General features: G+C 45.8%; 1 protein-coding gene across 5 annotated transcripts; it reads left to right on the forward strand.

Annotated features, from left to right (window-relative positions):
- Positions 1-1,179: 1,179 nt before the first annotated feature.
- On the forward strand, positions 1,180-31,862 carry MAPK6 (mitogen-activated protein kinase 6). Of its 5 annotated transcripts, none has more exons than XM_084293590.1 (8): positions 11,915-11,930; positions 12,474-12,540; positions 12,657-12,779; positions 22,016-23,225; positions 23,978-24,122; positions 27,699-27,863; positions 28,657-28,858; positions 29,486-31,862. In XM_084293590.1, exons 4-8 carry the CDS (start codon positions 22,671-22,673, stop codon positions 30,582-30,584), a joined length of 2,166 nt encoding a protein of 721 aa, XP_084149716.1. In that variant the 5' UTR covers positions 11,915-11,930; positions 12,474-12,540; positions 12,657-12,779; positions 22,016-22,670; the 3' UTR covers positions 30,585-31,862. The 5 variants fall into 5 exon arrangements, with proteins under 5 accessions (XP_084149718.1, XP_084149716.1, XP_084149715.1 ...); XM_084293589.1 differs by having other exon boundaries at positions 11,917-11,934; XM_084293591.1 differs by lacking the exon at positions 11,915-11,930 and having other exon boundaries at positions 12,468-12,540.
- Positions 31,863-51,397: the final 19,535 nt, after the last annotated feature.

The following is a 51,397-nucleotide window of genomic DNA, read 5'->3' on the forward strand; positions in this document are numbered from 1 at the left end:
CATCTCTTAATAGTTCTACTTTGTGTACCTTGTATTTTCATGCTGAGCACTGAACTGACTGTTTCTCTGTGGGTTTGTTCTGTTACAAGCTATTTGTTATTTAGCATCACAGTCATTTCTAGAGTCCGTGTCTGTATTTCTGGTTAAATGGTTGCTTATTACCTTTATACGTTTATATAGCCAACAATACAGTGCTCAGCCAGGGGTGTCATAGTAACACACTTTCTTCTAACAAGGAGGAGTTATTCTGAATTTAAAAAGAAACCCAACCCCTAGAAAACTAGCATGTGAGAGGTGGTGTTTATATTGAATTGCTGGATGAAACTGTGCAACCCTATACGCAATCAAACATGGCTAGGTTGCCTCTCCTGCCAGGGATGCCACCCACATCTGTCTGGGTTATGCCTGCATCAGCTGTTTCCTCCAGCCCTGCACCCCGTGCTGAGCCTGCTGTTGCTGGGTGTTGCTCTCTGCCTCCTGCAGCTCCCCCAGGCTCCCTGCAGCTCTCAACACCCTCTCCTGCAGGCAGTCGCTCCTGCTCGGCCCCGGGTGCCACTGATTTCCTGAGCCTGCTTGTGCAAGAGACCCTGATGGGTCGAGATCATGGCAAAAACCTGGAGGTAAGTGAGTGTAGATTAAAGAGATGTTTTTTATCAACACGTCTGTAGATAAATGGCAAAGCACAGTAGCGATTCTGCAATTCCCTGTGTCAGGCAAGGCTCCCATGGGCAGCTCTTTGCAGGAAGTGAAGAAGCTTTCTGGAAATACACTGAAATCCAAGAAACAACACGTACGGACCTAGAGCACAGGTTCCCTGATCAATTTGTTCATTAGGCAATGATTTGTTCTGAGAGCAGAAACAGAATTTAGCTTTCAGAAGTAAAAGCAGTGCAATTTCTAGACTTACTCTAGGACCAGTTTGCCCACTTTTATTCAAGAGGTAATGAAAACAAACCTTCCCACTCTATAGCGCCTAATACTCTTTCTGTATTGGTGGCCTATTTTTCTTAAGGACAGGGAGGGACCATTGAGTCACTCATAATCTCATGCCCTCCTCCTCCTCTCATTTAAATATTAATATGATGAATTATTACTAGAGTAACAGCTGTGCACTACTCATATCACAGAAACATAACCTTCTCCTCATCAGATCACAGCTATTCCTGACTAGCATTTTCTGGTCGACCTTCTCACTTGTTGTGTACTACTTTTTAAAAATCAGTTTGTTAGTTCTGGTGTGGTGTCACTAGAATAAATGTTTTGTTCTGTTCTTTCTGCTTAAATATTTATGATACTGAGGAAGTCAAAAGATAGCTTCAGTAATGGTAAGTTCAATGTCTGTGTGTATTCTCTTATGAGATTTGTTTGTTTAGAGAGAAAAGCATATGAAGGATTAAGAGCAAGCAAACTAACATTTAAAAACCTCTCTCTCTCTGAGAACTGCCAAAATAAGAATATATTGTCTTTTATATAAATGAAAGCATTATATATTAGTCAGATGATATCTCTAGATAATTAAGAGGAATAACTAACATTGTACTAAGAAGTACTAACACATTGCATTCTCTGTAAAGTATTGTAAGAGTGACTGCCGATAACTTGTGAGACAAATCTGTAAAGACTAATGAAAATAAATATTTAGCATTAAACAAAGAAAAGAAGGGCTATGAAAGAGAGAGAAAACACTAGGAGTTAGCTCAGTAAGACTAGAAATACAAAGGTAAAGTATTCACAGACAGATTTGAAAATGTTATGAAATGTTAAGTTCTGTGGATAAAGGTCCTCCTCCGCTAAACATCTTTTGACTGTTTCGTGTGTTTGTGCATGTGTGTACGTGTGGTTTAATAAACCCACACATTCTTTCTCTTTTAAAATGTCACTCCTTGTTGTGCTTTCATGGTGGCTGGTTTTGTTGGTTTCTGGACCACTGCTCTGGAGAAATCAGTTTTCCCGGATTTTCCCATTTGCTTATACTGAGCTCTGGATGAATTTTTTCCCAAACTTCCTTGAATTTTAATTCACTGCTCTTGTTATTTAGGAAGAAAAAATCTGAAATGCTCTTACAAAGGCTTTAAAATGAAATGTCCATATTTTGATTTGAAAATTCTCATTTTAAAATGTTGATTAGCAACCAGTGTCCTCAAGTCAAACAAAATGCTTTCAATTTGAATAAATGATTGTTTTATTGATTTTCTTAAATACCTCATGAATGTAATAGGGAACCTGAAAAAAGAATTGAGTGTGGCCCAACTTATAAACTGTGCCCTTCTTTTCCCACTCCTTAGGAAATTTGTAGAAACCTTGTTTTCCAGACAGCCTTAACAGTGACCAGAGGAAGGGAGGAGGGAGATTTTCTACTGCCTGTGAACTTTTCCCGTTCAAAATCAATGCCTAACCACATTTCTGGCTAGGGGAGGTGGTGAGAAGGAAGACTGAAAACAGAGGGCTGAAAAATGTCTTTCTACAATCACTGAGCTCCCTGATGTAATGTTAGAAGTTATGCTGTTACTTCTTACTTTTCAACTCAATACCTTTTTTTCTGAACAAGTACGTCACTGGATACAAAGCACCCAAGCCTGACTGCTTGCAATTCCCGTTGTAGCCAGCAAGGGTAAGCTAATAGACTGGGACATGCTCATCCCAGGCAGGATTTCACCGGCAGGTAGCTAAGTATGCTCTCTCTCTCTGTATATATAGTTATACAGACTCCTTTTCCTGTGTGTGTTCTGTTCCTCCTAAAGTTCATGGGAGTCGGAAATGATTTTTATTTTCTTTAACTTACAATTCACATCATGGTGTTTGTTGTTTGTTTGGTTTTTTGTTTGTTTGTTTTTTAATTATTGTGAAGTGAAGATATTGCAAATTATTTGACAAATATGTTGCTTTAATAGGGGGAAAACAAAACAAAACAAAACCAACTATATCTTATTAAACTTGTAGCATATCTCTAGATAAGATCCCATTACAAAGAGTCCCTTCAGATGATTATCTGCTGTGATTGCAAATGAACCTTGTAGCAATCTCGTAACAACTGTGCTCATGGACGGAAGAGAAACCTGCTGTCAGAACTACAAATAATTTACGTAACACAATTTAAAGCTCTAACAAAATGTTCCCTTGTTAAGAGGATTGCTATACTTAATGTGTGAGATGGAAATACTTTCTGAAGGTCAGGAATGCATCGAAGATAGATTAGATCTCTGCAAAAGACAAAAAATAGTTTTTTAGCAGGAGTTTTTCCTCCGTCAGACATTCAACTTGGCATTCTCTGAAGCTTATATAAGCACAGCTTCATTACTGCAAATGCTGTCTTCTCTGCAGAGGGAGAGGAGTGTCAGTGCTTCATCTCTGCACATGGGAAAAGATAACTGAAGGTAGTCTGGGGGCAGCAACTGCTCTTTGCCACCACCACCAGCACAAATCAAGATTTGTTTTAAAGAAGAGATGGGTGGATCTGGGGACATATTTCCTAGGCTTCTGCCTGTGACAGCTCTCAGCATTTTGCTGAAGGATCACAAGCAGCTTGTGTACCTCCTTCAGGTGAGATGCTGAAGCTGCAGTGGGTGCCCAGCTGCCAGCAGCAGGTGAGCGCAGGCAAAGTCCTGCAGGGTGGCAGCGGTGTGGGATTGGGTGAGCTCATGGCTGTGCTGTGGCCCCAGCCTGTGCAAGCAGGAGCAGCAGGATGGAGCTGTCTCATTTCAGGATCTTCTGCTCATGCCCATAACTCAGTAAAGGTTCCAGGCCCAGGCCAGCCACGGGATGACAGGGAGCTGGAACAGCCTCTGCTAGGGCTGAAGGGCTGTGCCTGTAATCCAGGAAAGGCATCAGGACACTGAGTTGTGCTCTTCAGCTCAGTGACCTGCTTGCTTATGCTCCATCAGAAGTTAATGCTGTCTTCATAAAACTGTCATTTGACCTGAATTTGACATGTTGGAAAACAGCTTTGTGAAACCTGGCTTTTCATGATAGGATTGAGGGGACAGGAGGGGAGTCTTGAAGTGCTTGTCATGTATGATAGCATGGAAATAATAAGAAGGTACAGCCTCTGTAACCATCAAAAAGGCAGGCTAATGTTTCCTGCCACTTCTCTTCCCATCTCCTGCGTTCCTACAGCCAGCCAAAGGCTGAGATTATGGAGAAGCTGACACTGGAGACTATTTCATAGAACCCGAATAATTGTATAGAACAGAACATGATGGGACACGTTGAATGGGGCACTCCACAGCCCCAGTGCTGAACGTTCAATGCCACTGTGCAGTCTTCCCTGTACCCCCAGCCACCTCTCAGCAACCCATGGAGAGCACACCAACAGTGCTCCTTCGGTCTCAGAAACTCTCTGCAACCCACCCTTTTTTAGCCCTAATGTGTCCCTGTGTAGGAAGGCCCTCATCCCACCACCTCTCTCAACAAGGCTAGTGGCTTTCCAGCCCCCGGGACACATCAGGTAAAGGCCACCTGGAAGTGCAATGCAGCCTGTGTTGGGTGTCTGGGCAAGGTGGAGAAGAAGCTGTGCATGCGTCTGTCCCTTTGCCCAAAAAGAGAAGTGATGGGGAGCAGGCACACGTGTGGGGAGCAGCTGTAGGGCAGCGACATGGCTAGGCAGAACATTGCACCTGCAGCCACTTGCTGGCTCTGGTGAGGCTGGGGAGCTCCTGTGTTAGGACTGCTGTGGTGCCCCCAGTGCTTGCTCTTTTTTGATAGACACGACTTTGCTGACTGCTAACTCTTTCCATGGAAAGGTTTTGTGTCAGGTATGTTCCCAAATCTGAACTTTGCTGGAAAATTTAGCTCAAATGCTTTGTCATTTTAGAAGAACTGGTTTGGAGGAGAGCACTGATTTTATCTTACCCTTAAAGCAGGTCAACAAAAAGTCTTTAGAAGTCCCTTGCCTGTGCTACGACAGGAACACACTCTTAAAATCTGGAATCAAAAATGCTTTTTTTTTTTTTTTTTTTTATCTTTGTGGAAAATTGCCTGATGTCTTTGAATGGGAGACCTTAGGTTTTGGAGACTGGATAGAAGTGGTAGCAGATGAATTCCCCAAGCAGTCTGTCAGTACTGGGCGTGCTCCAGCTGAGCTAACTTCTGAACAGGAATTTTCCTGTGACTGCATCCATGGACTGCTGCAGGCTGTGTTGGGTTTGGGCTCCTTAATTGAACATAAGCGGACTGTTCCTCCCATGATCAGCTTTTAATGGCTTCTGTTGGCTCAAGGTAAGAAACTGGAGGCAGCTGCCTGGCTCACAAGCAGAAGAAAAAAGGACTGAATAGGTATGGAATTTTTAAGGAATAGGCTGGGGAAAAAATAAAATAAAATAAAACTTGTAAAAATGAGATTTGAATTGGAAAGGAGAAAAGCAAATAGAACCTGGGAATTGACTGGGAGATGGGAGGAGACTGGGAGAAGTTGGTCGAGTGGCTGAAAGGGAGTGGAGAGGCTGGCATGGAGGGTGTGCAAACACAGCTTCTTGGGGATGTTCTGGTGGTGGGGAAAATCCAACATCCTGGACAGAGTCTAGAATAATCTGCAAAAAGCTGAGAATTCAGAGCTTCTGGGATCTGCAAGCGGTAGAAGAAGTACCAATCACTTTGAAAAACTGAGTGGGGGAATAAAGTACCAATCACTTTGAAATGTTCTAGGAATCTCAAATTGTGCATCTGCTATTAAAGGCTACTGTGACCCTGATCTTTGTGACTCACTTCAGGGAAGCGGAAATGATAATATCCTGGTAGCCGTGAAGATTGAAGAAAGTAAATTAATGGGTATTTGCAGAGCCCTTAAACTCTGTAAAGTAGAAAATTCTTCTGTGTTTCTGTCCTCAGACCAGGACAATACGTGATGAATAAGACACAGGGCAGTACATGGATTTTATTTTTCTTGGTATCCAATTACTGCTAATCAGGTGAGCACTATCTATCTTGTGCAACGAATGGAGCAGAGCACTGAGCACTTGCAAGAAGAAAAAGGAGTATCTGCTCGTGCAGTCAACCTGTGCCGGAGCAGATAGAGCTTGTTCTGATTACTGTGATTGTCAGGGCTGATACAGCTCCCTTGAAAGGTCAGGGAACTTTACTAGCTGACATTAAGGCCCATATTCCCATGTTCTCCTGCTATCTGAAACATTACAGCAATCAAGAAGATAAATTTTCTTGCTCCTCTGTGTAAAAAGGTTCAAAAGTTTCTGTTACTGCCCTGCTGTTTCATTTGATTTCAGCAGTTACTGCAGGTTCTTGGTTGAAGTTTTCCAACCTGACAATGGACTGTTGAAGCCTTGCCACTGATTTACCATTCCTCCTATCAGTGATTACATCTGCGTTGTTTACTAACAGGTATCATTGGACCCAGGATGATAAACACTGTGTACATGGCAGTACTTTGATCGCAAATTGTACATATAGTCCTTGAATAATTTTTACTATGAGCGAATGGATTGCCTTAATTATTTAAATGGGGGTATTATCACAGACCATAATAATCTCATTTTTCTCAAGTAGATAGTCCGTGCAGCTGTGGAAATACCAGCTTGGGTAATCTGTCATGAGAAAATAAATAGCCAACATCTTGAAACCTGTGCTGGGTTGAGGGGGAAAACAGCAAGTGTGTGTGTGTGTGTGTGTGTGTGCGTGCAGCAGATGGGCTTGAGAGTCCTAAGTCCTCCTTGGGGTTGCTGTTGGAGCAGCACGGTTGGGGCAGCAGCAGTGACACTCCTTGTCCAGCCCTGCCAGGGTGGTTCAACTCTGATGGCAAGAGGTGAGACTTGTGCCCATCCTTGGCTTCTGGGATAACTTTTCCAGAAGTCTGTAGCTAGAGAGGCCGTCTGTCCTGGAGAAGTAAGCAACAAAGAAAAGCTTAGAGATTTGTAGGCTGCAGTCTGTCCCTGCGTCTGCTGTGTCAAGGCACAGACTGCCAGGAAGAGTTTTCCCACTGTTGTCTGGTGGCTGAAGCCTAATTGTTTGTTGCTTTGGGTGACTAAGTGGAATCTCCCACTGTGTAGACTGACCTTATCACAAATATTCTCCCACTACTGAGCACAAGTGAATGCCCTTGCACACCTATCCTCCGTGACACTGGATGCAAGGGAACAGAAACTGGCCTTTCAGCTGGATTGTGGCACCATGAGCTGCTGGGGACATCAGACATACAGACCATAAAACAGCTCTTGCTGTCAGCCAGTACAGTGTCACAGGGCACATCTGTGATGACACCGAGGTCTGTTGAATTGCAGCAATCATGAGAACGACGTATTGCAATTACCGCTGGTCCAAAGGTTGAAACTCTGCTTCTTTGAATCATCTCTCATGCTTTTGTTTTGGGAGTGTCTAGATTAAACAATAAGAAGAAATGTGAGATAATGGCTAGCAACTTTTCTGTTTACTAAAATAGGCTTATTGATTTTAACTAAGGATTAAATGCTTCTCCAGTGTTTGATAAAACGCAGAGAATGAGGGCAGAATATCTTTCCCTTGCCACTAAATACAGCTTTAGATGTACATGTTATCTCTTAAGTTTTGGTTTTAACAGCATTGGACCAAATGTAATTGAAATCTGTTTAGAGATTTCAATGCTGGAGATAAGAGAATGCTGATACACTAGAAAGTGGAGGGTTTCTCTACCTGTTTTAATCTTTCTTAATTCCAGCTCACTTGCAAAGTCAATCTTGCTACTCAGATCATGATAGAACCTGCAGGCATAATGATACAGTGAAATATTTACCTATACTAGATAACTTTCTCTATTTCGAGCTGGTTCTTGGTGACTTCTTAGCACTCAGTGTCCTGTGGAGGCATTTCTGAGAAGCAGTCTGCATTGGCTCTGTACAAGAGAAGTGTGTCTTTGTGGAGCAGGCTCTTTAGCAGTTCAATGAACAGGCATGTGAACATGTTTTCTCAGAGGTCAAGAAACAAAAAAAGATAGACATGTTTTCTTTTCCAAGCACAGAAAAGAACAAAGTCTGGGTTTAAAGTTCCAGGTGTTTTTGTTTTGGTTTGGTTTGTTTGTTTGTTTGTTTGTTTTATATGCTAGTGATCATTAGGGACAGTTGGATCTCGGGCACTGGCATTCTCACCGAGCTCTGCAAAGGCTGGCAGCCTTGGCCACCTTCTCTTTTACCCTCTCAATCTCTTTTTCTCTCGTGCGCGCACACACACAGTGTGTGAACACCCACTAACAAGTAGATTTGCTTTTATTTACTGGAATTTATACCTAGGCAGATGTATTCTGTTTCTGTTTGCACAGCCTTTAAGGGAGAAGGTTTGGGACGGCCCAGTTTCAACACTGCTTGTCATACTTCTGATAGAGGTAATATTTCAGAAATAACAAAAAATCAGTCAAATTTAGCGCCTCCAATTGGAAAAAAAAAAATCAAATTCCTCTTTAGAGTTGTATAAATTTAGAGCATTGGTAAAATCAGCTACTCAGTACAAAAGCTTTAAAAATGCATCATGTATCCTTTACTGCTTTCATAGATAGGGAGTATCCTTTTTCGAATTGCAACCTTTTTTATCTGTCGTGGGAACAGATAGGTAACAATGAGTAGATTCTCCACGTCTGAAAGCAGGAGGCCTCTGAGGTATGGCCACGAGAAGGGTCAAATATGTAATTATTGGCTGAAGAAAAATACCTGCAGAAGTCTCAGGCTAGCAGGCCTGATGCCGGGTCTGCAGGAGGAACAGCGGTGGGTGGCTGTGACGATGCCTGTGGGCAGAGCTGTGTTACAGACACGCTCCTGCACTTGTAGTGCCTGCTGCAGACCGGAGACTGGTTCGTGGCCTCTTTGAGGCCAGCTCTCCTGGCCCTGCACGCTGCTCAGCTCCGGTGTGGGAACGTGCGGGTCTCAGACGTGGGAGGTGCACAGTTTATTACTGCTGCTTGTGGTCTTCTGTGTACAGCACGTGGTTTGGTCATTGGTGGCGCAAAAGCATGGCAAGGAGTGGGCTGCCTGCTGGGGTTAGGAAGAGGAGCACCTTGGCAGTGAGGCGCTGGGGGAAGGCTGCAGTTGCTGAGCTGCGGTTAAATCTGCTGAGAGCTCTGCCATGGACTTAAGAGAGCTGAGAGTTTGCCTCTATTCCAAATAAATGCTTTATGTGGGGATAAATCATTGGGCTTTACCTTCACGGAGGCTGATAGGAACAAAATGAGACAGGGAACTGCTTCTCTGTTCTGTCCTGCTATCGCAAAGAGGAACAGATAGTACTTGGGGTCAAATGAATAGATAAAGATTAACCTCCGAGCAGCTATTATTGGAGCCCATTTAAAGCAGTTTGAGTTGGAAGAGACTTTGCTGAAGCTGCTGGGAAATGCCAGGGTAAGAAGATGATCCCACTGTTTGGCACCAGTCAGAGTCTGGAGGATCTCCAGTGCGTGTGCTGGCACTAATAGCATGTAAGGAGGGGAAAGCCCCTCCTCGACAGTAAAAGACAAAGCAAGTTTAGACAATTCTACTCAATTTTTCCTCTTCAAAGGAAAAAATATTTTTCCTGTTTTTCATTGTAGTGTTGTTGCAAGCAAGTCTATTTTTTGCTAGAGCTGTAATGAGCCTAGAGATCCTGTGTTTCATAAGGCTGATACCCTCTGCTGTAAATGATGCTTCTGGGCATTATTATTATTTTTTTTCTGTGTAGTAGTCAATGGTACAAGTCCCTCTTTCCTGAGCACTACAGACAGTTGCCCTCTGTGGAGTGGACTGAGATCTTGCATCATTTCCTGTCATCTGTCCAAAGCTATTTATAAAATGTCTGCTGATTCTGGCACATGGCAAAACCCAGATTTCATGAGAAAGCAAATAGTTCAGAAATGTGTTCCTTCACAGCAAGTGTCTGAAAACTGGTGAGAAAATCTGAAATATCCTAGAAAATCATAATGAAATTTAAGGTATAATGGGGCTGGAGAATGTGAGGAAATAAATAGTCCCATATAGTTATATTGAAAACCTTTAGAAATAGATAATGCAATATGTACTGAAAAAAGAAGTTATGGAATATTAAGGTACAGAAGCTCTCCAGAGCTCTCTGTTATTAAAATAAAACCTTGGGTTTTGATGTCTGAAGATGTAACAAAAGCAACTTAGGTTAGCTTGTGCAATGCTGAATATTTGCCATCTAATTTGATGGTAGATTTCCCACATTTCTGATATCCACTGAAGGTAAAAAAAAAAAAAAAAAAAAAAAAAAGACAAGAAGGTAATTAGCACTGCTGATGACGCTCAGGTTTCCTCTCTCTCTGGCTTCAGGAGAGTGGCTGTGGTAGGAGTCTGACAGCGGCAGTAGGAGGCACTCAGAGGAGCAGCGTGCTTCCAAGTGGATATGCTGCTGCTGCTAAGCGCTATTTTGGGAATGCTGAAGAGTGTTGGCCACAGCCAACCCTGAGCAGCAGCACTCTCATCAGCTGCCCACCCGCCTGCCTCGACCCTGCTGGCAGGCACAGTGCTTCTTGCCTGTTGATCTTTCACCATCCAGCACACTTTTACTTGTCAAACAGTTGCACCCATGAGCTTTGGGCACGGGCACTGCTGTGTGCAGGGCAAAGTGAATGGGAGGTGTCTCTGCCTGAGAGGTCATGAATTAGTTGCAAAGATACTATTTCTTCATGTGCCTCAACATCCAGCTTGTTTTATCCCGTTTTCACTGAAGTACCACTGTGACTCGTGTAGCCAAGGCTGGATTTGAGTCAACATCCCAGTCATGAAGGCCCCTGCAGGAGGTAAAGCTAAGCAGCAATAGAGGTCTGCGACTCCTTCAATACGACCAATTAGTACTGCTTTCCAGTCCCCAAAGGTCTCCTGGCAGCACCAGGTCTCTTCTTGATCACTGACAAAGATTTGCTCCTGGCTGTGCACCAGTCCATGTGCAGTTTATTGCAAAGCAATCTTTGAAAGTGTTTGAAATGTCTCAACTCACTCCCTGTGCCTCCTTTCTCCCCTTATGAGCTCACAGATAGCTTTTGTTGCTATTTGATATGTAAAAGTTGCGTAGCCTCAGGCTGAAATAAGCGTATCAACTACTGCACGTGTATTTGTATTGAGCTTTGCCCTTTGTAAATGTATTTCAAGAAGATTCTGGTGTTGGTGAAAATGTTAGCAAATGTTAGTGTGATTTTTTTCTCTGTAAATGACGAGCACTGCAGCACCAGCTGTATTTACAATTGCACAGCAGAGGCTTTATCTGTGTAATGCAAGAGCAATTAAAATGCTGCAAAATGCTTCATGTAGGAAGGCTTACTGTTCTACAGGAATGAACAAGAATAGTTCCGCATGGACATATGTATCCTTCTACAGTTACATGCGGTAATTCTAGAAGGAGATATAATTCTTCTACATAAATCCATCTTCAGACCTTTTTAACTTCTGCTCAAGAGCTGGAGTACTTTCCAGTAGCTATCCAAAAACAAATGCATTTTGCTTTTGCAGAGACCACCCCATCCTGCTTCCAGGGCATGTCTCCACTCTGGAATACCCAAGGTATTACAGATATTTAAATGACATCTGTACAGCAATATGCTTCCTTACCATGACAGCAGCACTGCATCCAGTGCAACAACTAGCACAGAGAAGCCTTAGATAATTGCTTTGGTGCCACTTCTGCGAGCGGGCATGTTCTCTAAACTGCTTCTAAACTTGAGATGTTGGATGTGGGGCTCAGAGCAGCGCCTCAGTGCAGTCAGGAGGCAGGATTGAATGGGGGAGGACTGTCACACACAATTGCCTTGTACCTGAAATGCTGAAAAAAGACACCAACATTTGGTGTTTCTTGTTTCCACTTCATCCTATGCTTTGCCTTGTCACAACAGTTCTGTTCTGCTTTCTGTAGAATATTTTTCATCTGTAGATTCATCCACTGACAGGATCTACAGCATCACTACAGCACAACGCCTGTGTCCCGCACTGGGAAGTTTGAAGAAATGCAGATCACTTGGAGCACCCAAGCATGCAAATGTTGGTACTAGTCATCCTTTAAAATGTCATTAAACCTAACACACACTTTGGTTTCCTACGGCCTTCATTGCCTACCTCGGTAAATTTTTCTGTCTGCTTGCTATTCTGTGCATATTGATAGCTACCTCTATGCAAGGTTAGACAGCAAGGAATTAAAAAAAAAAAAAAAAAAAAGCAGAAAAATATGGGAGAGCTCCGGTGAATTTGCAAGTGAATTTCACACACTGAGGCTGCCGCTTTCAGTGATGACCCAGCTACAAGGCAAATTTTCTTCATCTTCCAGTATTGCCAGGGCTTTGCCAACTTCTCCTTTAGGCAGCTGCTCTATCCATGTGCTAAATGTTGGTGAAGACACAGAAAAAGTAGGCAATAGAATTGCCTGTCTTAATAAAAACGTGAGCTATTAAGAGGAGAGTCTGCATGCAGCTAAGCTGTACTGTAGTGTCCTAGATTGCTGATGACCTACCAAGGGTCGTCAAGGGGGAAGGATGACTTGTTCTGTTTTAGTTTTTTAATGACTTTTTTTTTTTTTTTTTCCTGCAGAATCACAGAATTTCCAAAGTATGTCACAGAACCCATTTATTTCCAACCTCAAAGTTAAACATTTTCTGTGAGTGACTTTCTTTCTCCACCTTCATTTGCCCTTTGTCCGTTGCTACCTTTGGTTTGCATTGGTCTCTTTGTTAACAGTCTGCTCTTTTCCATTTTTTCTATTGTTTCACACAGGGATGAAGATCTTAGGGTTTGCCTTTTTCCTTTCTTCTAAGCCCCCTAATGATCTCATATCTTCTTTCCTGATCAAACTGTAGATGGGTACAAAGCTTGCTCCAGCAAACTCAGTTCTACCAAGTGAGTACATGAAGTGACAGCATGCTGTCTGTGCAAGATAGTTTTGGCTATTGTCAAGCAGAATTTAACTAAGAAAGAATTTTGACACAAAATTTTGGTAAAATATTTTAAGATGATGACTTCTGTGTGGTTAACTGCTAATAATGTTGGCATGAAGTTGACTTTAAAATCTATTGGGAAAGCATTAAAGTCAGCAAATCCAGAGTGTGTTTGTTAGGAAAATATGTTTGTGTGCCCAAGAAATGAAGCCACCTGGGCTGCTGGCTTGTCAGTGAAACCCGATGTTAACTAGACTTCTGTGCTGTATGCCAGCAGCATGAAACTAACCTGGCAGAGCAAGTGGTTTGTAAGGACTTTGCTTAGCACCTGCAGAGAACTAGGCTACTTGGAGAAGGCAGCAGTTAAAGACGACCCAAACAAACCATTACAAAAATCCTGGGAGCTGTGCCAGGAAAACCAAACCACGTTTAGGGGCCTGGTCACCCTTGCAGAGCACAGGTATGCCAAGGAGGCAGCAGAAACCATGTTTCTCAGAGCCCTCCCCATTTTCTTTTGCTAAATTGGATTTGCTCTCCAAACCCATCCCCATGCCCATGCAAAATGCATCCTAGGCCGTGGTAAGAAACGTGATCAGCCCTTAAAACCATCTGCTGGCAGAGGCAGCTGTCCCTGCCTCCAGCAGGGCGCATGGGTTGCGGTGCCAGCAGTTCCTCCAGTACCGTGTGCTTCTGGACTCTTCCCATGTGTCCTGACAAATTTGGCTGCCTGGGAGCTGACCCCACAGGACCTGCGGTGCATCCATCAGGTGTCACCAGAGACACCTTCGTTGAGAGGGGAGTCCGCTCAGTGTGAGCTACAGGCTTAAGTTCAGCCTCTTCTGAAAATACCTGGGATCATCAGAGTGCTGTATAGGCTCAGAAAACAGTGATTTCCCACAGCGAAGCTCCGTGAAGCAGTGAAACTGAGACAAAAGCTTGGAGCAGCCAAGTCACCTTGGGCAACCTTTTTAAGTCTTGTCAAAATCTTTCTTCCCTTGCCAATTGTAATGGGTGTGGCTACTTAAAAAAAATACTTCATTCCCTTTTATGCCACAAGTAATGATTCATACTTGGACTGAAATATTACACTGGAATTTGCTGTTTGATCTTTTTGAATTTGGATCTAATAAATGACTCATTGTTTCAGTTCTAATTATTTTTTAATTGCTGGGCTTTATGGCCTTCTAAGACCAGTTCTTTTCTTACTCTGCATTTTACTGACAGTTAATATCTGCAAATGTTTTCGAATGGGATGGTATCATGTATCATCTATGAGCTACCCAACTGTGTTCATATGGGAAATGTGGAAACAATATGACCCAGTAATTTACAACCTAATCAATAGGCTATAAGAAATCTGGGTATGGATTAGCAATTTTTCTGGATTAGATAGCTATAAAGTGCAACATGACACACAATTAAATTCTGAGCAACTCTTAAATCATGTGCATGATGACTCCGTAAGTAGTGAGGCTGAAAACAAGCACCATTCCTGTGCCAGTCCCTTGAGGCATGATTTTCCTCTAGACTGAAGGACCTCATTCACAAGCTCCTTGCACAGACTATGCTCTTCGAATGGCAGAGAAAAATGTTGGGGGAAAAAAAGATATTATTTTTTTAATTAGGATCCCAGAAAAACAGTGGTACATCTGGACTATGTGAGATTTATGAGTGAGCATGTGTTAGCTTTTTTTTTCTTTTAGCTTTTTTTTTTTTTTTTTTGCTTTTTTTTTTCTTACTGCAGTACCCTAGGATCAGCTGAAATTTTTGAATCTCATAAAGAAAATACTTTGTATGGGTGGAAGGATTCTTTAATTAAGTAAATAGCTCTGGCTTTTAGACATACAACCACTGCTGCTCCTGCCTTTTTTGAGTCCCAAATCTCTTTCTTTAATGCAAGTAAATTCTCCTTTGTGGTTTGGCTCTCATTGCTGTCCTAACATCACCTCTTCCAAATAAGCACTCTTGCAGTTTTTTTATAGACTGTATTTAAATACAGGCCTTCTGGAGCAGCCAGTGCTGCAATCTTCCAGCACTGTTCTGCTGGGTGGCCAGGAGCTGCAACTTCCTTTCTGACTTTTCTCCACTGTTGGCAGCGTAGTTGGGTGCCTATAAATTAGCAAATATTGCAATGTACAGTGACAGTTTGTCTGCTGACTCCTGTGTGCATGGTACTCGTACTGTACTGAATTATCAAGCATCCCCTCTTCTCTCGCTCCCAGTAAGACTGGATGCAGCTGTTCAGGGAGCAAACGTCTTCGTGCAGTCGAGCAGTGGTAGCAGTGCCAGCGGGGCTATGCCAGAGGTTTCCTTCCTGGTTTTTGCTGGGCAGGTGAAGAGGGGTAATACTGTAGGTTGAGGCCACAGCAAACTGGTAGCTGGTTGTAGCTCATGTTGCTCCACGTTCCTGCTTGGTGGACGGCAAAGGTTGGGCCTGTTGATATTTTTTCTTTCTTTTCAACGCTTTCCCCCTACATTTCTGCCCTCATGCTCTTAAAAAAATAAAAATAATAATAATAATTCTATAGAGCCCTTTATTTTAATTGGCTTGAAAGAGCCAGAGAGCAGGGTTGTGACCTGCGCTGGAGGGCCGAGGTGCCTGGGGACTGCTGTTGCAGACACATGCATTGTCCTACAAGAGCCGTGACAAGAAGCTGCATTGCAGCCTCAGCAGACTTGCAGGCCTCTGGCAGCCTCATCTGTAGATTTCTTTTCAGGTACACATGCCTTGGGACTGTGCCCCAAGCCACCTCTTCGTCAGGCATCAGGCTACTGAAGTGCTAAGGAACTGTTTTTCTTTTCTTCCCTTTCTAACTTACTCCACAGAACAATGCGGATTCTGCCTGCATCCGTTACTGCCGGGAGACTTTTCTTACTGAGTTGGAGCAACATGGCAGCACATTTATTAAAATCAAAAGCAAAAAGAAAACAAGCTCTGTGATTTAAAACTGAAAGGGTCAATTGGATGGTGCTATCTGGATGGCAGCAGGGGGAGGCACAAAGCCCTCTGCACTGAGTAATTTCTATGCTGGTTCTAGCCATAAATAATCTGTTTAACCAGTAAAAATGAGCATTAATTGTTTTATATTGAGTCATCCTACACTGAAAAGGTGTATGAGGGATTCAGGGAAACCCCCCTGCCTGAGAGCTGTACTGAAACTCTGTTGGGTAGCACTGCAAGACTTCTGCTACATGCAGACCCGGTATCTTCATGCCTCTTTCTGCATCTGTGAAAACATCTCTCCCTACAGTGAGATGGCTGTATAAAAGTCTCACGGGGAAAAATTTTAATGTTTTTAAGTATTTTGCTCTATTTTAGTTATAATTTTCAGGAAAAAAAAAAAATAATTTTATTGTCTCTTCCTCTGCTGGTAAGGAAGATGCAATTGCAAAAGAGGAAACAAGGAGGTTGGCATCTACTGAGGTGAAAGCCACAGCAGATGTTTGTGGGGAAAACATTCAGGTCTTCCTGACACTGAAACTGCAGAAAATCTTAGTCAAAAGGTCCCCATCTGAGAAGGAAAGCCGCTGTCTGTCGTTCCCTTCCAACGGTGTTCTCCCTTCCTGACCACGACGGACACCGAAGGCGAGGGCGGCCGAGCCCCCTTCCCGCGGCGGTTGTTCGTGCTGCAGCTGGCGGCTGGTGCTGGGCCTTCCAGCTCTGCTCCTCTTCCTCGCCCAGGCTGCCACAGGCCCTGTGCCTGCTGCTGGAGGCGAGGGTTTGCAGCGGGAAGCTGCCATCCCCGCTCCCTGCTCTGTGCCCGGCCTTCCTTTCGCCGTGCCTCGTCTCCGCCAGGGCGGTGCTGAACCTGCCAACCCCAGCCTTGCCCGGCGGTGCTGGCAGGGCCCGGCCCGAGCGCCCCCCCACCACAGCCGAGCCGTGGGTCCGGGGAGGCCGCCGGCAGGGCGCGGAGCCCAGCGGCTGCAGGCGGTGCCCGGGGCAGTACCGGGGCGCTCCTCGTGTCCGCGGGCCTCTGCTGCCAGCGGAGCCGCAGCGTTCGGGCCTCCCGAGGCGCCGGCCGAGCTGGCGGGGGCCGTGCCCGGTGCCGGGTGCCGGGTGCCGGGTGCCGGGTGCCGGGTGCCGGGGCCTCGGCTCCCCCCGCGCCGGGACCCCTCGGGCCCGGCCCCGCCGCCCGGCAACGGCCGCGCCCCGCCCGGCGAGGCGGAGCCGGCGGCGGCCCGGCCCCTCCCTGCCCTCCGCGCCGGGTTACATGGCGGCGGCGGCTGCGGCGGCGGCGGCGACTGCGACGAGGCGGGCGGGCGCCGGGCGGGAGCCGGTGTCGGGGCCGCGGGGCCCGGCCGTGTGAGCAGCGCAGCCCCCGATGAGCCTGGGAAGGCCCGTGAGTGCGGCGGGGCGAGGCGGGCGGCGGGGCAGGGCAGGGAGCGGGGCCGGGGCCGGGCCCGGGCCCCGCCGCACAAAGGCGCTTTGTTCCCTGCCGCCGGCCCCGCTGCGCCCCGCTCCCGGCCCCTCCGCAGTGCGGCGGCGGGCGGCGGGCGGGAGCTGCCCCCGGCCGGCGGCCGCCTCCCGGGGCCGGGCCGGGCTCCGCTCCGGGGCCGGGGGCAGCGGGCGGCGCCGCGCCCTGAAGGGCGTTTGAAGGTAGGGCCGGCACCGCGCCTCCCGTGCCCGGCGGCGGCCGCCGGAGGGGGCGGCTCGGGGGGGGCTGCCCCGGGGCCCGGCCGGGCAGCGCGGGCACCTGGCGGGGCGCTGCCGGGGGCCCTCGGGGCCGGGCGGGGCCGCGCGTGGCCGTGCCGGGGGGCAGGGGCCGCGCTCGTCGCCTCCTCGCCCCGCGCCGCGTGTCGGGGTGCGTGTGAAGCGGGCACGGGGCACGGGTGGGCTCCAGGTGGGCGATAGGGATGGGCAAGGGACGGCAGCTGCCAGTCGGCCTCGCGCGCAGCCCTTGCTTTTGGGGTCACCGCGTCCGAGCCGCTCGGGACCGGTTAAAAGCCCCCCCGGCGTGCGGCAGCAGCGTGCTGAGGGCCGGGGGGCCGCGGGGAGCCGGGGCTCCGCTTTCGGTATTCACAGGCAGGGTGGTGGCTTCCCCTGAACCGTCCTGAGGGAGGGCCGCAGCGGGTCTGTTTATGCTGCGGGAGAAACTGAGTGGATTTCTTTGTGCTTTTACAGATCCTTCGGAAGACTCATAAACTCATAGTAGCGTTTGCCGGCTGCCAGGATAGAGTTCTCTAAACAGTGTGGGGAGCAAGTAGGAGGCTGCAGCGAAGCGGCAGTGCCGTGGGTCGGCGATGACTCACGCTGCCTACTGACTGCAACGTGGCTGGGCTGTAAAAAAACCTCCTGTGCCCCGTATTTTTATAGTTGAAGGGATAGTACTTAGCAGGTTGTATAATATGTCATTAGTCACTGCTAGTCTTTCTCTTGTGAGTAATGATTCGATCATTATGTGGCCTGCGTTACTGAATTAACTTGTATCTTTCCATCTTATTTGGATTTCGGAAAAAGTAAACGTTTCGTACTTGACCGTGTTTTAGTGTACATCCTGTTTCCTGAAAGCTGTGATAAATCCACATGCAGAAGTTTAGCACGAATTCAGGCGGCTGCTTGCATAATGCATGAAGCTAGTCATGTGTGTCGGTGTCTGCCAGCACTAGGTGTAATTTCAAAGAGGACAGCCCTTCTGTGGGTCACTTCTGTCGCCCGCTGCCGGGAACTGATCCGTTTTAAAGGCATAGCTGTAAACCACTTAAGAAACTAATATCTTGGTGTTTCCCTCTTTAAACTTTGTGGGAGGAAGGAATAAAAGTACCATTAAAAACAAAAAAAAGCAGTAGTTGTGGAAAGGTGACAGATAATCTAAGCAAAAACATCAGTGCCTGGGTGAATGGCCAATTCAGCACAAATTGGGTTGATTAAAGACCCCTTCTTTATAATATAGTCTATCGTGTTTACAGGCCTTTAGAGCACGTTACGTAACTGAGGAAGGGTTTGTCAGGTTTTTTAATTTCTTGTTTATTTTCAGACAGGCAGTTGGACTGATAGCTATGACTGACATTGAAGCTGAAAATGTATAAAGTTTATTTGTGTTGGTGTCATTCTTTGAAGTATCAGTATGTTTGTTTTTGAAAAAAAAAATCATTTTCCAAAGTTAAAAGTGACTGTGAAATGCAAAGAAGAAAAGATTTTTACTTTGAGCTTATTTTGGCTTGAAAAATGCCTTGACCCATTCTAGTAAATTATCCTTTAAGTAATTACGGTTTTAGTCTGAACGAAAGAAAGTTTAGGGTTAACTTTTATTTTCCATCCCTCCTATCCACTTCTGGTCCACAGAGCAATTTGTCTGAAGTGTCTGTTTGCTATTAACTCTGGATGGGGAAACAAGTCCGGCCACTTCACCAGCCCCGAATCGAGCAGGGCTGTGAGAGCTGCTGCAGGGAAGGTTTGGTCTGCAGGGGTTGAAAGGCTGTGGTAGGTGAGCTGCCTAACTTTCAGGTGAGAGGTACATCTTTGATGCTGTGTGTGCAAGGTGAGGTGATGGGAAGCGTAGTTAACATGCTGGGTTAGTTCAAAAACGTGTTTTTTGGTTTAGATGAGGGTCTGCATGAACCTGCTGCACACCTGTTGTGTTTTCAGTTAAAGTAAGTGAAAGATTGCTCCCAAATTACTGAATCTTAATTTCAGTTGTTCTAATAATGGGACATTTCCACTAGGACAATCTTGAATTGTCCTTACCCCTCTCGCCTGAGGGAGTGTATCTGTCTAGGACTCTTGTTTGGCGTGCTTTTTGTGGCTTTGGGATTAAGCCACTTGCATAGGAACTTTGTAGCAGGATGGGGTCAAACCGAAGGCTGCCAGAGATTGAGTATGTCATCAGAAGTTGTTTTTCTCAATCAGAATGATTTAGCTAAGAAATCATTATATTCCTTCTGAAAGTGTCTTAACTCTTGGTGATCTAGTGGAAGAGCATAGTAGAAGGCAATGATTAAAAATACATCATGTCAGGGGTTCGGAACAAGAAATCAGGCCTCCTGACTGCCTTTCCCTTGAGAGAGGCAGTAATGGCATCACTGCTCTCCTGCTGCTCCTACTGTTGCTGCCATGGCTTCGTCACAGCGTTTGGGGGAACGGCTGAGCTGCGGTGAGATGAGCAGATCCTGCTCCTTGCTGCTGATGAGTCAGTGGGACGTATTTGAGCCTGCTCCCGCGTTGTTTAGCGGAGCTAGCTGATGTAGGGGTTCCAGATGTGTCGCACAACTGGAGCGAAGCGATGTAGCACTGCCGCACATTGAAGACATCAGCAGTGTGAAACAATGGGCTTAATTAGGGGGGAGAATAAAACTGGTAGTAGATGGTCCTAAGGTTATAAAATACAACTTAATGCAGGATGTTTGGACAGAGGCCTTGGACCTCAAGTTAGCACAAAATTTAAAGCATGTGTAAGTTTCAAAAAGGAATTTCTGTAACAATATTGGGGGGAGGATTAAAAGGAAAATGGTTTGGAGTGAAATAAACTAGTTTACAGGCAGCAGCTCCATATGAGTGAGCCTGAAATTGGTGCATGTGAAGGAGAAAATGATTTTAGGTGTCTACGTAAAAAATAAAAATCAAGAGGCCAGGCAGCAGAGGACATCTTAACAGTTCATGCAGAACAACTGAGTTTGGTGACTTTTTTTTTTTTTTTTTTTGTATACAATCCAACAGAGGATGGCATGTTTGCATGTTTCTCATGTTACCTTTCCTTCCTTGCATGCTTTGTCACGTGGAGGTGCGTGCCCGGGCACCGCGTGGCTGGGGCAGGAGGATGCAAGCCAGGTGGTGGCCTGGAGTGTCTGGGTGGTGGGCAGACCTGAGCCCTAGGAGTGGTGGTGGTTGGTGTGTGAAAGCAGCCCTAGTTGCTTGCTAGTGTGCCTTTTTTGTTATTTCTGCGTGCGATTCTGATTAGTGAGTTAAGAAGATGTTGTTTAGAAAATGTTAATAATTTATTGGTTGCTGTGCTGCTAGGAGTATGGAAACTTGTCTTGCTTGTTCCTGGCTGTTTCACTGAAATGTTAGCACAGTTTTAAGAGAATACATTCACGTAATTAATAGGATAGCTTGGAGAACCTTTATGTTTATTTAGAGGACTGGTTGAAGAGCTAAAATGTGTTAATTTAAGACTGAAGGAAGGGCATCAAGTGATTCAGTATTGCTATAGTTCTTGGGGTCACATACAAGTGACTTGGAGTGGAACTGGCCAAAATTGGCCATGCCATGTAAGGGGTTCCTTTTGTTTCTTCTGTTTGTAGTGTCTTTGAGCTTTTGAAAGAAGTTATGAGGATATGCTGCAAAAATATAACACGGTCTTCTTGACCGCATTCTGCTGCTGCAGACAGGGAAACCTGCTGAGAAAATTGCTGCTTTGGTTTTCATAAATAGTGATTGCATTCGTTGGGCTATTAAAAAAATTAATGATGTCTGAAAGTGCCCGTAGTACATCAGAGGATGAAACGGTTATAGAACATACTGGTTATTATGCGAAATGTAGTCATTTATTTATTTTTCTGTAATTGAGATATTGTAACTGTGGAAATAATTGATAAATTAGTAACATTTATCGAACGTGTAGGAAGTACCCCTGTGATTTCTGCAACAACCAGTGTATAGAGGCAAAACTGTGCTTTGAGATACGAGTTAGCTACGATTTAAGCCTTATTAAAAGTGGCACTGGATGCACGCTATGTATTCTTTAAATTCAGCAAATCTTGGGAGTGCACAAACCTTACCCTTTTTTGTGAATGGCACCCACTTATGTCTTACTATGCAAAATGGTTAAAAAAACAAAACAAAACTTTTTTTTTCTTTGAGTAAAAATGGAGTGGAAAGAATTATTTCAAAATTTGACTGAGGTGCGGGATATTGTTGTTGCCGTTATTAGCTAACAGCTGCATTGGAGAATTCCAAGTTTTCTATGATATTCCCTTTATTAGAAGTCAATAGGGTTTTTGATTTGTGAGCCTTGCATTCTCAGTGGGTTATATATAAAACTTCCACGGTGTATATTTAGAAACAGCTGTCTGGTGGTTACTGTCAGTTTCTCTCCATGAGAAGTATGAAAAGTGTACATCATTTCCAGTGGTTCAGCTTCTGCGGCAGTTTGTTATTTTGCAAATGGACACAAGTTGTGTATTTAGGACAGCTTGAGAAGGAGGAGGAGTACGGCCTTCTGTATGTACCTGGAATACTGATCTGTTTTGTCTCCTTTTCAGGTTGTCACGGAGTAAGATGGATGGTAGCTTTGATTGTGATTGTGGTGAGCTGGAGCCACCTGATCATTAACAGAAGGCATCTTTTGTAAATCAAGAGCTGCCAGTTTCCTGTTTAACTAGACTGTAAACAAAGGAGAGGAAGAAGGAGGAAGAAGAAACAAATAGTGCTTACCAGCACCATAGAATGACGCTGCTCAGGACCAGTCCAACACTGAATGTATCTGCACTGTGAGGAGGAGGATGTTAATAGAAGCCTATTATGTGCATATTTATTCACGTTTTTGTTAAATGTTAACCAGTTTAGCACAGTAGAGCTGAGTGCATAGTATGTCATTTCATTCCGTTTGAGTTTCTTGTGAGTATTTTCTTTAATGTCTGCAGAAATGCTGCACCTTTCTTGAACTATGAATGCTGCACTCTTTCTATCTTATGCTCAGTTTGAGTTCTAGAGCTTACGGGCTCTAAATTCAAGGGGACACAACAGGCCTGGCTGGCTCATGATGAAAGAAGAGTGTCAAGAAACCATCTTGCAGTCAAAGCCACGTGCTTCTTCTCCCTTTCTATAAGACCTTTCCTTCAGATACCAGTGGAAGTGTCTCCGCGTGTTTACAGAAGCTTAGTAGTTTGAGGAAAAAGAAACGTAAAGAAATATAAAATGGCAGAAAAATTTGAAAGTCTCATGAACATTCATGGTTTTGATCTGGGCTCTCGGTATATGGACTTAAAACCACTGGGCTGTGGTGGAAATGGCTTAGTTTTTTCTGCTGTCGACAATGACTGTGACAAAAGAGTGGCTGTCAAGAAAATTGTCCTTACAGATCCCCAGAGTGTTAAACATGCTCTACGTGAGATCAAAATTATTAGAAGACTTGACCATGATAACATTGTCAAAGTATTTGAAATTCTTGGTCCTAGTGGAAGCCAGTTAACAGATGATGTGGGCTCCCTTACAGAATTGAACTGTGTTTACATTGTCCAGGAATACATGGAGACAGATCTGGCTAATCTGCTAGAGCAAGGCCCTTTACTGGAAGATCATGCCAGACTTTTCATGTACCAGCTGCTACGTGGGCTCAAGTATATTCACTCTGCAAATGTTCTGCATAGAGATCTCAAACCAGCTAATCTTTTCATTAATACTGAAGACTTGGTGCTGAAGATTGGTGACTTTGGTCTTGCACGAATCATGGATCCTCACTATTCCCACAAGGTACGTGAAGAGTGGGAATATTTAAGTGATAAACTGTGCCTCCTTAAAATTGTATCTTTCTTCCTTCTTGCAGTATTAAATAATATTGCCAGTCCTTGTCTAGGTACTTAGAGTAAAACGTAGTCCATGGAAGGCTTCTTTAGCAAGCAGGATATCATTAGGGAGCAAACGCAGTAGAAATGAAATGTCTGCAAATCGAATAAAACAGATCTCTGGATGACATCTTTTATCTCAGATAGGAACAATAACTGCAGCAGAAAATAAAACTTTATTAGATGTATTCAGAAAAGCAGATTTATTTTTAACAGTGAATACAGGACTTGAGGTTTTCAAGAGTAACATGAAGAGGCATAACTGTGGTAGCCTTAGATAAGCTTACAAACAGTGTACAAGTACACAAATTGTGTGGCTACTTCCTGGAATTTATTCAGAGATGCTCTGTTCCTGGTTCAAACACTGTTTCCTCGGAGTTCATTATTATCTCTGTGTTTATTTGGCATCTGGGAATAAGAAAATTATCTGACTAATAAATAGTATCATATTTGTCTGCTGCTGCTCATTCATAAAGACAGCACTGTCTTAAAGGGTAGGAAGTTTAGTAGGTAGTATGTGGGCTAGTGCTGTCTCTGGGAGCATGAGACCAAAGTCTTGAAGTACTGCATTGAAATGTAAGGGGAGGAGGGGGAGAATCTAAAAACATACCTCTTAAAAATTTAAGTAAGCATTTTGTTCTGTTTGTTTATTTTTATTAGGGCCATCTTTCTGAAGGATTGGTTACTAAATGGTACAGATCACCCCGTCTTTTGCTTTCACCTAACAATTACACTAAAGCCATTGACATGTGGGCTGCAGGTTGCATCTTTGCTGAAATGCTGACTGGGAAGACCCTCTTTGCAGGTGCGTACAATAAAAATGTGTGTGTGTGTTTGTGTTCCTAAAGCAAATGGTACTGCCTAATTCTGTTCCTAAAGAAAGGTGGATTCTTGTGGCTAGTATCAGTTCTCACTGACTGTCAGGATACGCTGTATTATTAGACAGTTGTTGAAATGAACTACAAGTTGATGCATTTGTAAAACAGAAAATATTTCAATATTTTCTACTCATACCAGTGTGTATTTAGATAAATATCAGAATTTGAGTACGCATGTATATGGTAAATTTGCCTGTAATTAAGCTAAATTTATTGAGTGCGTAAGAAATGTTCTAAATACATGTTGTAGTAAATTGCTAGACCAGGGAGTATTTGAGAGTTACAAGCAGTCCGAGTATCATATTCATAAAGATTTTTTGATAAAGTCAAATTAATCATGTCTTGCTTCTTTATATTTTAAATTATGAAAGAATAGGCCTTCCCTACCCCCCCCCTTTTTTTTTTTTTTTTTTTTAGTCATCTACAGACTGTTTTGACCTGAGAAAAGTGCCAGCTTAAATATCAGATTTTCTTGTGTTTTAGTGATATTAGCAGGACTTTAGGATTTTAAAATTCAGTGTGGCAAACCAGGGAAACATAATACTCAAACTCTGGTAAAACAGGTATTTCTGTTAAAATGGTGGTATTCCTGGTAAAATAGGAAGCAATACTCTGGTCTCATTGGGCGTGTAGATGTTAGTGCTTTAGTGGCAATCAGAAGCATGTTTTTGAAGCAAATTTCTGGATCGCCATCCTGTACCACAGTATTGCTTTTGCTCAGTACACAAACCAGATTCTTGTCAGACAAACAACCTGCCATTTGCACTGCCAAAGATCACGCAACGTGCTCCACCTGCGTTCAGTCCACAGAGAGGATGAGCTAGTCTAGAGTAAACCCCTGTTTTGTGTGACCCCTGGGGGCTGTGCAGCAGCAGCTGTTTCATTCCAGTTTGCTCTTGGATTTGCTCCTGTTGGCTCTAATTACTGAGGTAATATAGATAAAAACCACAAGGATCTGTGCTTGTAATTCAAAGTTCGCATTTCTTTTAAATACATGTGAACTGAAACCACACCTCTGCAGTAATTCTTTGCTTTATACATCAAGGTGAAGAAATGAGAGCACTTTCTCATTTAGTGCTCTTAATGGAATACTGTCACACTGTAAAATCATAATTTTATAGAAATCATCGATTAATATGCAAAGAGGATTTTCTTAACTTGCAGTGAGTTGCTAACTCTTTGAGCTAATAGCTACTGGAGCAATGTCCTCTGTGCATTAACACATCTCTTATCAGCCGAGCATTTAGATTCCATTGCATTGAGTGCTTCTGTTGGAAAAGAGCGAAACGTGGGAGAAAGCCAGTGGGTTTCAGCATTTGGCATAGATGAATTGCAAATGCTGTGTAATGACATGAGTAGCACTTGGTCTGTTTTGTTTTTCCTCATATAGCAATTTAGATTTTTTTTTTAACTTAAGATTAACCAAAATCCTCAGTTTATAGACCCATTTATGTACCCTAGTTGAATTATGTAGATACGTAGGAAATATTTTTAGATCTGGATGTGTCCCTCTAATTTAGCACTACCTTTTGTTTTCTGGTCTGAAGTAGAATGGATTTCTTAATGTCATACATTTGGAAAATGAAAATGGTTGGAGATTTCAGTTACCCTGTCCTGAGACTCTGAATAAAATTATTTTGCAAATTTGTTTGGAGGGCTTGGTTTGATCAATTCGTAACTTCCTGTCTCCATCTGAGCCATCCCTTAGGAATCCTGCTTCCTGGAAAGCTGAAGGGAATGGGAAGAAAGAATGGAGATGAAAATCCCAGAATACCTGGGTGAGGGAGGGATAGAATATCAATGCAGAGGAATTCAGTAGCTATTTCAAATAAAAGAAAAAAATCAGAGTTAAATAAATACTTTTAAATGTTAATTTCATTTATAGTGGACTGAAAAAAAGCTGATTAATTTTAGGATGAATAGGACATGATATAATGATAGATTAGAATCCTATTTCCAGCAAATTTCAGACAGTGTAGCGTCTGATAGATTATATTAGTAATTTGTAATAGCCTGAAGTAGGCGGACAAAACAGCTTTTCAATCCAGCAAATAAGTTAACATGAGGCAGTACTAATTCAGCTGGGGAATGTAGGTCTTGCTCAGTTTCTCTTTAGTGACTTTGCCTCTGATTTTCTTTCTGTCATCTGACAGATACATGGTAGGATTTCCAATGCAGACTGTTATGCAAACTGCTGAAGTGAATTGATAGTGTGTAGATCTTGAGATGGTACAACCTGTTTCTGGCTCCATTTATTTGTGTTTGATGCCACATACAGTAGTGCTGACTGCCTTGAGCTTCTTGCTAAAGGTGGGAAGCACTGGTATGCAAACAGTCTTGCATAATGTCATCCACCACTTGACTCTCTGGGGTGCTACGTGCTTCTTGGAGCTGAGCAATAAATGGAAGTAGACAATGTATTTCTTGGTACTCCAATTTGATTGCCTGCTGCTGCTGAAACAATGATGTCATTCATTACTCCCAAAGTTGCCAACATTATAGGCCCTTACAGTTCTTCAGCTTTATCTGAGGTTTTACTGTGTAAAAGTGTAGCGTAATTTAAATTATAATGCAGTACTGTTTTTTTAGTAAGATTACACTGCTTAAATGGCAAATAGTTTTTTGTCTTGCATGTGACAGTAATACAGGATTTCAGAGTAGAACATTGACACAAATGAGTGTGGTCTGTGAGATCTCCTGCTGAGCTAGGCTACAACCCTTTTTATCAATGAGGGGCCTATAATTCAAAGTTGGATCAAATACTGAATGAATTAGGAGGATCACCTGAAAGGGAAGGGATGCAGTATGTGGTATATAAGGAAAAAGTAGGGTATTGATAGGGCCACAAAGATGGTCTGAGGGCTGAAGCACCTCCAGGGAGACCTCATAAAGGCCTTTCAGTACTTAAAGGGGTCTTATAAAAAGGACGGAGGGACTCTTTACTTAGGTAGATAATGATAGGGCAAGGGGGAGTGGTCTTAAACTAAAAGAGGATAGATTTAGATTAGACATTAAGAAGAAATTCTTCACAGTAAGGGTAGTGAGGCACTGGCACAGGTTGCTCAGAGAAGCTGGATGCCCCATCCCTGGAGGTGTTCAAGGCCCCGCACGATGGGGTCTTGGCCAACCTGATCTACTGGGTGTCATCCCTGCCCATGGCAGGGGCTGGGAACTACATGATCTTTAAGGTCCCTTCCAGCCCAAGCTGTTGTATGATATGACTGATGAGGAGTCCCTCATACTTGGTAAAAACATTCTTACCAAAACCTTGTGGTTACATTGCTTTATCTATGTGTAGCAGTCCTGTAATTCTTCATGAATAGCATTTTTGAGAGCTTTTCATACTTAGCACTCAAAGTTAGTACCACAGCTTTTCCTCTCTTGAAGAATCTTGTACAGAAAATATCGCTGCTCAGAGCGCAACGTTTTCCTGTGCCATTCATACACAGGGATGAAAGTGTTTGAAGCTGAAGTGACAGCTTGTATTTTCTCTCCATCTTCAGGTGCACATGAACTTGAACAGATGCAGTTGATTCTAGAATCAATTCCTGTTGTACATGAGGAGGACCGTCAGGAGCTTCTCAATGTAATTCCAGTTTACATTAGAAATGATATGACTGAGCCACACAAACCTTTAACTCAGTTGCTTCCAGGCATTAGTCCAGAAGGTAAGTTATTCTGAAAAAATGTTTTCTATATTTCACAAATAGTAAAATAGTGGTGAACAACATAAAAGTGTATGCCTACAACTGTTAAAAGCAAATTTAAATTAGAAGAATCGGTGCGTTCTCTGAAGATCTGAAGAAGAACTGTATTCTACTGTAATAAATAAATATATATATATATGATTGCGATAGCTATGTGATCATATTTGGAGTAGAATTATGCCTCCATGCTGGACCTGTCTACACTGAAAGACTGATTAAAATTGCTATATTTTGAGACACTGGCCTTCTAAATATAAGAGAACATTGGAATGGTGTCAGTTTAAAACAAGTCTTTGAATTTATTTTGTTGTTAAAGTCTCCAAAACAAACTGTTTTGAAACTTGGTTGCTGACAGCAATGTTTCATGACACATGTTGGTGGATACTGTTTCAACTTGAAGCATTCTTTCTTGTAGGTTTTTTTTTTTTCCTGTTTTCGGATAAATTATTGTAGATCCTAGATCTGATCTCTACTCTTCTGCATTTCCTATGGCTGCCAAATTATTATTATTATTATTATTATTATTATTATTATTATTATTATTATTATTATTATTATTATTATTATTATTATTATTATTATTATTATTATTATTATTTTTGGCCATTAAGTGTTAGTACGTGATATATCATGGGTAGCAAACTATACCTTTTAAGCAGGTGCACGCTCCTTTAAGCACTGCACTTTAATCTTTAATACTGGATGTCTGAAATGTTGTTTTTTCTCCTTTTAAATCATAACTTTTGTTGCACAGCACTGGACTTCCTGGAGCAAATTTTGACATTTAGTCCCATGGATCGATTGACAGCAGAAGAAGCTTTGTCCCATCCTTACATGAGCATTTATTCCTTTCCAACGGATGAGCCTATTTCAAGTCATCCTTTTCACATTGAAGATGAGGTAGATGATATTCTGCTGATGGATGAAAGTCACAGCCATATTTATAATTGGGAAAGGTAAATTTATTGCTTACTGTAGCATGTAATGTGACTTAACTGTTGCGTGTTTGAAGCCATGTTGCTTCTTGAGCATCCTTTCCTTTTCTACGTGTTTCTCAAGTTGACTTGAGAATCATTGGGCTTGTGGCTCATAAGACTGATTAGGGTATGCTGACACGTTCCTGAGATGCACTTGGAAATCTAAAATCTAAAGTTTAATCTATGTTACTACTTTTCTGTGCCCCAAATATTTGTCTTTAAAAAAATAAATCAATCAAAATGAAGAGTGTTTTAAGTATGGATCACTCTTTTTCAATGCGTAGTGCTTATAGCAGTAAAGAGAATTACAGTAGTCGTATTTAAAGTCAGACTTTATGGAAGAGCTCTGTCAATGGGGTGAGCTATCATACATAATTCTGGATTTATATCTTTCAGATGTGTATATGAGGATTGCTTTATGCCAGACTAAACTTAAAAAAAAAAAAAAAAAAAAAGAAGAAGAGGTACCTAATTTGAGGAAAAACTTAGGTTATTTTTATTGAATTATCATTATTCTGTAAGAGAATATCCGTAAGGACACTGTCACTGTCTTGTGAGCTAGAAGACTGTTTTTTCATTGCTAACGCATAGGAAATTGTTTTGCAGATACCATGAAAGTCAGTTTTCAGACCACGACTGGCCTATTCATAATAACTATGAAGCTGATGAAGTTCAGCGTGATCCAAGGGCTCTTTCTGATGTTACTGATGAGGAAGAAGTTCAAGTAGATCCTCGCAAATATTTGGATGGAGATCGTGAAAAGTATCTGGAGGATCCTGCTTTTGACACCCACTTCTCTACTGAGCCTTGCTGGCAGTATTCAGATCACCATGAAAACAAATACTGTGATCTAGAATGTAGTCACACTTGTAATTACAAAATGAGGTCATCTTCATACCTAGATAATTTAGTTTGGCGAGACAGTGAAGTTAACCATTACTATGAGCCCAAGCTTATTATAGATCTTTCAAACTGGAAGGAACAGAGCAAAGAAAAGTCTGATAAGAAAGGCAAGTCTAAATGTGAAAAGAATGGATTGGTGAAAGCTCAGATAGCGCTTGAGGAAGCATCACAGCAACTTGTTGAAAAAGAAAGGGAGAAGAATCAAGGATTTGACTTTGATTCATTCATAGCAGAAACTATTCAGCTTAGTTTACAACACGAGTCTACTGATGTTGATAAATTAAATGACTTGAATAGCTCAGTATCTCAAATGGAGTTGAAAGGATTAATATCAAAGTCGGTAAGCAGAGAGAAGCAGGAGAAAGGAATGGCTAATTTGGCACAGTTAGGAGCTCTGTACCAAACTTCTTGGGACAGTCAGTTTGTAAGTAGTGGGGAGGAGTGCTTCCTCATTGACCAGTTTTGTTGTGAAGTAAGGAAAGATGAACACGTTGAGAAAGAAAATACTTACACCAGTTATTTGGACAAATTTTTTAGTAAGAAAGAAGATGCTGAAATGCTAGAACCTGAGCCAGTAGAAGAGGGGAAGCCTGGGGAGAAGGAAAGAGAAGAGAGCTTTCTTAGTAACAGTGGAGAACTCCTCTTCAACAAACATCTTGAGGCGATAGGTATTCCTCAATTTCATAGCCCTGTTGGTTCGCCACTGAAATCAATACAGGCCACGTTAACGCCTTCTGCTATGAAATCATCTCCCCAGATTCCCCACAAAACATACAGCAGCATTCTGAAACATCTAAATTAAAACACTCAGCAGACATTTCTTTTATATTCATGAGATGTGTTTGTCTTTTTTTATTACTAGTGTAAGTAATTTTTTTACTTGAATCAGATGGTGTAATTTTGGTATGGATTTCATTAGCTTTCTGTTTACCATTGTTTTTACGATCCAGAATTACTTTCTATACATAAGTTTTGTTTTTAAACTGGCATGTCGTTTGCACACAAAATTAAAGAATAGAGCAAAATAATGCAAAATGCAGGAGGTAACAAAAATGCACTAAACCAAGTAAAAAAAAAAAATTCTCTCAGTAAAACGGTGTCCATGTTTTGCAGAAAAAGAATCTTGCCTTGAAATTTACACAGTGAGACTGTACATAATTGCATGAAAATATCTATTTTTCCCAAAACATTTTTTCATTCATGCGTATTTTAGAGTTTTTCATACTGTACACATTTCTTAGACACATGATACCAGCAGCAACTGAAATGAATGCAGAATTTGGTACGCATGTGTTATCTACCTCAAGGTAACAGCAGTATGTGGCAAAACATTAACCACCCATAGTGCTTCTCATTATGCACTTCTATTTAGCCAGCATTATTGTAGTAGCTATTCTTATTGAAAATCATTCAATATTTATAAATGTTCTGGTATGCATTCTTTATAGTGAAGTGTTAATATGCAGCACTTTTATTTATTTTAGCAAATAAGTATATTTCTGTAATTATAGAAAGTCAACTTAATTTTTGAGTTACTTTTCAGATAAAAGTTTTTGTTTAGCACTATGGTTTTATTGCCTACATAGCTGGATATATATTAACATCAGCTTATTCTGAGGCTATCAATACATTTTTTCTAGTTTTCATTTCAAGTAAAGCACTCACTGTGTATAGGAATTTGTAATTGGAGGTGCTTGATCTCTACAAAAGAAATTAGGAATTGCTTTATTATAAAATGCTCCTAGAAGTCTTAATTGTGTTCATTTAAAAAAAAAAAAAATTGTAATGTTAGTTGTGTGCATGGAAATAATTAAGGTACAACATTACTGTAGGTTAAAGTTCTATATGGTGAGACATTTTGTTTTTACTGTATGTTTTTACTGAATGATTCCTGCCCCCTTCCCGCTGCCCCTCAAAAGCAAGCATGAATAAAATTAGGTTAAATATAGCATGTAGCATCTCGGTCTTCTGAAAATTTGTTTTACCTTCTGATTTTTTGAAATACTGGATGTATCATTGGCTCCCCTGTTTAAAACGAAAGACAAATAAAAACATGGCCAGCAAAAATGACTGTTGTCCTTTGATGCTTTGTACAGTGAAAAACAAACAGCTGCCATTGTAAAAACAGCTAGCTGTGCTACAAAGGCAGGCCTGCTTGCCTCAAGGAGCTCAAGGAAGCCTGAGCTCATATTCTGTGTGAGGTGCTGCTGCTGGGGATGCAGAGTGCAGCCAGGAGACTCCGCGAGTGTGCTTCTGTTCAGTGTGCACAGCCTGTACTTAGCATCACGTGTAGTGGTATGGCTGAAAGTATGTGTGTACCACAGTGCCAATAACCATATCTGTTCAAAAGACAGTTGAATTCCAGACTATAAGTGAGCAGTGGTGTTATATCAACTGCTCAGGCAGAATATTAAAGTGGAAAAACTGCTGCACAGGCATGCAAGCACCCTCATGTCACTGGCAAGCTAGAGTGAAGGTAATCCTACGTGTCCCTCAGCCAAGAAACCCGCTGGAGCGTTTTCATAGAGATCTCAGGAGTGGGATGCAAGGGGATGTTCAGAAATGTGCAGACTGAGTCTGTTGCAGCATGCCTTAGAACAGCAGTATTACTTTCTTTTCCAGTTCCTCCCATCAGAGCCATTCCTGAGGTAGCTAATGAGCCATACAATAAAGCTGTGTCTTCTGGCAAACTCCTGTAACATTTTCCATGACAGTGTCTTAATTCTTGCTTTTTTTTTTTTGCTTTTTTTTTTTTTTTTTCTTTTCCCATCCCTGCTCCTCTGGCAGGTAGTATGGCTGCAACTGTTAAAACAGGGAGCATGGTAGAAAACAGTCACCTTGGGAGCTGGGGCACAGTGCTTCAAGGGGCATGTTATGTGAGCGTTGGTGTAGTCACTTTGCTTCGTGTGCGTGGGGCTGGAGGGAGGAGGAAACACATCTGCTCTTTCTCCTGGGGGAGGGACTGCTTTGAATTGGTGTGGTAGTCAGCTTTTCTGAGATTGGATGAAAGGAGTGGGAGGAAAGTACTTAGAAACTGGAAATGAAATTCAGGCTAAAAACACATCCTGTGCAGAAGTGTATTTCAAAAAAAAAAAAAAAAAAAACAAAAAAAACTCAACAGTACTTAAACTCATTGTGGTCGAATGGAAGCATTTTACACAAGCAGCAGAGGGTCAGGTGTTGAGGCTAAGTCCAGTGTGGACTGCCTCTGAGCTCTGGCTGTGCTGTGGGAGCAGCGTGGGACGGATGGTGCTGGCTGCTGCAGGTGAAGCCCTGCTCTAGGAGGGCGCGTGTCCTGGTGGTTGGAGAGTACAGCCAGGCCATCATGTTTATTAAGCAGAAGTAATCCCTCATGTGGGGAAGATTAAAGAAAGTGAAGTGCTTTGCAAGGATCACGTAGAGTTAAATCTACTGCTAGAAAACAAAGATAATCCAAGCATGGAGTTGGGTTCTTCGTAGGCAAGCTGCGAGAGTCCTGTGGTGGGAGAAGACTCACAAAGCGCAGGGCTTTGGGGAGCGTCCCCGTGGGTAGAAGATGGTTCCTGTCCCGCACTCATCTGCCATGCCCATCCCTGGAAGAAAAATAAGACAGTTACACGAATAGTTCTTGGGCTGTGACCTAGCAACTGAATTGTCTTTAAAAACAAATTATGGAAAAGGCTTAAATTATAAACCAGATAAAGGGATGACTGTTCAATGCCAAGGTGCTTGCCAAGTAAAATGGAACACCCTTATTTAACAAAAAAGCAAGTGAGAAATGAGGATGCTAGCCATCTTTTCAAAGTACCTTCTCTGTGCAGTCTTTGATTAAAATCTAACAGTAACTTCAGCTAGAAGAGATGTTGTTTACCATTATTTACAGACCAGGACAGAGCATATTAAATGTCCTGTCATCACACGAGACCTAATAATTGGAAACCGGCACGACAATGCTGAACAGTTTGTTCTGATCAGGAGTTCTCAGTCACGGTCAGTTAACTCTCTCACAATTGTATTTAATTTTAATTAAATAAGATTTGCTATATATAATCTCATATGTTTCTATAAGACTTAGCCCACGCTGCTATTAATGGTATGACTACAGCATGTGTAGCACATCTTAGCTTGCAGCGAGTCCTTGCAGTGAGCGCAGCGGGGCTGGAGGCTGCTCATCAGCTTCTTCAGACCAGCAGGGAGCTGGGGCAGCCGGGCAGTCTGTAGTGCCACAGCTTCTCTGCCACTGGTCAGCAAAGTAGCCAGCTGAAAATGAACTGGGCATGCCTAAATTGGCAGCAATCAGTCCGCTCAGTGCAGCTAAATTTGTATGCCTTGGTTTACTTTGTTTTCCTCTCACCTTGATTTTTTTTTCTTGTTTTCTGTGCTTTAGAAGTTCTTAGAACTGTGCCTGGTACATACATTTAAAGCCTTCCTAAATGCTCTCTTTGGCTTATTGCCTGGGGACATTAGTTTAAGGACATGTTTTTAATGCTTTTTTTTTTTTTTTTTTTTTTTTTTAATCCAGGGTGGGTGGGAACTTCCTGTTTGCAGGGAGTTTTTTTCTTCCATATGGGACTGCCACTGGTCTGGAGCTCCGTGTGTTCTGTCTTTCCCCTTCTAAACCCTGTAATAGTCAGAGCTGGCATCTTCTGCTAAATGTGGACTTGTCACCCCCAGTTCTCTACAGGCGTACATCCTACAAAGTGCTGAAATAATTTTAGTTGGGTTCCCGAGAAAGCCAGTGACATGCTGTTGCACAGGTTATTTCTGGGTATTGGTACAGGGAAAAAACATCCCTGAAATAAATCTGCTCACACAAATCTTCTTCCCTTTATTTGCAAGTTGCTTTCTGCTGGTGAGATTTGGCAGTGCCTGTCAAGCTTTCACATAACTAAAACAATCAAACCTCCTTGTTCGTCAAAAGATGCAATCCTGAGCAACAGCTGGCCTGACCCAAGTCATTCCCTATCCCTTGAATTATTTCTGTGCTTACATAATCTTGTAAATTCTTTTTTGGTGTTCTGCCATTGTTTGCATCAGACTGGAGCTGAACGATCTGTGAAGTAATGCTGTGGTGTATTTAGTAACAAGCAAACAATCAAGATCACCACTGGTACGCTGCATTCTTACGCTTCCATTCAAGTGTCTCTATATTTATAATCGTTATCTGTTCACTCTGAGTGTTACTTGAGAACTCCTTAAACTACTGACTGGTGAAAAGTTCAGTGACTTCTTCTGACTGAGAATTAGCATTACTGATAACATAATTTGCATGCACCAAACAATGTGTGGAGGGAGAGCTACCCTGATAGCGCGTCTGCATGTGGTGATAACCGGGTATGGCGGTGTTCTGCAAATAGTTTTGTCAATAGTTGGCAGCAGTCGTTGCATAATGATTGTCTTTTCTCTGGAATTTGTCTATCACATCCTGACTGCAAAGCAGACCTTCTATAGTGAACTCTGATAATAAAATTCCCCTCGTAATCTATGTGCTGTTCTACTGCAGCCAAAATTACTTTTAACCTTTATGTCATGCAGCCAGAATGTTATGTATGGTATGAAATAAGAAAGGATGCTGTTTGCAGTTGGGTGCTGGACAGGGAACTTATGACTTCTCCGTCTTCAGAGCCAAGCGATATGATTGCTTCTATGCCCCACTTGCCCTTCCCAACTCTTGTTTCCCCTATTGACAAAATGACTTGCCTGTAAGGTGACTATGGTCAGGCCTTGGTGGCAACGTGGCTCAAAAACCTTTCAAGAGGCGTTTCTCATGTTGTCTCAGGTATGGCTGCTGCAACTTGGATCATGCTTTCCGCCCAAAGGACTGATGAAGGCATCAGTTCCCAGCTCATTTGTACCCCCAGAACGCCCTGTGACGTGGTGGTGCTCCCTCTCTGTCGATTGCATCCTGGGCTCCAGCAGGGATGTTGGTGGCTTTAGTTGGTATCGGCTGGAGTCAAGGGCCATTGAACAAGAGTGTGGTTATATGGAGGAGACATGGAGAAGGACTTTCTGTCTGCATTCGTGCATTTGAGTTAATCCACCCTTACTGTTAATATGCTCTGTTGATGTTTCTAGAGTATGGAATCATTACAAAATTTTTGGTGGGTTTTGTTTTGTTTTGTTTTGTTTTTACCTGTTTTGGGGTTTGTTTCCTAACTGGTAGAAGACCGACATGTTTTTCCTACTCTAATATACACTTCCACACTACTTGTACCTTCAGCTACACCTTTGTTTTTTTTTCCATATTTCTTATAACTTCAGATCTGCTTAGTATATTCTTCCAGCAATCATTTGTAGCTGGGTACAGTCCAAGACACGTGGGTGATCTCCTGCCTGCTTGGCTGAAGATCACTGGCCACTCTCAGAGGCGAGGCCTAATGAAATACAGGCTTTCCTCCATGAATTTAGCCATGTTCCTCCAGCCATCCCCCAGGACTCTGGTGCTGTGCATGTTGGACTTGTTGCCACACTGATCCCACCACGGCTGGTGCAAGGTGAGGATAAATCTGTTTGCTTTTCTCTGTCATATCAACTCGACATCATCCTTCCCAAAAGGTGTCTTTACACCACGAGTACTGCCAGTTTCAAGTTCCTGCTTGACAAGAGGGCTGATCATAAATCCCCTTCCAGACACACTTTTAGGTTGCAGCCAAGGAAAGGCATCAGCATCGGTGGTCCAGACCCAGACTCTGGCAATAAAGGACATTTTCTCTTTCCTTTTCTTGGGAATGCCATTCAGAGTGGATTAAAAGCTAAATCCTTGGTGTTACAAGCTGTATAAAGACATTTTCATTTCATGTTTTTCTTGATTTTTTATTTTTTTATTTTTAACCATTTAAAGCTGCAGACCTGTATAACTGAATGACAGAATTATTGTGGCTTCTGTGTTTGTTTGGAGATAGATTTAAACAGTACAGATCTTGAAATAGCTGCATAACTAGCAGAGACATTTTTAAAGCCTATGATTAATAAAGCAGATGGGTTTGGTTTTTATTTTGTATTATGGCTGCCTCCCAGATTTTTTTCTGCTAATACTACAGATTTTCTTAGCAAACATGGTGTTGACACTTGCTGAGAGATTGCTACCTCTACACACAAAATTATATGGACACTTACGTATGATATTGCGTTGATTTCCCGCGATTCTCCATTTGATCTTGTTTTATGCAGACTGCACACTTTAGAGCCTTGTTTCGCCTGGGCTGGAACTGCTCCTCTGTTGTGCGGCCTCTGCCTGCCGAGTGCCTCCTTCCCTCCCACCCCTCAGCTGGGGGCTGCGTGCACAGCAGCAGAGCCCCGAGCTGCCCTGAGGCGCTCTGCCTCGCTCTACGCTCAGCTGGGCGGGCTGAGGAGATGGCCAAGTGCCAAGGGGGTAGCCCTGGGCCAAGGAGGTAGCCCGGGGCTGAGGAGTGAGGCCATGGGGCAGGCCTGGAGCCTCCGCTCGGCTGGGGCTGTGGAGGTCCAGCAGGCCGGGGTGGTGCCACCAGCCCAGCTCATCGCTGGAGATGCTAGCGGGGAGCTTTCTAGCCTGCCTGCCAGAAATCGCAGCGTGCATTGGCGTGGGCAGGAGGAAAAATATGGAAAGAAACAGGGAGGTTAAAATAACCACGGTGCAAACAGGATGTTGGAAAGCTGGGCACAGGGAGGCGAGTCAGCGCTGCCGGCCTGCCTGGGGAGCAGGGAGGCTTTCGAACCCCTGCTGGTCAGGGGGAAATGCCGCTCCTCAGACCTTTCCAGGCCCATGCCAGACCCCTGCAGCTCTGCTGGCAGCAGCTGGTAGGCCAGAGAACGTGACTTACTGCGGCCATTTACTCAAACATGCTCCCTCACCTTCTCTCTTTTTCATCAGATGACGGTCGTAAACTATCGTTTACCACACACCAGCCTGGCGTTGCATTTATTTATCTGATACGACCTCAAAGGCACGGCCCAGTAGCAAGATGACGCTCGATTTCACGCTTGGGTGCCACTGGGGAGCTGTATTTCTTCTGAGCTGGTCTCAGGCTGCTTTCAGAGCTGTGATGCACAGCTTCCTTTGAGCGTAAGACAAAATAAAAACACAGCCACGTTTCTCTCTTGCTAACCGTCTCTGCCTTCAAATGGCTGCCAGCAGCATGGATTTACGGCAGGGCTGTGGGGAAGCTCCTGCTGTCAGCAGCAGCTCGGGCTGTGGCGGTGACGCTCCCGCGGCCCCACGCAGGCAGCCGGCCGAGCCCCTGGCAGGCCCCTTGCCAGGACAGGCCCCACGAGCGGTGCTCTGCTCCCTGTGGTAGCGCATGGCAGCCTCACGAGGGAAAAGCAGGAGCTCTGTGCTGCTTGCAGCAGCAGGCCCGGTCTCCAGCATGCATAAACTGTGCTCAGAAGCAAGCGTGAGATCAGCCTTAACCCCATAGTTAAGAGTTCATTGAGCCATTGCAAAGTGCATACTGAAACCTCTGAGGCTACACCAAACTGGTTTGTTCTTGAAGGTAAAAGAAATGCTATTTTCCATTAGTCAAAGCTGTTATCCACTTATTTACCTCCCATGGTCTAATTTAATCTGTGAATTGCTAGTGCTTGTGCAGAGTCAGATGGGCACAGAAGAGTGCTTTGGTGAGACCCACACGGTCGGATTAACCCCCTCGGCTGTGGCCGGCACGGAGCAGTTCCTCTGCAGCCACCGCCTCTCCTCCCAGAGCCCTGGCACGCTGGGTGGACCAGCACCTGTGGTGGCCAGGAGCTCTGTAGCCTTCAGCAGAGGAATAAACGCAGCACCTTTCTGGCTCTGTCCAGCGCCATGCAGGTCCTGCAGTGAATATGCTGTGGGCTTGGTTTCCCACTGAATGGTTGTTGCTTTTCTCATCAGCTTTTTGGATAGTTAAAGTCCTTAGGATGCCAGTGTCCCTAGTATTTTCCACAGGCTCTATTTCTCATCTTCTGTGCTCAAACCATGAGACAGATTTGCGCTCCACATCCATAAAATTGTCCAAATACTGACAATTTTGTGTTTCATCTGTTCCAGCCACATCACTTTTACGACAGGTGAGAAATAATGGAAGGTGACGTACTGCTTGCAATGGAATAACTAGCTGGAGCTGGAGGCCTGACTGCTGGGTACACAGGCAGTTGGATGCACACCCCACCTGCAGCTCCCACTGCAAATCAGCCCCAAGGCATTTTTTTTTCTTCCCTCCAGATCACTGTTGCAGGGTCCAATGTGAATTTTTGCTCCTTGCAGCCCACTTTCCAATTGCAGAGGCTCTCCTGGGTGCCTGCTCCACAATACCCGAGCCCACGGGCACCAGCGGCAGCAGCTGCAGGAGCCCCTGCACTCATTGGCAGGGCAGAGACTGTCCAGTGGCAGCCCATAGACTGGTTCCCATTAGTGCTAGTTTTAAATATTTCACTCTAGAAATCTCTCCTGGCACCACACTAATCCAATTTACAGTGTCTGGCTCAAACAAAGTATGACAAGAATTTGCTTAAGACACTTGATCCGCGATGGTGTGGGCGGGGGGTGTCACACATCCCATGGGAGATGGTGCCACACAGCTGGGGAGCCACGGCCGCTGCCTGCTGCTCACAGGACCCAGGGCTCCAACACCTGGGAGGAAGATGGAAAGGAGACAGCACAAAATACAGGATGGTCCTTCCCCTGCCTGGGGCTGGGTGATCCAGGCTCCTTGTGCCATTTACCCTTGCAGAACTCATGGCTTTGCCCAACAGCACAGTCCCAGGTACGGCCAGCTTCTGCAGCCACGTGGACGTAAAGCCAAAGCAGTGCAGCTGCCTGCTCTGCACTTACATGTGTATTTTATGACCACTGCCATAATCTTTCCTCCCTTCCCCACAAATAGATGGTTTGAGGAATAGTTAGTTCATTAGAAAATATTCTCATACCAACGGCAAGGTAAGTCAGCCCCTTCTTTTTGTATTGCTAAATGAAGTCTGCAGCCAGTGCCTTCTGCAGATCTGAGGACGGCACTGCTACCGCTGGGCAATGCCCATGACATTCCCAAAGGCAGCAAGCAGTGCCACGTGCACCGGGACACTTGCCTGGCAGCACTGAACTGCCTTCTCGGCCGTGCTGGCAAAACACCCAGAGAAAACCTCCAAATGAGAGCAGCGCTGAGGGAGAGGGAAATTTCTATGCAGTGAAGTGTTCTGCTATTGTCAAGGTATTGTGGAGTGAGAGCAGAAAGGATTTCAAGACCAGCTGTAAACGGCACATTGAGACTCTGGTTACAAAACGGATCCTGAACGCACCAGGCGCTGAGCACCCCCTCCCCCTGCCGAAACCTTAAGCCAAAGGATTTATCAGGCTCTTATGTAACACGCTTTTAGGGTTTCCAGTAGAAATAGGTGTTCTAAATATAAATGATTTGCAGATAAAATAGGCTTATATAAACCCCTTCTGCTTTATATAACCCTGCACTGGCGCCGCAGCCAATGCTTGCACCCGCTCAGAGCCCAGCAGCACGAGCAGTGCCGGGAGCCCCCTGTGCTGGGCTGGTGCAGCAGCAGCCATAGGCCCTCTGAGAGGAGGAACAAATAGAAATATAAGCTGTTTTGTGAAATGGCTCAGTTAATTAGTCGCTGCAGCTGCAGGGTGGCACTGAGGCTGACCGTCCGCTCTCGCAGGGTGGCTGTGGCAGCCGCTGAGAAGGGGGGAAACCTCCGCAGACGGTGTCCTTCAGGTGCAAGCGTGTTCATCCTCTAGGCAAAGACAGCTCGAGGGCACGTCGAAAGTTAGCACTCTACTTCATGCCCACATACTCAAAGGGATGTGTGTGCGTATCTGTGGCATATATTTGTATCATATCGGAACAAACCCTGCTGACTTCCTTCAGCTCTTGGTTTGCGGCATCGCCTCCAGCCGCGGGCTGCTGTTGAGCTGCAGCTGTACCCCCTCAGCCTGCCCCATTCCCACTGTGCCCGCCTCCCACCTCCTGGCACACCGTCGAGCCCCTTGTGCCACTCCTCTCCCCTCACGGCCAGCTTCTTCAGGAGGTCTGTTGATAAAGCTTCTTTTCCTCTTGTCTGGCTCGGTAATGCACCAGAAGCCACGACAGTTGCCATTAATAAGGCCAGCAACAATTAGCTTTGAAATATTGTCTTCTGAGCATACAGCAGCGGTTGCTAAGTTACAACCTGCACGTATGGGAAAAGGATGCAGTCAGCCCTCGCACAGGAGCCCCCAGTGCCTCACACCAAACGTGTTCTGAGGAGGGGGACTGGTTGCTGAGTATTTTTAGCTACTGGCATGGGCGCAACACATGCATATAATTACGTATAAATATAGGGAGATATGCATAGATACACATATCTATTGTGTTTATACATACACATATATTTTCATATATACGAGAAACAGGAATGCATTTTTAAGCCACAGTGTATTTTTACAACAGAGCAATGTGATTTCTGTCTCTTTGCCATTAACATTTTCACTCAAATAACGTATTCAAATAACTTGCTTATTTATTCTCATCCCGAAGAAGCTCTTTTGACAACATGGGAAGATGCTGTTTATTGGGAAGCAAGGACTGTCAGCAGCCTGTATTATTTCTGGTGGGACTGTCAGTTCTCCAAGCAACAGTACTTCATTTTTAATGCAGATCTGTTGGAAGACATTTGATCCATCCTGCTTTTGTCAGTCACGGAAGGCAAACTTGCCATAAAGAGATTGTATGCATGACCTTCGAAAGTGATTGCTGCCTGCTCTGGCTTGGCCTGTGCTCCAAAGCCTGGTGTCAGTAACAGCCTGTTTCTGTGGTGCACTGAAAGACAATGAGCCACACAGCTTTGTCTGCCAGGAGAGTCACCCTGCCGGCGTGCCAAGCCCTCCAGGCTGATGAGACTTGGGCGCCTTCTGGATCCTGACCTGCAGCCATGCATCATTTGCTTCGCCTTTGGAAATCAGTTGTCATCTTTAGTACAAGTCCTTCTGGACCCCCAAAAGCTAAATAAAGCCATGCAACATATTCAAACAAAGAAAAAAAAATACAAGAAAAAGGGGGAAAAAATCTACAAAGTGGTGCCAGTGTTTTATGGGGCTTATACAGTAGGGCACGTATGGTACAGCTTCACCACTGCTCACACGTCCTGCTGCCATGGCACAGTGGGGATGGGACTGGCACCAAGCACAGAGCTGCAGGGTGAAAGCGAAGAGGGCACAGACCAAACAGGATGGAATAGCCTGCTGCTAGGCACTTCAAAGCTGTTTTCAATGCACGACTTCAACCTTGTAAAAATATCCCCCAGATTAGGATTTTTGATAAATCCTAATTTGCTGCCTCTGCCCGGGGAGGTGGCACAGCATGTTCACTGCCTCCCGCCACCCAGCTCCTCGCGCAGCACAGCCCTGTGTTAAGTGCCCAGACACTGCACGTCAGCTCAGGTTTTACTTTACCCTTTGTCAGTCTGTGTCCCTGCATTTCACAACTAAAGGGCTTAGGGATGTTTCCCTCCTGGATGAACAGCTCTTCCTGATGCAATGCTGGGTCTGTTTGGAGCTGCTGGTGCCTGGCACGCTGGGGCACTGGAGCAAAGAGCACAGCCCCAGTGACTCAGAAACAGACCTGGAGCCCTGCTAGCCTGTGGCCACTGGGTAGAGCCTGCTGGCTTAAACTTGCCAGCCACACTCTAGCTCTCTGCAGCACAGCTGCATGTCCTGAGCTTAGCCAAAGTGGCTTAAGCACACCTTGCTCCTCTGCAGGAGGCTGTGCACAGTGCTGGGGGTAGACCTCCGCCAGGGGAGGGTCTGCCATCAGCTCTGTGTGCCAGTGCCATCCTGGGGAATAGGGATGCATCTTGTGAGAATAATGGGACGGGAAACACATGCAAGTTACAAGTCCTACAGCTGTAGCGTACAATCCTATCACAACCAAGATGGAGGGTTATCGGGGAAGAAACAGATGAAGTCCTGTGTACGATCATCGTGAAACCTTCTCTCCTCCCTAGTACCAGATAATTTGCCAAAAGCAAGTCAGGAGCAAAGGTGGTTTGCTCTTCATGTAGTGAAGTCTCTGAAGCAAGGCACCAAATGACATTTTTACTGCTCATGTTTTCCCTGTCGAATTAAGTGCATCATGCAATATATGTGGTCACTTCACATCCCTGACTGTTTCACATCCCAGTACGCAGTGGCACACCACTAGTCGCAGTTCCAGTGGTCTGCTCCCCCATAGAGTTCACCTTTCCAGTTGCATACACATTTGCATTTGCTATGCTGTGCTTGCAGCCAGCTAGGCAAACTGGTGATGGAAGTCTGGGTTTAATGTCTAAGACAGCAAGTGCAAAAGTCATTGTACTGGCAAAAGTACTGAGGCGAGTATTTTTGCCTGCACAAAATCAGCATCTGCTTGGGGACCAGGTAGTGACTGGCTGGGAGAGGACAGTGGGCTTCTTTGGAGTGTGCTACTGAATTCATGCTCGTAAAAGGCTGACAGCAACATTTCTGAGACAGATAGGAATCTCTGTGGAGAGCAAGGCAGCTGAAAACAAGATGACCCTTGTCAAAGGAGTGATCCTATCTGTTTTTGCAAGAGGAATAACATGCATTTTTCTGTTAGCATAACAGCATAAAGCACCAAGAGCAACAACTAGGAATTTGGCAAAATCTGGTTTTCAGTGCTGAGAACACGCCAGCCCCCTGAGGCAATATGGTACAATTTCTGCAGGTGAAAAACAGAAGCCCGAGCTGTGCTATGCCCAGAGGCAGTGCCAGCATGGCAGTGAGCTGGCACTGTGTCCTTGTGCCTGCTGTTGGGCCAAGGGCCAGGAGCCCGACTGGGGAGCGAGGAGCTCAGGAGACAGGGCCTCAGCCCGCAGGGATAGCCTCCTGCCCACCACATGGCAGGAATGAAAATGGCAGGGAAAATCCCCAAGGATAGAGCATTTTTCCAGCCAAGCCTGGCACAAATGAAAGGCTTGCAGGACTCCCTTTTCTCTCCAGCTAAGTCCCTGTTCCCCACAGACCACAGAGCCAGGCTGGGTACTGGGTGACAGCAACAGGCTGAAGCAAACCCCTAAACCTTACTCTCCCTCCTGAACTTTGGGAAGGTTGTCCCGGATTTTGGTCGCAGATTTGTGTCTGACCTTTGTGCGTCTCAGCCATCCCAAACACGCAGTTTAAACGCTTAAGTAATCTTTGATCTTTCAGGGTTAATGATCAGATGCAACTTTGAAGCCTATGAACTTATGAACCAGGATGTGTTGGGAAAGGCTGAGGCATGCAACGATTAGCTGTTTCTCAGGAGGGTGTTAGCTGGTGGTCTCTCCACACTTGTGTGGTGCTGTGAAATCAGCAGCGGGCCGTGTTATATGGGTTTGCTGAGCTTTTTTCAATTTGTTTCAGTATGAAGGAGATCAGACTCAATTGTTTATTACAGTTTATCTGCTCTCGACCCGTGCAGCTGCTCCCCAAAGCCGACTGGAGCCGTGTGTGGCCATGCCCTGCCTGTGGGACCAGTGCTCTGAATGGGGACTGCATCAGTGAGGGGCAGCACTGCCGTGCCCACCGCTCCGTGCCCGGGCATGCGGCACCCTGCTCTTCCATTCTGCTCTGTGCCCCCTCTGTCTTCTCAAGCACAGCAAGGGTTTCCCAAACGCCTTCGATTTTACAAGCCGTTAGGGTATTCTGTGGTATGAAAACACGAGCAGAGCAACTCTAATGGGATGCAAGCCGGTTTTGTGTGAAAAGGCATTCCTAATGGAGAGAGAAACCACCCATTAAAGGCTTGAGTACACCTGAACCTTTAACATTCTCAAAAATTCTTTTTGAACTTCATCACAGAGAACCCTGAACAGGGAGGGCAGCGTCCTTAGGGTGGCATTGAGCCCCCGTGACCGCGCGCCACACAGCACCGTGCGCGTGGCAGGCAGGGCCCTCGCTCGGCCAGCGCTGCGGCGGCTTGGGAGGCTTCTTGCAGCAGTAGCAGCCCGTCCTTCCAAACTAACCCGCGTGCTCGCACCGGGGCCTCGGGCAGCCGCACCGACAGGCCGCGGGACCGTGCCTTGAAGGCTCCCGCCACGTCCCGGCCGCCGGCGGCCCTCCCTCAGCGGCGGGCGGGCGGCAGCGACGCCCGCTGGCCGGGCCGGGCCCCACACGGGGCTGCTCGCCTGCGGCCGCGTGGGGCCGTGTGTGAGCCGCGGATCCGAGCCCCGCTGTCGCCTCCGGGGGCGAGCCGGGCCCTGCCCGCCGCACTGCAGCACCCTTCCGGCTGGCAGCAGGGCTCGGCCTCGTGCTGTTCTCGCTGCAGTTTTTACAGTGGCCGACATGCTCTTAGAGGGCAATTCAGGCTTCTACAGCACGTCGTGAAGCGCACGGCTTTCTCTTCCACAACCAGTTTTGACCCTCTCTCCAGGGTTTGCCTCTAGCCCCCAGCCACCTTTGCCAGGCAGGATGCTGCTGGGTCTGTGTTGTGGCCGGGGAGAGGAAGCCGCAGCCACCCTGGGAGGCCGAGGGTCAGATCTCGGCCACCAGCATGGTGTCTGGGCCCCGGGGCTGCTGTCCCTGAGCTGGTGTAGCTGGCAGGTAGTGGTACAAACACGTGAGACAAAGCACAAGGATCAGGCCGTGCCGAGGCTGGTGTCATGCAGACACCTACCTGCAGGCCTGCGGCCATTGCACACACACCCTGAGAGGTCAGCGTCCGTTCACCGGCCCCGATAACATATGAACTTCCAAGTGCAAAGCACAGCAGAGCACCAAGACTGGATGGACATCAGCAGCTGCGCTTCCTACAGCTGTGGCCTCAAGCAGTCAGGGTTCCCTCCCTGTATCTTGTGTCTGTGAAGTCTAAAGACTCCCCTGTGAGTGGCTCACCTAGTTTAGAAACTGAGAAAGGGAAGATCCCACTACCAAGTGTAAAATATTTACATCTCACAGTCAGCACTTAAAAACATTCAAATCATCTGCATGATCTCAAACTTTCTTTGAGGAAGGGGTGAGGGAATTCTTTCTCCTTCACATGGGCTTTTAGCATTGACAAAGCACTTTCATGTCCTGATTTTCAGAGTCACTTGACCCCTGGTGCAAGAAGTACCATCTGATACTGCTGTATGACAGCACTCGATGTTGGGCATGCTGTGGCCTGGTGTGTCATGCGGCTGGCCCCTGACAAAAAGTCCTCATGTGTTTCCCATCTGCTGACTTCTCACAGCTAGGGGAAACCCGCTCCCCCTGAAAAGGACAGGCTTTCCCCAGGTGCAGAGTCACACTGGTTCCCCTAGAGCTGCGGTAGCCACTGCCTGCCTCGCATAGCACTCAGCTCTGAAGTGCTTTGACTCACTTGTGGGTGCAGCACCTCATGCGAAACCCTGTCCCCCGCCTGCAACTGCTGATGCTCACAGAGCAAATGGTGCAATATCTGTGTCCGGTTCCCCCAGGGCCGGCAGCACAGTGCTCCCCGAGGCTTTGCCGCAGCCTAAATAGCCCTGTAGTCATTACTAAGCCCATTGCGCCAAACAGCAGCTTCGCCTTGGGAAATGCCTAAAGCCTCACAGCTGGCTCCCCACTGCACCGCTGCTGCACATACACCCACCTCCACTGCACCACTGCTGTTGGGCCTGGCACAGGCACTGGCAGCAAGGACATAGCAGGTTCTCAGGGACACGGCGTGGGGATGGGGCTGTAGGGAGGTTGGGATGGGTTCCAGCGGAACCTTTGATGTGAAGGAGTGTGGTGGCACACACAGCAGCCTGCTTGAGAATAGATAAACACAGGGCCGCTGAGGTGTTCAGGTTTATTGTAGTATATTTGCATAGGGAAAGGCCATGTCAACCCTCGGCAAAAAGTCCTGTCATGGCCATCAGCTAATGAAGTGTGTGCACCAGTTGCAATGGTTACAAAACACTTCTGCGGTCCAAGGCCAAGGACTCTGGAAAAAATAAATAAATCTGAAAGCAGCAAACTGAAGCATCTCTGAGCAATAACCATGTGCCACACAGCAGTGCTCAGCAAACCGGACACGCTGGAGACACTGCATAGCTGTGCTGGTTTCACTCTGATCAGATGAGGACGAGGCTGGTTTTTGCAATTTGTGATAACAGCATTTTGCAAGCATGATGAAAATGTGTGGTAAACCCCAGGCAAACTGTAGCAGGCTGTGCACACAAACCATGCAAAATCGCTTTTTAGCAGAGTCAGACAGATCTTTAACTCCGCTGTGGCTGCTGCAGTACAACACGGACCCCACTACAAGGTCTCCATCTGGACATCACAAAGCTGCTGCTCGCCCTGTCCTATCCCTGCCTCATGCTCCTGGTGTTTGCCTGCCAGGTGTACAGGCGTGATGCCATCAGTCCTGTGGGATGACAGTGGGCTGGGGAAGGAACCCAGATCACACTGCCAAACCCTTCATGGCAGCAGAAAACCAGTGCTCCAGATCCAAAACCCCACTGCTAGGACAAGAAACATCTATGTGCGCATTCAGTTCTTTTAACTCTCCCTTTGCAAGCACTCTGCTTGTTCCTAAAACACATGGCACATCTGGAGGCAGGATGTCTGCGCTGCCACCAGGAGCCTGGGGCTCTGGCTGCGGAGGGGCTCAGCTGGGAGGAAGCAAATTTGTCTGTATTTTGAAAGAGTAATGGGGAGGATGCGGGTAGTGAGAGGCGAGGAACCGTGACCTGAGGCTGGGCACACTGACTGTGCAGGTCCCCTCCCTCGGCTGGTGTCTTTCTGCCAGCTGAGGAAGCTTTGCAGAAAGCAGATCTTGTGGTGGTGACTTGCCAGATGCCGATGCAGCACTCGGACACTCCAGCTTGTTTCACTTGGCATTTAATTTTGACTGAGAACCAGAATAAGATAAAAAAGTAACACAACACACAATAACTGTGGCAAAAACTGGCCTACCTGCAGGTCTGACAACTAATTCTAAGCTACAAACCAGCATCAAGCCAACACTTTGTAGCTGCCATGGGGCTGGAGTCACAGTGAATGTCTTGCTGTAGACAAATACAAAAATCCCAGCTAAAACTAAGGCCAGCTCTGGGCTGGGAGGAGGCACGGAGAAGCCCCAGGAGATGTGCTGTGCCGGGGACACAGACGGGCTCAGCGGGACATGCTCCTGCTGTGGGACCCTGGGGCTGGCAGGCACCAAGCATGGGAGTTGGTGGCAGGGAGAAATGTCCCCATATGCTGCTCTGTTAAAGCCTCCCTCCTGAGTGGCATCGACCAATGCACACCAGAAACATCCTTTGGTGGGACAAGGGTAAAGCAAACTCGTCCAGGCAGCCCAAGGTATGGGCTGCTATAGCCTACTGCCCTCATGCAGAAGTTTTTTTCTCTAGCTACAAGGTAAACCAACAGCTTTTTGAGTCCAGGTGCTGTTGACAGGTGGATGCCAACCCCACCTGGAGGCTGCTCACAAGGTTCAGAAATAAAAGCTCTTGGATTTATTTTTGTGGTTGTTATCTCCTTGAGGAGTCGCTAGGACACGTTGGAGGCCTCAGATAAGATTATGGCCAATTATGAAGGGAAGAAAGAGTTCGCCTCGCAGTATCTTTTTGGACAAACAGTCCAAGGCAAACAAGGTTTAGCAACCTCTCTGGGCTTGCACAGTTTAGGATCCCAATAACTCATCCTGATGCTGTAAAACTGACACGCAGGCAGGTCAGCTTTGTGGCTGGGCAGTGTCTTATCCACCCTGACCACTTGCTCCTGCTGGCTAAACCCATCCAGGGGACGTTTTTTTGCAGTGGGCCCAGGGATGAATGGTGGATGGCTCCAGCTCTCCGCACAAGAAATATCTCCTGCCAGAGAGCTGCTATTCCGGGCATCCCTCCTGCTACGCATTATGGCCATCACCGCCTGCTGGCCGTGCACCTGGCGCCACCGAGGCAGTGCCAGGCTGGCAAAAAAAATGAGAGGAAGGTAAAATTCCTGTGCCCACAGAAAAAGGTCTTTTTATAGCCCAGGGATGAGGTTTTGTACTCTGTCCCTATTTTCCACTCAGACAGTAAACAGGAAAACCAACCTGACCTGGCCCAAACAGCTAATTTGGGAGCACAGTGCAGCCGGGCCACTCTGCCAAATGCACACACTAGCGGCCGGATGGGCAGGTGTGTGAGCACTGCGCCGCAGTTACCTGCATGGGGACGTGTCCACTTTGGCTTTGTGGAGCCCACCCTTGTGCCTTGACCTTCAGGTGGTGCTGAGGTGCTATCTTCTGGTGTCTGTTGGCTGCTCAGCACACAGGGCTGGCTTCCAGGCTCTCCCAAGGGGTGCTGTCAGCTGGGGATACGGGGAGCATGGCTTCTGCAATTGTTCTGGCAGCAAAGCTTTGTCCCCTTGATGGCACTGCCCAAGATAAACCATGTCTTTGCTCTTAGTGAGGGGAGGGCATTGGAAATATTCCACAGCACCTGCAAGACAGGATAAAAGCAGAAGCAAGTGAGCAGGCAATGAGTGGAGGTGGCAGTGCGGTGATTTTGGGGGTGCCTCAGCGGGCACCAGGCTTGGGGCAGGCGTGGGCAGCAGCAGCCGGGATGCTGGGGAGCACCGCGGGGCCTTGTCGGCAGTGTGATGCCTTCTGTCAGTCGCATGGCTCAGGGGGAAGCGTTCTCGTGTCAGATGGGAAAGTTACATAACCACTGTCCAGATCCTCTCAGCAGGGCCCAATTTTCCCCTCCAACATTAGGATGACTGCCCCACGTGCAGGTTGACAGCCGTGCCTGGGGCACGCAGCAAGCCCTGTGCCTGGGGTCCCTGCTGTGGGGGTGGGCTGGGGCAGCGCATCTGGAGCAGCCCCTGGGCCTGCCACCGGCAAGTAACAGATGTCCAGTAGGGTGAAAACTCTTTCCAAAATCCGCAGACTGCGAAGCTAATCTCAGCAAGCAGCTTTGAAGCTGCTTTATTGAGAGCTCACATGCTGGTACCCAAAAGGCTGGACTCTGCAGCGCCTTGGGCCTTGCCCAGTTTTGGCTGGGCCTTGCCCAGCCCACAGCAGCAGCAGCAGGGGATTCATCCTGTTGGGACTGCCACAACATCGCCTAAAATCAGGCCAGGGAGGCTCTGTGTTATGGCCTTCTCAAGGACTCTCTTCTTGGCCCACCCAAGCTATCAGGAAAGGAAAGAGGCTTTGTCAACATGACTGAAGCAAGGTTTCAGTTTGGCTTGGTTTTGATCTATTTCCAAAATGGACAGAGAAAGTAAATGACAAACAGAAATAGATGCCAGTTTGCAAGTGTACTGCATACAAATTTCTATTTGCCCAGTGCAAGGACATCCGTGAGAACCGTGTCTGCAGTCCCCGAAGCAGCAGGAAGCAGCTCGGGTGCCCAGGCCCGCAGCTCGCACTCACAGGCACTTCACAAGCGGGCATGAATCACCAGCCTTCCCTCTGGGCCGTTAATCATGGCAGGATCAATAAAGGCCACATGCGTTTTTCATGTCTCAGCCATTAGCCTGACCTTGTGTGTATCTCTGTAGAGGGTAAAAAATAAAAGCATTGCAGATCAAAGCAATCAGCACTGAATTTACCCTAGCAATAGCACCCGATGGAGCTCGTTGATTTACAGCCGCTGAGATCACACAGAAGTTGTTTTGGCTGCTGAGAGCACTGCAAGGTTACAAAGCGCTCATTGTCCCTGAGGAATTCAAGAAAGCGGGAGGTGGCCACTCTGAAAAGATATTCTTTAGCATTTGCTTACTTCCTTAAAAACATTGATGTCTTTCTCTTCCAGGAACGAGTGCATATGCCATGCTCAGAGGCAAACAGATGAACCTTCTCCTTTGGTGAGCACACATGCCTGCATGCAGGGGGGCAGCACCCAGCGCTGCACCCCAGCATTGCCTACTCCCGCAACACCTGCTCCCAGTGCATGAGGACAGTGCACAGTGAGGGCTGCTGGAGAGCCAGCACTGCCAGCAGGAGCAGCCCCGGGCCCAGGAAGGCCCAAGGCCCTCATCAGGGGCCCAACAGCATGGCACAGCCAGCGCAGCCATGAGGCGCAGCATGTGGAGACCTGAAGGCAGTGCTGCCAACCATTGCTGTCACTATCAGGAGCCAGCTCTCTGGGTCAGCCTGCTCTGATTTTGCTTGGGATAGGCACGCCAGGAAACCATAGGGCTGAGGCATGTCCCCAAGGAGCAGCCACAGGTCTGCTGGGGCTGCAGCCCTCAGGTGCCGCCGGACAGGGGAGCTGGAGTGGGCCCACTGCTCTCCTGCCAGGGCCACTAGGTATGCTCACCAGAGCCCCCCTTCACCAGTGCCACTGTGGAGTCCGCAGAAGTATTTGCTTGCTGGAGAGAGCTCTTTATTAAGGGTTGCCTTATATTTAATTTAAAATCATCTCTTGTTTACGCCACGCCAGCTTTGAGCCTTAAGATCATATCAGCTCCCAGCCGTACACAAAGCCTCTTTCACCAACAGCCCTGGTGAAGCTGTTCGGCCCCCACTGGCAGGGTGCAGGCACCTCCTGCTGCAATACATGGCTCCGCCAGCCTCGCAGTCATCTAGGCCTGCCAGCCCACACCCCTGGGCCCTTCCCCACACAGGAGGGACCCAGCAGATCTCTGGGCCACCCCTGCCAGTAGCCTCATTGCACTGGCCCCCAGTGCTGCCCCGTGGCCAAGGGATGTCCCATCCCACCGTGGGGTGAAGCAAGAAGCCCCCCCCCCCCTCCGCCCAGCTCCTCTCTGGCTGTCAT

This window comes from Netta rufina (genome assembly GCF_964035555.1).
Source record: "Netta rufina genome assembly, chromosome: 11".
Taxonomy (NCBI): Eukaryota; Metazoa; Chordata; class Aves; order Anseriformes; family Anatidae; genus Netta; species Netta rufina.

Coding starts and splice junctions, on each gene's coding strand:
- MAPK6 (XM_084293592.1), top strand. CDS start 22,671: ATGGCAGAAAAATTTGAAAGTCTCATGAACATTCATGGTTTTGATCTG. Junction 23,226..23,977: donor ATCCTCACTATTCCCACAAG/GTACGTGAAGAG, acceptor TATTTTTATTAG/GGCCATCTTTCTGAAGGATT. Junction 24,123..27,698: donor TGGGAAGACCCTCTTTGCAG/GTGCGTACAATA, acceptor CTCCATCTTCAG/GTGCACATGAACTTGAACAG.